The sequence below is a fragment of the Cervus elaphus genome, chromosome X (genome assembly GCF_910594005.1).
Source record: "Cervus elaphus chromosome X, mCerEla1.1, whole genome shotgun sequence".
NCBI lineage: Eukaryota > Metazoa > Chordata > Mammalia > Artiodactyla > Cervidae > Cervus > Cervus elaphus.
Window position 1 is genome coordinate 38,835,626 of NC_057848.1, and position 72,089 is coordinate 38,907,714.

The following is a 72,089-nucleotide window of genomic DNA, read 5'->3' on the forward strand; positions in this document are numbered from 1 at the left end:
AAGACAGAAATATAGATCAATGGAACAGAATAGAAAGCCCAGAGATAAATCCACGTACCTATGGACACCTTATCTTCGACAAAGGAGGCAAGGATATACAATGGAAAAAAGACAACCTCTTTAACAAGTGGTGCTGGGAAAACTGGTCAACCACTTGTAAAAGAATGAAACTAGAACACTTCCTAACACCGTACACAAAAATAAACTCAAAATGGATTAAAGATCTAAATGTAAGAACAGAAACTATAAAACTCCTAGAGGAGAACACAGGCAAAACACTCTCTGACATAAATCACAGCAGGATCCTCTATGACCCACCTCCCAGAATATTGGAAATAAAAGCAAAAATAAACAAATGGGACCTAATTAAACTTAAAAGCTTTTGCACAACAAAGGAAACTATAAGCAAGGTGAAAAGACACCCTTCAGATTGGGAGAAAATAATAGCAAATGGAGCAACAGACAAAGGATTAATCTCAAAAATATACAAACAACTCCTGCAGCTCAATTCCAGAGAAATAAAAGACCCAATCAAAAAATGGGCCAAAGAACTAAACAGACATTTCTACAAAGAAGACATACAGATGGCTAACAAACACATGAAAAGATGCTCAACATCACTCATCATCAGAGAAATGCAAATCAAAACCTCAATGAGGTACCATTACATGCCAGTCAGGATGGCTGCTATCCAAAAGTCTATAAGCAATAAATGCTGGAGAGGGTGTGGAGAAAAGGGAACCCTCTTACACTGTTGGTGGGAATGCAAACTAGTAGAGCCACTATGGAGAACAGTGTGGAGATTTCTTAAAAAACTGGAAATAGAACTGCCTTATGACCCAGCAATCCCACTCCTGGGCATACATACTGAGGAAACCAGATCTGAAAGAGACACGTGCACCCCAATGTTCATTGCAGCACTGTTTATAATAGCCAGGACATGGAAGCAACCTAGATGCCCATCAGCGGACAAATGGATAAGGAAGCTATGGTACATATACACAATGAAATATTACTCAGCCATTAAAAAAATTCATTTGAATCGGTTCTAATGAGATGGATGAAACTGGAGCCCATTATACAGACAGAAGTAAGCCAGAAAGATAAAGACCAATACAGTATACTAACGCATATATATGGAATTTAAAAAGATGGTAACGATAACCCTATATGCAAAATAGAAAAAGAGACACAGATGTACAGAACAGACTTTGGGACTCTGTGGGAGAAGGTGAGGGTGGGATGTTCTGAGAGAATAGCATTGAAACAAGTATACTATCAAGGGTGAAACAGATCACCAAGCCAGGTTGGATGCATGAGACAAGTGCTCAGGGCTGGTGCACTGGGAAGACCCAGAGGGATGGGATGGGGAGGGAGGCGGGAGGGGGGATCAGGATGGGGAACACATGTAAATCCATGGCTGATTCATGTCAATGTATGGCAAAAACCACTACAATATTGTAAAGTAATTAGCTTCCAACTAATAAAAATAAATGGGGAAAAAAAAGGAGAACTCAAGTTTGCTTACTACCTCCTCACATCATTCTTGGGGCAGACAGAGGACAATCCCCTTTCTCAGATGTCCAGAAGGCCTCCGCAGCCCCACTGTGCCCACACCCATCCCCTGCAGATTTGAATACATCAGCAGCAGTGATTGGTTGTGGAGCTTGGGAGGCAAGGAATCCTAGACCACTCTGGGCAGCCCACATGGAAAACGCGGGTTCAGGCTCTCACGGGGTACAGGGACAGAGACCCCAGATCAGACCAGGGCTCACACAGTCAGGAACTGAGGCTGATGAGCAAGAGCTTGCAGTGGGGGCCTGGGGCCTGAGCACTGAAGGACCGGTGGAACCCCGTCTCCAGGAGTGTTTGCTGCCCAGTCAACAGGCTGGAGACGCTTCCCCAATCAGTGGCTGCTTTAGTGAGGTCACTCTAGGAGTCAGCTTGCATCCGTGGGCGGGGCTCTGAGTTTCAGGTAATCATTCTTCTGAATTGCAGTGTCCTAAGCACTTCTAAGATGCCATCTCACTTCTTCCTCACTAGGCCCCTTGAGGGAAACCCTGTCACACCTGTGGAACCTTCAGTCTAGCTCTTTCTCTCAGAAACCCTCTCACTTTCCCACCAGCCCTGAGGGAAGTGCCCTGGACTCCTGGTCTGAGTCTGGATTTTCTCTGGATTCTGGAGAGATTTTTAATTCCCCCTTACCAGGACTTTATGATAGACCTCTGTGTGTGGGCAGGAGAGAGGTGTCCTGAATAATTCAGGGAGTAGACAGGGTCCTCAGGGGATCCTCTGAGGCAGTCGGGGTGCTGGGTGAGAGGCCTCAATAGGAGTGAGGGTGTAAATGAGGCCCTGGGAGTAGGGCTGGGGGAGGGGCTAAAGAGACCCCTGAGGTGGAGGGGAGGCCTCTTGGAAGATGAGGGGAGGGGTGGGAATTTGGGGAGAGAGAGGAGTTGTGGCAGCTGTCACCTGGAGAGGGACTTTGGAAAATGGCAGATGATTAGAGGGATGTAAGGTAGCTGTCATAGGAACAGTGAGGGGGAAACCTATCTTATCTCCAGAATTCAGTAGCCCACAGTGGGTGCTGAGATAGAGATGACCAGGTCCCCAGGGCTTCTTCTGTGGATCTGGGATTCACTCTGAACCACCCATGGGGCAGGATACAAAGTTACCATGACCAGAGGTGACCAGGGATGGGGGAGGGTTAGGGCCTAAGCCAGGACCCAGACATGGGAAATCAGTTTCAGAACCCCTAAGCTTAAGGCACACCACACTCCTGGAATGAACCTGCCTTCCTCAGAATGACATGCTGGTGAATGCAGACTGCAGGGATTGCAAGACTGGTGGCCTCTCTCCCTTGGGGTTGACGTAACAGAGCCTCACTACTTCTGTCCACACAGAAGCCCAGAGGGAAAGGGGGGCTCTGTGTCCCAGGGTGCAGCCTGTAGGCCCTGTGGGGAGGGGCATGAGGCCTCCGAGCTAAAGGGGAGCTGTTAGCTTGAGTAGTGTCTATTTAAAGAAAAACATACAGTAGAAGTGTTGTGAGTTTAAGTTGGATCCAGGGTCTTCTGGGGACTAGAGCCCAGGACACAGCTACTCTGTTAGCTCTGAGGAAACTGCTCTGAGGAGGTAGCAGAGAAGTCAACATGATTTTGGCTAGGAAATACATGCAATCGAGCACGCACGTTGGTAAAAATTACTGTGAAACACAGATATCAGATATAACAAGTTAATGCTTTTCATGCTTTTCTGTGTTTGGGAAGATGCAAGAATCTGGGGTCACTGAACCTTTTCCTGAGGTATCCGTGTAACTAAATAAAGGCCAGCTTGTCCAAATCATAGTGTGCCTCATCCTGTTTTTCACTCTGAATTCCTTCAGAATGCAGTGTCATTCAACAACCAGAGGTTACAACTTAACCCCATAAAACTGGCTGTGAGCAATGCTGTTTGTCTTAGGGATCCTAATTCATTAGAGGCCACAGTGGGAATTTCTAAAGTGCTTTGGGTCTGTGTCCTCAGGTGTGACAAATTTGAGCTGTTTGGGGTTGGTGTCCAAGATGAGCAGGCTCTGAACTATTTGTGGATCTCTGTCCAAGGATGGAGTCTCTGAACTATCTGTGGGTGGGGGTGGGGGGTCCTTGTCCAGTGTGTTGTGCCTCTGAGCTGTTCATGTATCTGCAAATGAGAGTGTTCTTGAGAGGAATGCTGGATGGATCCCACTCTCATGGGTCTTAGAAGTAGACCTGTGATTTCACAATTGCTATGATTTCTATCATGCCTCCCTACAGAGATAAAAACTTGGGGCCCCATCCTCAGGGAGAGTAAGTGATGTGCGGTTCCCAGGAGCTCATGGTAATAATCCTGATGAAAATGTTAGGTAGTTATAATAGGGAAAAGGAGTCCAGAATGGCGGTGGCTAAAAGACCTGGAAGGGAAAAGCCTGCGAAAATAGAACAAAGGAAGGTCTGAGGACTAGAGTGAGAACCTCAGGTAAAACAAACATCACTCTTGGCTGGCCCATTTTACATAGGACAGGCCCAGGGAGAGAAAAACATATAAAAAGAGGGGCCAAAGCTCTCCTCTCGCTCTCTCTCCCACGTGATGGGGCTCTCTTCTCTTCGCATCTTTGGATCGACATGCCCTCACGCCTCGAAGATGGATTTTCCTGCTATTATCTAAATAAAAAAGAGCTGTAACACTGAGCTGTAACACTGATTTAAGAGCTATAACACGGTCCATTCAAGACCTGAGAGTTATAACACGGTTTGTGCAAGACCCGAGAGCTGTAACATGCTGAGGGGGCTTTAATGTCCGTCACTTCAAATCTTTGTTGTGACGAGACAAAAACCGAGGAGCATACACTCGCCTGACAAAAACAAAACTTGCTGACATAACTACCACCCTTGATAGGGGCCCTGTGACTAAAATTGTGTTCACAGACTCACTCACTTAATCTGCCGGCCCACAACAAGGAGGGCACCGTTTGCAGATGGGAGCCCAACCTAGAGCCCAGTGCAGATGGAAGGTCTCAACACATGAGGAGGGGAGAAACTGGATGTAAGCTTGGGCTCCTTGGAGGAGGCAGGGAAGACTCAGCACAACCCTGGCCAGGTAGTGGCGGAGGGGGGCTTTTGCACAGGGCCAGAAGGACCCTGTGACTGATGCACTGTCAGGATAGATCTCTGTGTCTCCCCATCACACACTCAGCTCGTTACTGGATATATGGAATGTAACCTTCTCATTCCCTGGGAGGTGGTGCTGAAAGTCCAGGGGTGAGCTTCCAAGCTGGGGGGGGGGGGACCTCACATTCACCAATTTGAATGAGGCTCCCCCACAAATGCAGAGATCCCTGCCTCTCTTTCCCCCATTAAAGCATTCATTGGCATTGAGGTCAGCAGGAGGGCAGTTTGGAAAGGAAAGGTTGTGAGGGACGCTGTGTGCAGCATGAGTTTCCCCATGACTGGAACATGTTCTTGTCTTGAAGGGCAGAGGCTCCTGATGTGTGTCAAAGGAACATGACTCAGGCCATGGGCAACTGAGTCATTCCCTAGAGGTGGTCCCTGGGGAGGGACCTCTTTCCTCCTGTAGAGACAGGTACATCATCCAGTAGCAGGGCTGGGGGCCCATGCTGCTACTGCTACTGCTAAGTCACTTTAGTCGTGTCCGACTCTGTGCAACCCCATCCCTGGGATTCTCCAGGCAAGAACACTGGAGTGGGTTGCCATTTCCTTCTCTAACGCATAAAAGTGAAAAGTGAAAGTGAAGTCGCTCAGTCATGTCCGACTGTTCGCGACCCCATGGACTGCAGCCTACCAGGCTCCTCCGTCCATGGGATTTTCCAGGCAAGAGTACTGGAGTGGGGTGCCATTGCCTTCTCCGTCGGGGCCCATAGGTGGGTGCATAACTAAGTGGGGACACTTTGCCTCCGGAAATAGTCTCTCTGCTCCTGTCTAATGCTCTAGCTTTGTCTTTCTCCCTGACAACTCCGTGCCTGTTACCTAGTCCCTCTTTGCCTTTGCAAGACTGAATGTGACCTCACTCACACCATGAGGGTCCTTGTTCTGTCTCTCTTGAGGGTATCATCAACTGACATGGATGTTCACTGGGAGCAGTAGGGGGGATTCCCCTTGAGAGTGGGGGATTCGAGGAAAGGCACATTCAGCTTCAGAGGGCCTATGGTTTTCTTGGGGGTAAACCAGGAGTTCCTCAACAATCATTGTGTGATCTGGGCCTCTGAAGAAAGCATGGGGCTTCTCATTGTAAGAACCCTCCTGGGGCTCAAGTCCTCCCCATGGCCAGTAGACCCTATGGGACCTGCCCCTCTTTACCTCTCTCATCAGCTCTCCTGAATCTCCCTCCATCATGCTGTGACAGTCACATCAGCCTCCTCATTGTTTTCATACACACGACACTGAGATCCACTCCCCAGTTTTTCCACTGGCCATTATCTCCATCTGAGGTACTTTTCTCCCAGCTAGGCACCTCCTTCAGGCTTTTGCTCAAATGTCACAATCTTAGAAAGAACTTCCCTGACCAGTCTTTCTAGACATGTTCTCCTCTCTCTATTTCACTATCCTGATTTAATTTTAATCACAGCAGTTACAAACACCTGAAAAATTACTTAGACTTTGGGGCTGTATGATCCCAACAGAATGTAAGTTCCATGAGGGCAAGATTTTCTTCTTCCTAACACTCATAGTTGTGCTTGACACATACTGTGGAGACAATGAATGAATGACAGAATGAATAACTTTAAACTTGTTGAGAGAGGCACAGTTAGACAGGCTGAGGATTCTGCTAGGGAACATATTCAGGGATGACAAGATGATGACAAAGCTGTGGTCTTTATCTCACCTACATGGTGTCCTTGGGTCCCCTTGGAGATGACCCCTTTCCTAACAGAATGGAAAGTCCTGTTATCCTTTCACATATCACTTGCAGTCAGTGACAGAGGCTGTCCCCACACCAGGCCTTCGGATCCCGTTCTCTGAAGCTTTATCTCTCCTGCTGAAGGAGGAAACAGACAGAACAGGCTCCATCTTGAAAGCATTACTTGGGCTAGACTGTGGGCTTTGAACTATATGCCCAGTATCTATGGAAACACCATACCAACTGGAAAACTAGACCCCCTTGGATGGAAGAGCCCCAGGGCTCGTACCTAGACTATCTGTCACCCAAAAGAACACCATAATTATCTGTGTAACCAAATAGAATAATAAATTCTATCATGCTTATTGGGATATGACCACAGGCCTATTGATAATTGTCCACTGAACTACCTAGGCTTAAGGCACACGAATCACGGGTTTAAGGCATACGAATCACAGGTTAACTTTGATTGTATTTTTCCTTTCCTTTGTTCAGACTAGTTTCAGAGAATTTGGGGAGGTGGGTCTGAGCACATACACTTAGGGTATATAAGGTTTTCACAAACCTGGTAGGGGTCCTTGGCTAAGAGGAGACTGCCTTGGGCCCGCCAGTGTAATAAACTGCACTCCACTATCTGCATTGTCCTTCTGAGTGAGTTTGTTTCCTGGAAATCGTGGCTACAACACTGCCAGTTGGGGGACTGTGGCTAGCTTTCCCCATGAGACCTATTCTATATTAAATAGGAAAGCACAAACAAGCAACAATGCCAATGCCCAGCACAGAGAAAATTCCAAGAATGCTTCCTGTTGCAATAGTGGCCATCACAGAGGAGTAATCTTCAGTTTATGAAGACTTTTTTCTGAGTCCAAGAGTGTGGCAATCAGGTTTTCATCCTAACTTTGTCTTTCCTTCCTTTGCTTATCATCCTGGGATGCTAAGGGCATCTACGTTTGTTGTTCCTCAATCTCACCACCAAGGGGCGCCCGAGATGAAACAGTTCTGTCCTGGGATGTACCACTGAGGGGTAGCGGTGGGACCACCCACTCTGGAAGGTACCATTGGGGGAGTGCGTGTGACAACACAGAGGGTCCCCTGACACCGCGTCGGGCCTCGACCACAGTTCCCAGCGGAGGCGCTCATGGCGCCGCTGGATCCAACCGCATTCGCTCCACTCTGTCTTCCGGCCTCATTTGAATTCGAGTGGACACCGATATTAACCTACAACTTAGTCTCTTTTCCAACTCCACCTCTTCTTTTATACATGGTCACATCCAAGGTGGGGATAGCTACAGAGCGAGAGATTGGCTGCCGCTTTGGGGGTGCGGCGACCGGAGATTACCGGAATTAGTTCTTCCGGGGCGCGAGTACACGCGGAAGTCCTGCTACTCCCGCCCTCCTTCGTCTCCTGCTGAGTTCCCATTGGCTGTCTGTCTTAGACAGGCACTGAGCTCGCGGAGCTGGAACTCTGGGCTAGAGGCGTGTGTATACCAGTGCGCCTGCGTTGGCTTGCGCGGCTTTTCAGAGTGTGCAGTTTTTCTCCGAGTTTTACCGCTTTTCCCGAAGGGGTTGAATAGCTGCCTTGGTTAGTGGCGAGGCTCGGCACAGTCAGTGGCTGTGCAGGGTGACGGTGTTTCAGTCTTACTTAGCCCTCAGTCTGGATCATATGGCAACGCGCGGTAAGTCGCACAGATGCACGCAATTCATGACCAGGGAGAGGTCTCTGGGCTTGTTTCGCGTCTCTCCCTGGAGAGTAACCTGTGTCAGGGAGCTTGGGGTTGTGTATGGCTACGTATGACATCACAGATGCTGTTTGGGGTACATTTGATCTCTCTGAGCCATTGGCTAGGATTGTGGGTGATGGGATATTTGATCTGAGTGGATTTTGCGAGCCATAGTCCAAAGCCTCTAGGATATGTGTGCCTGTATGCCGGGATGTGCATTTTTGGAGCTTTCGCTCATTTGAGTCCCTGGGTGCGGATCTCTGTGTAGGCGTCTGTGGCCCAGAATGTGAGATCTCTGAGCTTTTGATTCTGTGTCCCAAGTTGTGATGGCTCTGAGCTGCTTTGAGGAGGGGTTTGTCTTAAGGTGTCAACTATCAGCTGCTTGGGGTCTGTGCACAGGGTGCAGGTTTTCCATTTGTCTGGGGAGTTTTATCTTAAGGTTGTATGATGTACTGAGTTACTTAAAGTTCTATCTTTCTGCATAGGGGTTTCTGTATTAGGTTAGTAAGTGTCCGGAGTGGTTCGGAAGTCAGTCTCCGTGATGTGAAGTATCTGTGCAATTCTCATTTGTTTCTGTCTTGAAGACCTTGGTCTGTTTTGAGGCTCTTTGTCGCAGTGCGTTTGGTTTCTGTCGTGTTTGCGGGTCTGAGACTCGAGTTGTGAGCTCTCTGTGCAGATATTCAGTGACCTGTTTTTTGTGTCTCTGGGTATCTACCTGAGCTATTTGGAGTCGTTGTGTTAGAAATAAAGCCTCTTGTGTTCTTGGCTGTAAGGTCTCTGTCCAGGAACTGAGGAGTTGGAAGCTGGCAGATGTGATTCCGAAGCCTGGAACCTGACATGCTGTGTGTTGTTGAGCGTGTCACTTATCTCCTGGAATCTCAGTATGTATGAGAATTAATACAATGGGGCCAGTGTCCGCCTTGGAGTGTACCTCTGCATGTTAGCAGTGTGTGTAAAGGGTCTGGCTCCCGACTGTCCTTCAGCAAATGTTTTCTGAGCACCTGTCACATACCAGAGCACTCTTTGAGGAGTTTGTGACTGGACAAAATGGACCAAGTCTCTCATTTCATAGACCTGGTAGTCAGTAAGTAAATCAAGGGTGGCAGGCACTATGAAGAAAGATAATACTAGATCAGGGGAAAGGGTATGTGTAGGTATGATGTTATTATTTTATTCAGGATAATGAGGGAAAGTCTCCCTGAAAGATGGCAATTAAGGAGAGATGTGGAGGAAGTGAGAGAGCAGGCCATGGGCTTACTTAAGCGAAGAGCATTCCAGGCAGAAGGAACATAAATGCAACAGTCCTGGCAGGGAAATCTACTTGACGTGCTTCTGAATGTCAAGGAGTTCTGTGATGCTCTGGGTTTGGCATGTTTCAATGGGTTTAGCACTCATTGAAAAGGGTCTGGTGCTGCTGTCTCTGTTTCTCCCACAATTTGTGGTCATCCGCATTTCACAGATGAAGGACTCAAGGCTGCAACGTGTGCCCTGCACCTTCTCTCCCAGCTATACCTGAAATTAGGAGTGAAACCTTCTGGTCCATGATGAGAGACAGAGAGCTTGAGTGTACCAGCTGCAGGGATGACAGCATCCATGCTGAATGTCAGCCAACTAGCGGATATCAGTTATAATGTGGGAATTGTGCCTCATAATGTTTCTACTCTTGATGGAGGGCAGGACTTAAGAAGGAGAAAGCAACCGGGGCAAAGGAGGGAGGCAGGAAGGGGAAGCTGGACGACAATGAGAAAATAAAAACCAATGGCTTCATCACATTGCTTGGATTTGGCCCATTTTACCTTGAGTAACTGATTATATTAGAATATAGTCACATTTTCTCTGTCCCTACCCATTTTTTCCCTCCTTTCTCTTTTGTGCCAGGTATACCACCTGGGCTTGGAGATTTCTGTAAATTTTTCAACTACAAGCTCAGTTTTTAAATAGATTATCTATTTCTTTTTGGCTGAACTTAGTTAGTTCCTTTATTTCACAAAAATTGCCAGATGTAGTTATGTAGAATTATTCACAGAATCCTTTTAATTTCTGTGGGATCTGAAATCTATTTTGCTCTCAATATTGGGAAGTGTTGTCTTTAGTTATCTTGCTTTTTTTTTGGTCTATATGAGTAGCAGTTTATGAATTTGTATTGATCTTTTGAAAGAATCAGCTTTGGGTTTTGTTGATCATTTCTATTTATTTTTCTCATATCTGTTCTGATCACTATTTCCCTTATTTTGCTGACAGTCTCACTACTAAAGGGGTTTAATAAAGTTCCTGAGAGTTTCCCAAGCATAGTGAAAAACAACAGATTCTAGGGCACTATTGTAGCTGCAGTGAGCTGCATTTTTTTTTTTTTTTTTTAGAATTCCTGAGTTTTGATTGACACGGACAACTTGTCTAGGCAAGACCAGAGCAGAGGAATGGTCTTATTTTGCCTCCTGCCAGGCTCTGTCTCCATTGGGAACATGTGTAGGTGACAGGGGTTTCCTGCCTTCTCTGATGCACAAACCCAGGACCCGCAGTCTAGGAGACTCACTGACATGCTGTCTGCTGTGCTGAAGAGGCTCTCAGACCATGATTTCTACAAAACATCCTAATTCCAGTCTTGCCAAGCCTCTATCTGAAAGATTTCTGAAGAAATCAGATTTCTATTTAGTGTGCATTTCTTTGATGTAAGATCAATTTGTGTTATGTGGTAGCTGTTATTCTACATATTTTGCCATAACTGTTGGATCTTACCCTTGACAAAATAAATGCAGAACACACTGAGTTTTCCACAATGCCTCCAGACCCGTGGCTCCCTTACTGCTGGGCGATACTGAGAAAGTTACATAGCATCTCTGTGCCTTCTTCCTCCATTAGCCACATAGAAACACTAGCTTGGAGTAAATTTAACTACTTCCTGGGGCAGTGTAGAACACTAACCATGTTAAGACATGGGAAATTGTCAGAACAGTATGTGCCATATGGTACATTCCCAGTCAATTTTAGCTGTTGTCATTACTGTAGTTAATATTATTTCTGTTCCACCTTTCCCTGGATAGTGTTCCAGGGACACAGTGTCAAGACCACCTTGACTCACCGCATGGACTTTGCAATATCACTTCAGCTCTTCAGGGCCTTAAGAACGGAGTGTATGAGGCCTGGGGGAAGGTTTTTTTTTTTTTTTTTTTTTTAAGCATAATGAGTATTTGCCTCTTTTTGTGAGGATATCGTGAAGCCTAAATGCAACACTGAGGTTCCATCATGTGCTCGTATGGAAAATCTTAGTGCATATTCTCTATGAAATTACAAGTCTAATGACGCCTTCATATGATCTGTATAGTGACAGGAAATAAGTGATCACTGGACAGTTATAGAATATGAGTATATAAAGTTTTAAAAACCTTATAGAGGGAAATTTAAAGGCCGAGAAACCTCATCACACAGCTATTTTTTTTGGGGGGGGCATTCTTTTTATCGAGTCTAATTCTCCTGTATCAAATTCTGAAAATCTGAATCTGATCAAGATATGAAAATATTAGTAGTTAAACTTTCATCAGTAATGCTTTATTTCTTGCATAGTTTTCACATTGCCAATGTTAGTCTGTTTCTTATTTCTTCTGCTAATATTCATGATTTTTAATCCAAGGGTGATGGTATGGATATTTTCTGAGGTAAATTATGAGGAGATTGTCAGCCATGTTTTTGGATGGAGAGTCTGAGAATGGGGCACAGGTGCTAGAGAGCAGAGTTGGGGTGGGAAGGGAAAAGGATGGGGGCAAGGACAGGGGTAGTGAGTACAAGCAGAAAAAGGAAGTGAAGAGAGGCAAGAAGATAAGCTCACCCTTCTGAACCGTGGTTAGCTCTCCATATGTACACATATAATAAAGTCTTTGAGTATTCATCACAACACTATGAGGTAAGCATTTTTAATACTATCATCCCTTTTGGCAGCTAAGGAAGCAGAAGCATGAGGCGGTAAACAGGTGAATGAATTTGCCCAAAGTCACCTCCCTAGCAAGAGCTGAGTCAGATTGGTGCCCAGGCCAGAGAGGAACAGAGACATGTTGTATCTGACCCCCAATCTGGAATACATTGCAGTGTCTAGTGTACTCTGGATCAAAAGGCAGATCAACGTGTCCATCTGCAGGAAACTTTACTGTGTATGGATCTGTGTATGGATTGGACACAGTGTCTCCTAAGTGCATGAAAGACCATGGGGTGTCATGTCAGCATGCACACATCACAGAGAACAGTTCCTGGTCCAAATAACAAATACAGTGTCATGAAGACATTAACTCCCCTATTTCATACATTTTAAAAATGAAGAGAACAGACCTGGAAGGCAATAGACTGCATATTAAGTTGTTTTTTTTTTTTTTCCTCTCAAGTGTGACATTCTAGATAACTTCCAAATAACCTTATTTTAGATTTGAAAAAAATATTTATTTTTCATTGATTGACTATTATTTACAGTATTGGTTTGATTTCTGTCATACATCAACCGGAACTAACCACAGGTGTAGGTGTAAATATGTCGCCTCCCTCCTGAATGCCTCCCACTTCCCGCTCGTTCCCACCCCTCTAGGTTATTACAGAGCCCCCATTTGAGTTCCCTGAGTCATACAGCAAATTCCCATTGGCTATCTATTTACATATGTTAGTGTATATGCATCCATGCTACACTCTCCATTTGTCTCACCCACTCCCTCTTCTCCCCTACCCTTGTGCATAAGTCTGTTCTCTATGTCTATGTCTCCATTGCTGCTCTGCAAACAGGTTTATCAGTACCATCCTTCTTGATTCCATATATATGCATTAATACACGGTGTTTGTTTTCCTCGTTCTAACTTACTTCACTCTGTATAATAGGCTCTGGGTTCATCTACCTCCTTAGAACTGACTCAAATGCATTCCTTTTTTTCTATGGCTGAGTAGCATTCCATTGTATATATGCACCATAGCTTCTCTGTCCATTCCTCTGTCGATGGACATCTAGCTTGCTTCCATGTCTTGGCTACTGTAAATAGTGTTGCAATGAACACTGGGGTATGTGTGTCTTTTTTTGCTTTGGTTTTTGAAGGGTATATGCCTAATAGTGGGATTGCTGGGTCTTATGGTGGTTTTAGTCCTAGTTTTTTTTTTTTTTTTTTTTTTTTTTTTAAGGAATCACCATACTATCTTCCCTAGTGGCTGTATCAATTTACATTCCCACCAGCAGTGTAGGAGGGTTCCCTTTTCTCCACAACCTCTCCAGCACTTGTTGCTTATGGATTGTTTGATGATGCCCATTCTGTCTGGTGTGAGGTGATATCACATTGTAGTTTTGATTTGCATTTCTCTAATAATGAGCTTCCCTGGTGCCTCAGAGAGTCTTCCTGCAGTGCAGGAGACCTGGGTTCAATCCCTGGGTCGTGAAGATCCCCTGGAGAAGGAAATGGCAACCCACTCCAGTATTCTTGCCTGGAAAATTCCATGGACAGAGGAACCTGACAGGCTGCAGTCCATGAGGTTGCAAAGAGTTGGGCACAACTGAGCGACGAACACTCTAAAAATGAGTGATAGCGAGCATCTCTTCATGTGCTTATTAGTCATCTGTACGTCTTCTGTGGAGAAATATCTGTTTAGGACTTTTTCCCACTTTTTGACTGGGTTGGTTGTTTCTCTGGTATTGACTTGTATGAGCTGTTTCTGTTTTGGAAATTAATACTTTGTCAGTTGTTTCAGTTGCTATTATTTTCTCCCATTCTGAGGGTGGTCTTTTCACTTTGTTTATAGTTTCATTTGCTATGTAAAAACTTTTAAATTTAAATAGTGCCCACTTATTTATTTTTGTTTTTATTTCCTTTATTCTGGGAGGTTTGTCGTAGAGGATCTTACTATGATTTATGTCATACAGTGTTCTGCCTATGTTTTCTTCCAAGAGTTTTATAGTTTCTGGTCTTACATTTTGGTAGTCCATTTTGAGTTTATCTTTGTGTATGATGTTAGGAAGTGTTCTAATTTCATTCTTTTGCACTTAGTTGTGCAGTTCTTCCAACACCCCTTATTGAAAGTGATGTCTTGTTCCCACTGTATTTTCTTGCCTCCTAAGTCAAAGATAAGGTGTCCATGTGTGTGGGTTTTCCTCTGGGCTTTCTGTCTTGTTCCATTGGCCTATACTTCCGTTTTTTTGCCTGTAACGTATTGTCTTGAATGTAACTTTGTAGTATAACCTGAAATCAGGTAAGTTGATTCCTCCAGCTACAGTCTTGTTTCTCAAGATTACTTTGCCTATTCAGGATCTTTTGTGTTTCCATATGAACTGTGACATTTTTTGTTCTAGTTCTATGAAAAACGCCATTAGTAATTTGATAGGGATCACACTGAAGCTGAAACTCCAATACTTTGGCCACCTCATGCGAAGAGTTGACTCATTGGAAAAGACCCTAATGCTGGGAAGGATTGGGGTCAGGAGGAGAAGGGGACGACAGAGGATGAGATGGCTGGATGGCATCACCGACTCGATAGACATGGGTTTGGGTAGACTCCAGGAGTTGGTGATGGACAGGGAGGCCTGGTGTGCTGTGATTCATGGGGTCACAAAGAGTCGGACACAACTGAGCAACTGAACTGAACTGCACTGAATCTGTAAATTGCATTTGGTACTATAGTCATTTTCACAATATTGATTTTTCCTACCTAGGAACCTGGAATATCTCTCCATCTGTTTATGTCATCTTTGATGTCTTTCATCAAATTATAATTTTCTGTATACAGTTCTTTTATCTCCTTAGGTAAGTTTGTTCCTAGATGTTTTATTCTTTTTGTTGCAGTGGTGAATGGAATTGATTCCTTAATTTCTCTTTCTGATTTTTCATTGTTAGTATATAGCAATGCAAATGATTTCTATGTATTGATTTTGTATCCTGTGACTTTGCTAAATTCACTGATTAGCTCTAGTAATTTTCTGATAGTATCATGGTTTTCTATGTACAACATCCCATCATCTGCAAACACTGAGTGATATACTTCTTTTCTGATCTGGATTCCTTTTCTTTCTTTTTCTTCTCTGACTGTTGTAGCTAGGACTTCAAAAACTAGTCTGAATAATAGTGGTGAAAGTGGACACCCTTGTCTTGTTTCTGATCTTAGGCGGAATGCTTTCAGTTTTTCACCTTTGAGAATAATATTTGCTGTGGGCTTAATATATGTGGCCTTTACTATGTTGAGGTAGGTTCCTTCTGTGCCCATTTCTTGAAGAGTTTTAATCAGGGCCAGTGCCCCCACAGACTGAGGGGTCCACAGGTAATGATTTTAGAACCCCATACCACTTGATTTATGCTGGGTGACTCTGCAAACCCTCCAACCCCTTTTACAGATACAAACACATGCAACAGCACAGCAGAAATTGTGAGCGTGTCTTTGTCTCCTGAGGTAATTGCAGATTTGTGGACTCACTACCCAGAGTTGTCACAGGCCATCCTTTGCTCATTCTTGTCCTGGAAGGGGCACCGCACAGATGCGTGGACCAGTCTCCCCTAGTCTGTGGACATCTCCTGCCTCCTCTACTCGTTTGTAGACATCTCATGTTCTTTTGCCTTCATCTCCATGTCAGCTGGGGACTGGGCTCATGCACACACACACAAACACAGGTGATACAAGCACACACCTGTACACATGCATGTGCAAGGCACAGGGACACAAACAGGGAACAAATGTGTCAGTACCTGAGGAACTAGTGGTTCATACGAAATACAGTGATTTCATATTTCTTACAGGAAAATCTCCATTCTGATCTTCAAATGTGAACAATACAGAAGTCCAACGTCCATGAAAGAGTGTTCAAGCCTAGATTTTGATATAAGAAATACAAAGAACTCCATATTTCATGAAAAAACAGTGGTGCACGTATTTTTGTTTGTGAAATAGAGATAATTCTGATGCCACATTGGTGCTCCATATCTGAAGAAAACCAAAGCCATGGTTTTCATCTGTGAAATATAGAGATTTCTATATTTGATGTAAGGATCACCACCCAGATTTTCATATATGAAGTACAGAAAATATGATATTTCATGTAAGAAATTCAGCATACAGATTTTCATAAAGTGAAATACAAAATTCAATATTTCATGATGTAAATTCAGCACTGACATTTTCATATGTAAAATATAGAGAATTCCATTTTTAACTGAGTAAAATTTCACCCTGATTTTCATATATGAAAATCCATGGCTGATTCATGTCAATGTTTGGCAAAATCCACTACAATATTGTAAAGTGATTAGCCTCCAACTAATAAAAAATAAAGAAAAAAAAGAAATATGCAAAATTATTTATTTTAGGTGGTAAAATCGGTGCACAGATTTTGATATCCAAAATATACATAATTCCGGATTGCACATGGGTAAATTAGCACCCAGGTTTTCATGTGTTACATACATAATGTTCAGTATTTCCTAGAGGAAACTTTGAGCAGAGATTTTCATATATTCCATATTTTGTGGTAAATGGGTGGCCAGGTTTCAAATGTGATATATAGAGAATTCCCATTTCATCTGGGAAAATTGGCAACCATATTTTCATATATGAAATATAGAGGTCAGTATTTTTTTGTATGAATATCTGGGATGGGATTTCCTTATATGAAACTTGAAAAATATCTTACATCATGTATGAAAATCTGTTCACTTATTAATATATGTGAAAAGTAGAGATTTCATATTTCATGTAGGTATAATTTTTCCCAGTGTTGTATAATGTGAAATATAGACAGTTACATATTTATGCAATAAAATCTTAGTTAAGATTTCCATATATGTAAAGTACAGAATCCCATGTATCTGTATAGCAGAAACACCTTTCCTCCAATTATCATCTGTAAAATATACAGAAGTTCATATTTCATTTAGGAAAACTTCCAATGTGATGTCCACATGCAAAACACAAAATTCCTCATTCACAATTCAGAATCTATGCCTACAAAACCCATGCTAATATTTTAATATGTCAAGTTTAAGGAATTTTGTATTTGGTGTAGAAAAATGAATGTCTATATTTTCAAGTGATAAACACAGAAAATTCCATATACCATGTAGGAAAGTGTGCAACCAATATTTATAAATGTAATATGAAAAATTCAACAATTCATTTGTAAAATATAAAGAAATACATATATTGTAGAACACACAATGCCCATATTTTCATATGTGAAATATAGATTAGTCTATATTTAAATCAAGGACATACAGATCTTTTATATGAAATATAAAGAGTACCACACATCATGTAAGACAACCTCTATCAAGATTTTTATTTGTGAAATGTACAAATTTTGTATTTCTGGAATGAATATTTCCTTCTGGAATGAGTGTTTGAACTATAGAGGATTGCATATCTCTTGTCAGAAAATTTAATTGAGAAATTCATTTATGAAAGTAGAATTTCGTAATTCAGCAGGAAAATGTATGCTCAAATATTCATATGTGAATAATACAGGATTCCCTATTCATGCAGGTAAATATGTGAACATATATCCATATGTGAAACATGGAATATTCCATATGTCATGACGAAACATATACAGCTAGATTTTCAAACATGAAATACAGATTTCATGCTTCATGTAGAAAAATCTGCACCCATATTTTCATGTATGAAATATAGAAAGTTACATATTTCCTGTAGGAAAGTCATCATTCAGGCTTTCCTATATGAAATATAGAGAATTCCATATTTTAAGCAGGAAAACTCAGTGAAGCAGGTCTAACTCAGTGAAACTAAGCCATGCCATGTGGGGCCACTCAAGACGGTCGGGTCATGGTGGAGAGGTCTGACAGAATGTGGCCCACTGGAGAAGGGAATGGCAAAGCACTTCAGAATTCTTGCCTTGAGAACCCTATGAACAGTAGGAAAAGGCAAATTGACAGGATACTGAAAGAGGAACTCCCCAGGTCGGTAGGTGCCCAATATGCTAATGGAAATCAGTGGAGAAATAACTCCAGAAAGAATGAAGGGATGCAAAGCAAAAACAATACCCAGTTGTGGATGTGACTGGTGATAGAAGCAAGGTCCGATGCTCTAAAGAGCAATATTGCATAGGAACCTAGAATGTTAGGTCCATGAATCAAGGCAAATTGGAAGTGGTCAAACAGGAGATGGCAAGAGTGAATGTCAACATTCTAGGAATTAGTGAACTAAAATGGACTGGAATGTGTGAATTTAACTCAGATGACCATTATATCTACTACTGTGGGCAGGAATCCCTTAGAAGAAATGGAGTAGCCATGATGATCAACAAAAGAGTCTGAAATGCAGTGCTTGGGTGCAATCTCAAAAACGACAGAATGATCTCTGTTCGTTTCCAAGGCAAACCATTCAATATCACAGTAATCCAAGCCTATACCCCAACCAGTAACACTGAAGAAGCTGAAGTTGATCAGTTCAATGAAGACCTACAAGATCTTTTAGAACTAACACCCAAAAAAGATGTCCTCATTATAGGGGACTGGAATGCAAAAGTAGGAAGTCAAGAAACATCTGGAGTAACAGACAAATTTGGCCTTGGAGCATGGGATGAAGCAGGGCAAAGGCTAATAGAGTTTTGCCAAGAGAATGCACTGGTCATAGCAAACACCCTCTTCCAACAACACAAGAGAAGACTCTACACATGGACATCACCAGATGGTCGTCACTGAAATCAGATTGATTATATTCTTTGCAGCCAAATATGGAGAAGCTCTATACAGTCTACAAAAACAAGACTGGGAGCTGACTGTGGCTCATATCATGAACTACTTATTGCCAAATTCAGACTTATATTGAAGAAAGAAGGGAAAACCACTAGACCATTCAGGCATGACCTAAATCAAATCCCATATGACTATACAGTGAAAGATTTAAGGGACTAGATCTGATAGAGAGCCTGATGAGCTATGGACGGAGGTTCGTGACATTGTGCAGGAGACAGGGATCAAGATCATCCCCATGGAAAAGAAATGCAAAAAGGCAAAATGGTTGTCTGAGGAAGCCTTACAAATAGCTGTGAAAGAAGAGAAGCGAAAAGCAAAGGAGAAAAGGAAAGATATACCCATTTGAATGCAGAGTTCCAAAGAATAGCCAGGAGAGATAAGAAAGCCTTCCTCAGCGATCAATGCAAAGAAATAGAGGAAAACAACAGAATGGGAAAGACTAGAGATTTCTTCAAGAAAATTAGAGATACCAAGGGAATATTTCATGTGACGATGGGCTTAATAAAGGACAGAAATGGTAGGGACGTAACAGAAGCAGAAGATATTAAGAAGAGGTAGCAAGTATACACAAAAGAACTGTACAAAAAAGATCTTCACGACCCAGATAATCATGATGCTGTGATCACTCACCTAGAGCCAAACATCCTGGAATGTGAAGTCAAGTGGGTTTTAGGAAGCATCACTATGAACAAAGCTAGTGGAGGTGATGGAATTCCAGTTGAGCTATTTCAAATCCTGAAAAATGATGCTGTGAAAGTGCTGCACTTAATATCCCAGCAAACTTGGAAAACTCAGCAGTGGCCAGATGACTGGAAATGGTCAGTTTTCATTCCAATCCCAAAGAAAGGCAATGTCAAAGAATGCTCAAACTACCGCATGATTGCAATCAGCTCACACGCTATAAAGTAATGCTCAAAATTCTCCAAGCCAGCCTTCAACAATACATGAACCGAGAACTTCCAGATGTTCAAGCTGGTTTTAGAAAAGGCAGAGGAACCAGGGATCAAATTGCCAATATCCACTGGATCATCGAAAAAGCAAGAGAGTTCCAGAAAAACATCTCTTTCTCTTTTATTGACTATGCAAAAGCCTTTGACTGTGTGGATCACAATAAACTGTGGAAAATTCTGAAGGAGATGGGAATACCAGACCACCTGAACTGCCTCTTGAGAAACCTATATGCAGGTCAGGAAGCAACAGTTAGAACTGGACATGGAACAACAGACTGGTTCCAAATAGGAAAAGGAGTACGTCAAGGCTGTATATTGTCACCCTGATTATTTAACTTATATGCAGAGTACATCATGAGAAACGCTGGGCTGGAAGAAGCACAAGCTGGAATCAAGATTGCCGAGGGAAATATCAATAACCTCAGATATGCAGATGACATCACCCTTATGGCAGAATTTGAAGGTGAACTAAAAAAGCCTCCTGATGAAAGTGAAAGAGGAGAGTGAAAAAGTTGGCTTAAAGCTCTACATTCAGGAAACTAAGATCATGGCATCTCGTCTCATCACTGCATGGGAAATAGATGGGGAGACAGTGGAAACAGTGTCAGACTTTATTTTATTTTATTTTTTTTGGCTCCAAAATCACTGTAGATGGTGATCGCAGCCATGAAATTAAAAGGCTGTTACTCCTTGGAAGGAAAGTGATGACCAACCTAGATAGCATATTAAAAAGCAAAGACATTACTTTGCCAACAAAGGTCTGTCTGGTCAAGGATATGGTTTTTCCAGTGGTCATGTATGGATGTGAGAGTTGCACTGTAAAGAAATCTGAGTGCTGAGAAATCGATGCTTTTCACCTGTGGTGTTGGAGAAGGCTCTTGAGAGTCCCTTGGACTGCAAGGAGATCCAACCAGTCCATCCTAACGGAGATCAGTCCTGGGTGTTCATTGGAAGGACTGATGCTGAAGCTGAAACTCCAATACTTTGGCCACCTCTTGCGAAGAATTGACTCATTGGAAAAGACCCTGATGCTGGGAGGGATTGGGGGCAGGAGGAGAAGGGGACGACAGAGGATGAGATGGCTGGATGGCATCACCGACTCGAGGGACATGAGTTTGAGTGAACTCCGTGAGTTTGTGATGGACAGGGAGGCCTGGTGTGCTGCGATTCATGGGGTCACAAAGAGTCGGACATGACTGTGCAACTGAACTGAACTGAACTGAATCTGCATATACGTTAAATAATCAAGATGACAATATTCAGGCTTGACGTACTCCTTTCCCAATTTGAACCAGTCCGTTGTTCCATGTTTGGTTCTAACTATTGCTTCTTAACTTTCACACAGATGTCTCAGGAGGCAGGTAAGCTGGTCTGGTATTTCCATCTCTAAGAATTTGCCACAGTTTGTTGTGACCCACACAGTCAAAGGCTTTAGCTTAGTCGACAGTTTGCTAGGATACCTATTTAAAATATCTCTTTTCTCTTTGCAGTCTTTTTGTAGTTTGCTTATCATGTGCATCACATTATGGTTTAATACTTATTCAATAATAGAAATGTTTTTCATCCACTATGTCTTTGTGGAGAGGATTTCTAGATTGATAAGAAATTTTGAATTTTGTTTTCATCTGTATCATTACCAAGTAACCCATCTTTTCTTAAGCAGCTGCTTTCTGGGTTTGAGCGACCTGTTTAGTGGGGTGATCTTTGGGAGACAGATGGATATATAGCAGTACCAAGTTGAGAGAAGAAAATCAATATTATGAATAAATGGTATTCTCTCAAAATTTGTATGCTGAAGACATAACTCTCTGTACATTATATTTAGTCAAAATGCGAGTATTGTCATTTCTTCTGACCCTGTTTGGAAATAGGGCCTCTAAATAGGTAGTTGTGTTAATACCACTGATTCTTTATAAGAAAAGGAGATCAGTCACAGAAAACACAGAGACATTACTGTGTGAAGACAAAGCCAGAAAATTCTGGACTGACGCAGTCCAGAACAGAACAAATCTCCTGACCCTTTGGTTATTGATTTTATCCCCAGAAGCTTGAGAAAACATCTTTTTAAACTACCTGGTATGATTCTCATTGTTCTGGCAACCCTAGAAAACTAATACACCCACTTCCTCTTGAAAAGAGGTTTTCAGTTTCAAATGAGGCCTCCTTTTCTTTCCTAGGTTCTCATGGAAAGGAAACTGGTAAGGAAATCTCTAACATGTAAACTGATGATCCTCACAGATACTTAACTCGCCCTGAGAGTTTTCACTGTGTCTTTAGAGATTCAACTAGGCTACAACTTGTTCCTATTTCGTGGGTAAAGTTGCCTAGGAAGTACTAGAGTGAGCATCATTTACAGTAAGTGATAGAAGACAATAAGCCTATCATGAAGGCAGCCCCGCCTCGTAAAATACAGTCCTCTCCTTTCATCTGTAAGAGAGAAGTGACCAAGGCATTTTGCCTATTGCTTTAGTAATGTCACAGAGTCGTGATGTTGTAGCAAGCATGCCTCCCTAAATCTCCCCTAAACAAGACACTAGGCTGTAATAGCCATGGGGAAGCCTAGAGGATCACAAGCCCTCCCCAAGTGGTGAAACCACCTGGGCTTTTCCCCCAGAGAGTTTTCGAGGTATGTTAGTGTTACCCTCTCCATGGTAGAATGTGTAGTCTGTGGCCGCCACTCTTATGACCAGTCCTCTGATTTCCTGAGAACCCCAAGAGACCACCATTCCTACTTGCAAAGTCCATATCTGAAAAAAAAAAAAAAAAAGGAATGCAATCCAGTCCAACTGAAGGTCCCCAACCCACGGAGATGTACGGGGTCCTCAATCCCAACAAGGGCTGTACAAGCAGCAAAACCACAGTTCCAGGCAACCTCAGCATTAACACCTGCAGCCATGCCAGCGATATGTCACAAGTTCTGCTCTTAAACAGTGCAGACTTTAAGTCCTCTATGAACTTGAGAAATTGTGCCAACAAGATCTCTCGACATCCATCTTAGCCAAGCCTAAAAGACAGACTTGGTACTGTAGCACATTAGGCCAAATGCATGATCAACTGAGAATATTTGTATGTTAGAGTACCAGGTACAGGATATTGAGGAGAAGATGTACACTGAGAGTGAAGTCACGTAAAAGTCTTTTATGCCAGTTTCAGAGGGAAGCTATTCATCTTCCAGATGATCCAGTCTATAGGATTCAAATTACTATTAATATTCAACTCATCCACAAGGCAGTGCAGGGTCCCTCTGTGGAACTTCATAAAGAAGTTCCAATGCAAGCCTGTCTGCAGCCTCTAATTTCCATTCCTCAAATGATTTCATTCAATCAGCAGACAGTTCAAAATATGGACAATGGGCAGATGATGAAGACTGCAAGAACAGGGCATCTTTCCAGGGCAGTGAACACAGGTTGATGAAAAGATGGAGGAAAGATGGACCAGAGAATGAAGGGGAGATTTAAGAGCTAGGATATGGCTTTTTGGGGGTGGTGGGAGCTGCTCCAGATCTGCCTGCAAGCTTTGGGGACATATTTCAAAATGTAATAAACAATGTGGTCTCTGACCTCAATGAGCTTTGACAATCTTAATGCTTCAGCATACTAGACTAGACCGACTGCAGTGTAACAGCTTAGACATTCAGGAGATATTATTTGTGGGAAGGGGGCAGTTACTTAAAGGAGACTTGCCCGGTCACACTTGTTCAAACAGTGTGAATACTTAATAGAGTTGGAGCCGGGATTCACCTATATATAGACTGTTCTCTTAAGCATATTTCAATTTCGAGATCATAACGAGATAACCATCTATCTGGGATTTCATTTTCTTTCTCATTGAATACTTCTCTACTTATACAACCGGAAGATAGCACTAACTTTGATGTTACATTTTTGTATTAGGACTTTTCTCTCACTTTTCCAGCTGTACCAGTTGTGCTAAATGACTTCCTACCACTAAAGATGGTAATTCCTCCTGCCATACAAAAGTCTCTCAAACGAAAAGGCAGATAGAATGCAAAAGCACAGACAAGCCAAGTTTCTGAAGACTGTTTAAAGCCATGGGAAATTAGGCCATGAGTTGGATGGTTGACATAGTAGTGTTATTATAGAATCCGTGGCATCAGAAAGAGACAAGTGGCACTCAAAGATGCAGAACAGCCAGGTATATTCAGCAGCGGTGTGGGCTCAGTGGAGTCGCTTCCAAAGACTGAGTGTCCCGCCTTTGTTCTGGGTATGTTTTATACACCGTAAATTTCCTGCTCGAATGGCTCAGATCACTCCCTTCCCCAGGTAGCCCTAGTTCCCAAGGAGGTAACCAACAAGCAAGAGATCAGATGCAGAAGGGGTGATTGATGAGCAGCAGCTGTTAACACAGATGAAGGAAGGGAAAGCAAAAGGTTGTTACTTTAACTGGGGGCTTTGACTGGTTTCTACCTCATTCCCCCTCTTGATGTTTTGGGTGCATCTGCAGCTATCAGAGGACATCATCATTCAGAACTGGCTGGTAGCCCTTTAAAAGCAACAACTAGGTGGCTGTTCTCCGTTCAGCAACTGTTTCTATGAATGAACCCTGTTACGTTTTTTTATTAGGACGGGTATGAAGCAGGAAATAAGCAGACGTTGGTGAGTATGACTATGACAATCCCAGTTATTGTTTTAAGCAGAAACATTGTCTGAACCAGAACATGGGCAATCTTCCTGATATTTTTAGTTATGTCTGTCAGAACTTTTCCATTGACACCTATTTGGATACAGCAGTCAGTTTGGTAGAATTTCCCACAAGCTTCTCCTTCCTCCACTATTCTATTTTGATAGATGGCAGTCCTCATCTGGGATTGTTGCTGTGCCAACAGTTCCAGCACAGTTGCGATTTCATTAGTTATAATCTCAAGTACCACCTGCAGTCGATTTATTTGGTTGAGGATGAAAATGGGAGTCCTGTATCCCCAACTCCCGTCTTGTGCCTATGTGGCCAGACCATAATACTGGATTATCTGTTGGGGGGACACTCATCTTTGCCCCAATTTTGTTTTCCTCCTAGCTCAAGGAATCATTTTTCTCTATGACTCAGGTTGTCACAAATTGGGAACACCTCGGGGCTGCCATAAGTCTGGGTTTGTGAAGGAAAGATGCTTCCAATATGGGCTAATGCCTGGGATTGCAAGAAAGGGATTAGTATCAGGTTGATTTCCTGTACACTTTTGCTCTAGAATCCCAGAAGTGGAGTTGAAGGGGGTGCAAGTGTGATTTCCATTCCCTCCTTTTTGGGGAGCCCAATACCAGGTTGGGGTCCCTGGCCTCCACGAAAGTATCTTGCAGGTGTCATTATAGACCAGGGCTCTTCTGTATTTTGTTTTCTCTGACCCAGGTATAATTTATCCCTTCTCGGCTTAGGCATTCTTTGCCTACTGTTTCCGTGGACAGGGTCCAACTCTGAATAGCACCCCTGCCCACCTGCTAGTTGTTCGATTCCATTGGAATAGCAGAAAGGCATCTAATGCAGTATACTTCCAGGGCCATGTTTTACACATCAGAGCCCCTCCACAAACCCAGCAGCTAGTGACATTTAATTCTGGGGTCATCTCCTTGGCTAGATGGATAAAAGGATTATTTCCAATAGTGGGCATTTCTAACTTACCTTTGAGGGAGGCTTGAAGCTGGTTGTACATTCCAGAGGACCTCGTCTTTGGACCTAATGCCAATTGGTCTGGCTTGGTTACTTGGTCCTTTAACCGGTTGACCACCTCTTGGTCTGGTTCTTTCTTAGCCTGGTCTTGCCCCCTCCCCCCCCCCCCTACATCTGACATCCCAAAATGAGTCTATCGAGTCCAGCAGGTCATCTGTCTTGGAGTGCCATAGCACGTTAGGCCATTCATACTGTGGGCTCTAATTTCTCCCTCCCAGTAATGCTTCCCTTCCCTAGTGCATGGGAAAGCTGAACTATAACATGCTATTGGTTTGTATGTATAGTCAGTGAATCCTTGGTCCCATTTACCCTCATGGTAGAAAGACTCCATACATTCAGAACAATCATCCTAACTCTCAGATGAGGAAGGGATTTTACAACTTAACAGAACTGTAAGGCAAAAATACGCTGTTTTCATATTTAAGTTGATCACAGTAGCAGGAGACTCCAAAAAACATGAACTATGAAGAAATAAGCAAAGCAGCGAGAGAGTTTTTGGATACAAGTCCACTCTTGGGGAAAGAGTAAAGCCCTATTCCAAAGAAGATGAATAGGGGGAGTCCCAGACCAATTAATAACGAATACATCTGCCTTTTGTTGGTCCTATTCATTCCTCAAACTTCAGCCGTGCATTTATTGAGCAACTTCCAGGGGGGCCAGAGCAGGGCTTTGGGGTGCTTGTTTCCTTCGCAAGGTCAGGCACAGGGCTTCCTCCAGACTAAGGGTCGTTTCCCACTTCTCTTGGCTATCAGTCAGACTTGCAGGTTTGACTCGAGTAATGGATCCAAGCATCTGTTCCTGCCACCTTGAGATCAGTGGGGGTAGTTAAGATTACAGAATAGGGCCCTTTCCACATGGGTTTTAAAGGCTCTTTTTGCAATCCTTTACCCATACTCGGTCTCCTGGTTGGTGAGGATGTAGTGTTATGCCTAAGGAAATGGGTATTCTATCAATTATCCATGTATATATTTGAGAGATTTTGTGTCCTAACCCTTATAGCTGCCTATATAAGTCCAAGTTCCCCAGTTCTCTGGTGTCTCCCCTTAAGTTGACTATCGGTGGTGGTCGTCCATACAGGATTTCAAATGGCAAAAACCCTCTCTCTGCCCGGGGTAAACACCTCACTTTTTAAGAGGGCCACAGGCAACATGCCTACCCAAGATAAGCTGGTCTCCTAACATAGTCTTCCTAGGGTCTGTCTGAGGGTTCAATTCACGCGTTCCACTTTCCCTGAGCTCTGGGGATGGTAGGCAGTATGCAATTTCCACTGGGTTTTCAAAGGCTTTGCCACCTGTTGTTCTGCATCAGCTACAAATTCCGGTCCTTTTTCTGACCCTATGGTCAGAGGCATGGCATATCTGGGGACAACGTCTTTCAGGAGTGCCTTGGTTACTTGTCTTGCTTTTTCAGTTCGGGTAGGAAACGCTTCCACTCAGCCTGAAAAGGTGGAGATAAAAACTACAAGGTATCTAAATCCTTGATTTGGGGTGATTTCAGTGAAACCTGCTTCCATATCCTCAATGGGGGATAGTCCACAATGTGTCCCTGCCGACCTACTAGGCCCCTGGTGAGCATTTTTTTGTAAACAGGTTACATATCACTGGGAGACAGAAGAACAGAGTGTGGGGAAGTGAGCAATGAGATAGTATGGGCCTAGCAAAGTCTCTAAGGCAGTCTTGCACATATGGGTCAGTTCATGTTGCTGGTGCACCAGCTTGTAGGCAAGTTGTTCCAGAACGCAGACTCGTGGTCTTGTGTGAGCCACTATCCCATCTTGGCTTTGGTTTCTGCTTCCTTTTTTATCCACTTTTCCTCCTCGGGAGAGTACCTGGGGGCAGCTGGTATCTCTAGGGCTCACAGAACTTTTGATCTGTCTGGCAGCTGCCGCTGGGCAGCCTCTTTGGTGGCTGCATCAGCGTGACGGTTCCCTTTGGCCACCCATCACCTCCCTTCTGTTGGCCTTTGCAGTGGACAGCTGCCACTTCCTTTGGTTCCCATAATACTTCCAGAAGTTTCAGGATTTCGACTTAGGTTTTGATCCCTTTCCCTTCTGCTGTAAGGAGTTCTCTTTCCTTCTACAAGGCTCAGTGGACATGTAGAGTAGCAAAAGCATACCGCAAGTCTGTATAGGTATTGACTTGCTGCTCTCAGCTGAGTTCTAGTGCCCTGATTAATGCCCGTAACTCCACTCTCTGCACTGACCATCCTTGAGGAAGTGCCTCTCCTTCCTCCACTTCAGAGTCAGACACTACAGCATACCCAGCCATCTTCTTTCTGTTTTCCATGAAGCTGCTACCATCAGCATATAGGACCAGGTCTGGGTTGTGGAGTGGCTTGTCAGTCAGGTCTGGTCTATTAGAAAATACTTCATCTAGTAATTCCAAGCAATCATGTTCCAAGGGCCCTGCTTCTTTTGGTAGGAAGCTAGCTGGTTTTAGAGTTCATACAACTTCCAGTTTTACCTGTGGATGTTCACATAGTAACTCTTGATACTGAGTCATCCATGCATGTGTGAGCAAATGGTGGCCTCTGCTATCCATCAGGGTTATAACTCGGTGTGTGAACTTAACATTTAGTTTTGCCCCAACATTAATTTGTAGCCTCCCTCACTAGCAAGGTAGTGTCTGCTACTGCTCAGAGGTAGGGAGGCCATCTATTTAGACAAGTAAGCCACCGGTCTTTGCCAAGGCCTGAATTTTTGGGTCAAGACTCCCAAGGCCATTTTGTACTTTTCTTGAACACAGAGATTGAACTCTTCGGTTACACTGGGAAGCTCTAGGCCTGAGGCATTGGAGACTTTGGCCTTAATTGTTTGAAATGCCACCTCTTGGCATTCAAGGGGAGCCTTTTCCTCTCCTTTCAGGGCCTCATATACGGGTCTGGCCAGGTCTGAATATCCAGGGAACCATATCCTGCAGAATCCTGCTACTCCCAGGAGTTCATGGACCTTCTGGTGAGTGGTAGGGAGAGGGTTGGTGCAAACTGCTTGTTTTCTTTCAGTTCCCAGCACTAGCTGTCCCAAATGATGTTAAAACCTACATATTTGACTTGTCTTTTACAGATTTGTACATTTTTCTTTGATACCCGGTACCCAGCTTCCATTAACAAGAAGACGAGGGCCTTTGTTCCTTCTAGTCATTGAACCTGTGTTGTGCTCAATGACCTCTTTCAGCAGGACACAGTCTAACTCCTGTCCAGGAAAATTCACGAACTCAGTGGCCAAAGCTCCACTGAAGAGAGTAGGGGAGTTCTTGAAACCCTGAGGAAGTCTCGTCCAAGAGAGCTGGTCCTTGTTTCCCATGTGTGGGTTTTCCCATTCAGGGGCAAATAGTGGTTGGCTGACAGGTGCAAGCTGGAGGTAGAAAAAGGCATCTTTCAAATGCGAACAAGTAAACCATTCAGCTGTGGAAGGGATCAGTCCTAGTAGGGTGTACAGTTTAGGCACTGCTGGGTGCAGAGTAATTTTTGCCTCATTTACAGCTCTTAAGTCCTGATCCAGATGGTAGTCAGGCCTCCCTGGCTTCTTCACAGGTAGTAGTGGGGTGTTCCAGGGTGACTGGCATTTCATCAGAAGTCTGTGTTGGAGTAGTCTGTCTAAATGAGCCTGGATTCCCAGCCAGGCCTACGGGGAATCTGATACTGTTGTAGTTTTACAGGCTGAGCTCCTGGTTTCAGATCAATCAGGATGGGAGCAAGGGGTTTTGCCAGACCCGGAGCACTTTCATCAGCCCAAACTGGTGGATACTGTCTCTGATTGAGGAGGAATGGTCCCTTCTCCTGGAAGGAAGAAATGCAGGCACCATTCTTCTTCTCACCTTATGGCAAGAGTCATAATCAAGGAGGAGGGTGGGCCTGCTAGCTTTAGGTGAGGTTACCCATCAGGAGAAAAGGAAATCTGGGCCCCCATCATAGCAAGCAGGTCTCTTCCCATCAAGCAAATAGGGCAAATAGGGCAGATAGAGGAATTCATGCTCTACCTTGTGGCCCTTCAGTTGGCATTGTCAAGGACTGCAAAATGGCCTGCAGGTCTGGGTGCTTGTGCCCACGATGATGGCAGTTTCTTTTCCCGATAAGGGGACTATCTCCTGGGTGACTACAGAATGCTCAGCGCCAGTGTCCACCATAAAGTCCACTGGATGGCCCCCTCCTTGAATTCTGACCATGGCCTCTTGGGGACCCAGTTGGAGAGATTCCAGTCCCCTCTAGTTGGTTTCTGCTTGAGCTAGCCCGATCAGACTAGTGCTGGGTGGCTCGGGTTGATACCGGCTCTGTGGGCCTGCTGCTTTGGTTTTCTTCTCAGGGCGCCTGGGGCACTCATTTTTCCAGTGTCCCTTTTCCTTGTAATAGGCACACTGATCGTGGCTGAGGGGAATTGTCCTTTTCAGATCTGGGCCCCTTGCCTTATGGTGTAGTCCCACCATGAGTGCACGCTTTGGCAGACCAGCTGCCAAGGGTGGGACTTTTTGCTTCATCCATTTTTTGCTATTTGGTTGTGATTGACAAACACTTTGTTGGCAAAGCAATTCTGTGGCATTTTACCTGCAAACCCTTCTAACTACTGTAATTTTTTTTTTCAGATGTCCAATGGGGCCTGTTATCATCTGTTGACTTTCAGGTGTTTCAGGATCAAAAGGGGTGAAAACCCAGAAGGCCTCACACAGCCTATTGCAGAAATCAGCCAGGCTTTCATCTGGTTCATGTAGCATCTCAGTGGTCTTAGCCATGTTAGCAGGCTTCTTAGACCCGTCTTTTACACCCTGTAGGGGGAAGGGCCTCTGAATATCTCTCCAACTGGTTGCTTCCCCCCTGAGTATTGGGGTACCAGCGAGGCTCTTCCTCTGGGAAGTTCTCCCAAGCCCGGTTCTCCACATCTAATTGGGCCCCTGGGGTATTATCCTGGAGCCATTTTCTACCTTTGTCATGACTCATTGGCGTTCCTTTGTATTGAACAGAGTGAGCAGATGCTACAGGCAATCTCCACAGGTCAGGCGGTGGGTCTGAAAGATGGATTATAAGACACCAATCACTTCTTGGGGCTTTTCAGAACGTGAGGGGGTGTGCTGTTTCCAGTTAAGGAGATCAGTCATGGAAAAAGGCTGGTAGTAAAAAACGGGTCAACACAGCAGAAACTGTGAGCTTGTGTATGTCTCTTGATGCAATTGTAGATTTGTGGAACTACTGTCCAGAGATGTCACTGGCCATCCTTTCCTCGTTCCTGTTTTGGACAGGGGTGCCCCAGAGATACATTGACCAGTCTCCCCAAGCCTGTGGATGTCTCGTGCCTCCTCTTTTTGTTCCTCCAAGTCTCATGTTCTGTCACCTTCATCTCTACATCTGATGTGGGCCAAACACATACACACACACAGAAACAGATGCAAACACAGGTGACACAAACATACCTGTGTAAACACACACAAGGAAGGCACAGTGACACAAACACAAACAGGGAACACAGGTGTTTCAGTAGCTGAAGATGCCTGAGTCCAGTGATATGGGAGATGACATCAGTAGGCACCTTGTCCTGCCCTTTTGGGATCCCTGTCCATTTCTTCCCCCAGATGTTCAGTATTATCACCAGCCAGCCTTAAGTCATTTCAGGTTTTACCTGTATGGTGGTGGTGACAGAGAGGTCAGTCGGTGGATGTGGAAGTTCACAGAAGACCCCAAAGTCAGCACAAAAGTGCCAAGGGACAGTGAAGAGAAACCCATTCCAACTGGTGGTGCTTGCCAAGAGGAAGGTCGGGACTTAAGGACCCAGGGGAATCTTAAACTCAGTGAGCAGCAGGAGGCCTGGGAGTGGCCAACCTGCGAAAAGATGATTCTGACAAAGGTGCTTGATTCACCCTGCCTCTATCAGAATCACCTAGGACTCTCTCATCTTGTAATCACAGCTTCTTCGAGTAATGCTTGGACACACGAAGTCCCCAAGCCTCCATTCTCAGCTTGCCACTTGCTACCAGTATGACCCGAATCCAGGCTCCACATCCAGCCTGCATGAGCCTGAGCATCTCCTTTTGGGAAAGGAGAGTGTCCCAGCCTCTGCATGGCTGTCCCTTCAGGGCCCACCTTTGATCCCTTCACAGCCTGTGTTTCTGTCAGTAACCTCCCATGGCAAGATCTACCTCTCTGGGAAATACTGCAGGAGGTCGACCCACAGGTCTTCGCTGATTATCTGCTGGCAACACGACCGAGGTCAGCATGGGGCTCACAAGGACCCGAACACTTCATGAATAGCGAAGAACTCCAACACAACTCGCCAATTCTGCAGAGGCCCAGAGCAACCCCATCTCGGCTTTCCTGTTTGATCCCGGGCTGTTGTGATCCAACAACCAGTTGAGGAAGTTAAGGCTGCTGGTTTCCAGCCTGCGGCTTAGAGCTCCCCTTTTATAAACCCAGAACCAGTGGACTGGAGTGCAGTGACATGGCGTATATCCTGGAGGAAGACAGGGGAGGCAGGGAAGGATCACGCAGGAGGAGCATCCACTCCCTTCCCCACCCACCCACACCACCCTGGGAGGCAGGTTGTATCAGTGATGTCAAGGTAGTACTCCTTAATGATCACTGTGTTCCTGAAGTAGGGTTTGCTCCGAAAAGAAACTTGGCAGCGGTTAGCGGGACCAGAGATGCCTCAGTTCCTACACCTGTCAGGACCAGGAGGAGGGGAAATGTGCGTTTCTAGGGTCTGCAGCTTGCCTGCGGTGCAGGCATCAACAGCTTCTGCCTCTCCATGCAAGTGCTCTCACCGCATCAGATGATCCCCCACTTCCCTGCCCAGCTCCCCTACCTGTCCTCATTCTCCCTCACTGACCTTCAAATCCATCATGTAGCTAAGCAAGTCTTCATTTTGTTCACTGATCATGACGGATAGTTGGCCGTTGTTCACAGTCCAGCACAGGTCAAGAAGCCAGTCATAGCACATTCCGTGCCAGGTAGAGCTACAAGCAACAGAGCTAGTCTGGGATGGAACAAGTGAGAGGGTAAGAGGCAGAATGCCTAGGGGCCTGCAAATGGAAGAAATAGGCTGCAAGTGTCAGAGATTTTTTTATCTTTCTCTTAAGCGGCAGGAGAAAACAAACTACAAGTGTCAGAATTTATTTCCCTTCTCTATACAAAATTAAAAGGAGGTTTCTTTTACAATTCTGTGTCGTCATGACAACACCTGGTTCCACCTGAACTTTCAAACCTTGAGCTAACCAATGCATTTTTCTTATGAAAATGTTTTTCTTAAGCTATGCTAATGAATTATGTATTTACCCTAAACTGCCTGTCTTCAAATTGGTTCCACCCAAGGCTCAGAACCAAATATGCCTCAATAAACCAGTATGTTTTACTCATACAATTTTTCTCCTAATCTGTGTTAATAAGACTATGTATTTGCTTGGAAACCTGCCTTTTTTCAAGATTCATATCAGTTGTTTTATGGCCCAGGATGACTCAACTTGTGCCAATGTTTTCTCAAGATGCATGTTGTGGTAGGGAGGCCTGGTGCCACTCTCTTAGGGTTGAGATATTTCCTTTCTCTAATTAGCAGACAGTATCTGCTAAAGACTAGCAGGGGGGCACTCTTTCTGCCCCCTTCTGATGTCTATGTCAGAAGCTTTCTCTACCTCTTTTATACTTTAATAAAACTTGATTACACAAAATCTCTGAGTGATCAAGACTTCCCCTCCTCTCCAGGCCAAGAATCCCAGCGTCTTTCATGGTTCAGCAACAATATATCACAGGGATACTGGAACAGGCATCTGAAAGCACTCTGGGCACTCATGCTTGCCTGCCCGCCCCACCAATGTCCCCAGCCAGTGCCATAACATCAGATATGCTCATGGCTCTTGGTCCCCTGTGGTCTTCAGCGTCTGAAGGTGTCTGCATTCGCCAAGGGAGGGTCAGTTTCTGACCACTTCTGATCTCTGACTGGCCTGTGTGTGCTGAGTAGTGGCATGTCACTGCTTAGAACGTCAGGAACTGCAGTCCCTTTGGCTCACCTTGTCTGCAGGCAAGTGTGTGTTGTGTGTGGGTATGTGTGTGTGTCTCTGTGTGTCTGTGTGTGTTTAGCAAGAAAGCCCTGGGTCTCTCACCTGCTCCCTTTCTTTACAAGGGTGTGTCTGGAGTCGTCTGGCACTCATAGCTTACCACACAGCAGTCCCTTCCAGCTCCATCTTGGGTGTGGAAAACCTTGTGCTTCTGCACTGCACTAGTGGGACCATCTCTGTTATGTCCTGGGATTATCCACAAATACAATAATAAACCTCTGGGAATGCTACTCTGGCTTAATGTTTCTGGTCACTTCTGATATAGAATCCCCACCCCCGGGTACTGCTCCTCTTCAGATGCAGGCCAAAAGGAGTCACCCAAAGTAATGGCTTAGACACCTACAGGTGTTCTGGCCATGCCTGATTTCTGCTTCTGCCGTATCTTTGGACCTCCACACCCCCAGCACCCAGTTCCCTCGGCCACCCCACTCCCTGCATGTGCCCTTGGCAAATCTCTGAGCCATGTGACCCTTCCTCTGACGGTTGTTTCACCTGATCCAAATGTAGGCCCTGTGGTCTTTCACATTCCCAGAGTTAAACTCACTGCCTGAAGGGCCGCCAGTGACTCCAGCCCCTCCAGTGTGGTCCGGTAGGTCACTCGGGGTTCCTGGCCTTGCACGTTCCTGGCTCTGCTCCTCTGGCTTCTCCTCTGGCTCCTGCGAGGACAACTGCTCCTGCTCCACGTCTGCCACCACCTCCACCTCCTCCGGGCTGTCTTTCCACCAGCAGCCTGACCTCTTGCCCAATACCCTCCATCTCTCTCTCTTCCAGGGCCTCATCTTCCTTTCTTTGCCTCCACACTGAAGAGAGCCGCCTCCTTACTTTTTGCACCACCTGGTGCCTGCAAGGTCCCCGACGCCCCCACCTTGAGGGCAGGCCCCAGGGCCTCTGTCCCCTGAAGACTTGGCCTCACAGCTAAGAAGATCCAGCGTCCCTGGGTGCTCCTGCCAACCGCTGGCAGCGTCTCGCTCTGGACGCGGCCCTGGCTGTGGCCCGGGCTTGTGCACCTGTGAAGGAGTTGGACGTGACGACACAGTAGGTGGCCTGCACAGCCGATGCAAATGCTGCCGTCACCCAGTGGCCATCGCTGCCTCCTTCTGGGGGTGCCCTGAGACTGAAGAATGCGGTGGGGAACCACCTGGAGCAAGGTGCACAGGCCAGCCAGATTGCCCAGGCTAACGGGCCCCCTAGGCTGCTGGAGCTGTGAACCACTCCCAGACTTCTAGGCACAATCTCAGTCATTGGCAGAGAGGGTACTGGGAGTCATGCTCCAGGGACAGGCCCCTAGCCCGAAGGGAGTCACCTCGGTCCCACCCCCTCCCCCCAGGGCCCTCCCTCCCCCGGCTTCCAGGGCTCCAGCAAGCCACCTGATGCCTCTGCTTCACTGAGTGCCTGCCTCCAGGCACATTGCCTGTCTTCCATCCGGCAAATCCCAGATGCAAGTTGCCATTTCCTTGGCCTCCAGAAATTCAAACCATGAATTCCCACTTCCATATCTGAAAAGGACACTCCTGTGTCCCACAGGACCTTTAACCTCTGGGTGCTCTCCCAAAGTGTCCAATGAAAGCAGGGTGGGGGGGGGGCGGGCAATGTGGCTGGATAATTTCCTCCATTGAGCAGAGAGCCCGATGTGGTCCGGATTCCACACTCACACCCTGTCTCTCCTAGGATGCCTGGGGATTCACTCTGAGAGCCTACCTTAGCATGTCATTTGTCTCACATGGTGCCAATATATAACACACTTGGAGAGGGAGTGTGCTGGCTGACAGGCTGATCCTGGGCAGTACTAGCCAGGACTTTCCCAGATCTCCTTCTCACGTGTGTGGAACAATCTGCAGTGAAGCAGGCTCTCATTCCAATCCTCCTCCTTCCAGTCTCTTCCTTTTTCTGAAAGACCCCGGCCTCTTCAAAATCGGGGGTCCTGCCCTAGCCTCGTCCAGGATTTCCACATGGTAGCCAATACACCACAGACTGAGGGGTCCACAGACAGTGGTTTTAAATCCCCGCATCACTTGACTTATTTCCTCTGGGTGACTCCTGAAACCCCCCACCACTCTTTACTGATACAAACACACAACACAGCAGAAATTGTGAGCTTGTTTATGCCTCTTGATGTAACTGCAGATTTGCAGAGTCACTGTCCAGAGTTGTCACCTGTCATCCTTTCCTCATTCCTGTCCTGGACAGGGGCATCACAGAGATGCATGGACCACTCTCCCCTAGTCTGTGAACGCCCCGTGTCTCCTCTTCTGGTTGCTCCACATCTCATGTTCTGTCACCTTCATTTCTGTGTCTGCAGTGGGCAGGACCCATGCACGCACACACACACACATGCAACACAAGCACACACGTGTAAGGGACAGGGACACAAATGCAAACAGGGAACACGTGGCAGTACATGAGTAACCACTGGTTCCTACAAAATCTAGAGATTTCCATATTTCTTATAGGAAAATCATTCTGATATTCAAATGTGAACTATACCAATGTCCAACTTCCATGAAGGAGCATTAGCACCTAGATATTGATATAGGGAATATAGGGAATTCCATATTTCATGGCAGAAATCGTTGTCTTGATATATGTATAAGACATGCAAAGCATTCCATATTTCATGAGGAAATAGTGGTGCTGATATATTCACTTGTGAAATAGGGGCATTACCAATATCATATTGGATCTCCATATCTTAAGAAAACCAATGCCTAGATTTTCATGTGTGAAATGTAGAGTATCCCATATTTAATGTAAGAAAATCACCACCCAGGTTTTCATGTAGGAAGTATAAAGAATTCCATGTTTCATGCAAAAAACTCTGCATACAGATTTTAATAAAGTGAAATACAAAAAAATCAATATTTTGTGTAGTAAAATCAGCATTGTGATTTTCATATGTAACATATAGAGAATTCTATTTTTAATAGAGTAAAAATGTCACAGTGATTTTCATAACTGAAATATACAGAATTCCATATTTTATGAGGTAAAATTGGTACACAGAATTGTATAGATATCTTATCCCCCCCCCCCGATAGATATCTTAAATTTTCAGAATTCCAGATTGCTTGTGGGAAAATTGGCACCCAGGTTTTTCTATGTGTTACCCATAATCTTTAATACTTCCTCTAGGAAAGTTTGATCAGAGATATTCATCTGTGATACATAGATATTTCATATTTATGTAGAAAATGGATGGCCCTATTTCAAATATGATAGATAGAGTACTCCATATTTCATATGGGAATATTGGCACGCATATTTTCTTATATGAAACATAAAGATTTCCACATTTTTGTACAAATATCTGGGCCAGGATTTTCTTATACTAAATGTGAAAACTCTGATATGACATGTATGAAAATCTGTTCACAGATTTCTATATGTGAAATGTAGGGAAGTCGATCAGTCATGTCTGACTCTTTGTGACCCCGTGGACTGTAGCCTACCAGGCTCCTCCATCCATGGGATTCTCCAGGCAAGAATACTGGAGTGGGTTGCCATTCCCTTCTCCAGGGGATCTTCCCGACCCAGGGTTCAAACCGAAGTCTCCTGCATTGCAGGCAGATGTTTTACCCTCTGAGCTACTAGGGAAGCCCATGTGAAATGTAGAGATGTCCTAATTCACGTAGGAAAATCTGTTCCCTGATTATTATAATGTGAAATATAGAAAATTATATACTCATGTCAGAAAATCTTAATTAAGATTTTCATATATGAAATATATAGAATCGTATATGTCAATATAGCAGAAAAGTCATTGTTCCAATTATCATCTGTAAAATGTATGTGATTCAGTATTTCATTTAAGAAAATCTGCACACTGATTGACACACGTGAAACATACAGAATTCTGTATTATTTGAAAATCTATGCCCACAAAAGCCATGCTAATATTTTCATATGTGTTGTAGAGATAATTTAATATTTAATGTAGGAAAATGAATGTCCGTATATTCAAACGTTTTACTGGAGAATTCCATATACTGTGTAGGAAAATGTGCTCACAGATATTCACAAATGTAACATACAGAAGTCAGTATTTCCATCGGGAAATCTTTTCCCAGATTTTCATAGAGTGAATTCCATATATCATGCAGGATCATCTGTGCCTAGATTTTCAAATGTGAACTATAGAGAATCACATCTATTTAGTGCAGATAAAACAGCACTCATATATTCATATGTGAAATGATAGAGTATTGCATATGTAAATCAAGGAAATCTGCACCCAAATATCTTTGTGTGAAGTATAAAATATACCAAATTTCAGGTAAGATAATCTACCTAGATTTTCATTTTTGAAATGTACAAAGTTTCATGAGTGAAAATTTGCATCACACTTTCATATTTGAACTATTGAGAACATACTTCATGTCAGAAGATCTTAATGGAGATTTTCATATAGAAAATATATAAAATTCCATACTATAAGCAGGAAAATGTATGCTCAAACTTTCCTATGTGCTGCTGCTGCTGCTGCTAAGTCACTTCAGTCGTGTCCAACCCTGTGCGATCCCATAGACGGCAGCTCACCAGGCTCCCCCGTCCCTGGGATTCTCAAGGCAAGAACACTGGAGTGGGTTGCCATTTCCTTCTCCAATGTGTGAAAGTGAAAAGTGAAAGTGAAGTCGCTCAGTCGTGTCCGACTCGTAGCGACCCGATGGACTGCAGCCTACCAGGCTCCTCCGTCCATGGGATTTTCCAGGCAAGAGTACTGGAGTGGGGTGCCTTTGCCTTCTCCATGTCCTATATGAGATACACACAATTCCATATTCATGTAGGAAGAAGTATGCACAGACATCCAGATGTGTGATGTCCCGTAAACCATGTATCATGACCAAAAATATACAACTAGATTTACAAAAGGGAAATGCAGATTTCATATTTCATGTAGAAAACTGCACCAATATTTTCATATGTGAAACATAGACAAGTACAATTTCATGCAGAAAAGTCATCCTTCAGGTGTATATATGCATGAAGCTGGGCATTCAAAGCTAGTGACCTGGAAGAAGCCAGAGGAATAGGGTGGGGAGGGATGCGGGGTGGGCTTAAGGATGTGTTGGACACATGTGTACCTATGGCTCACTAAGGTTGATGTACAGCAAAAACCATCACAATGTTGTATAGTAATCACCCTCCAGTTAAAATAAAGAAATCAATTTAAATTACTAACAAAATAAGAAAGAAAAGCACAAGGAACTCTACTCAGTGCTCTGTGGTGACACAAAAGGGAAGACAATCCAACATGAGGGATCTATATAAGCATATAATTGATTCACACTGATGTACAGCAGAAACTAATACAACAATGCAAAGTAACTATACTCAAATCAAATTTGATCTAAAAATATTACAATGCAACTATACCTACAGCAGTGAATAAATAAGTGGTTCCCCCATTTGTAATATATATGCCTTTAGGGCCATCACGCTAAGTAAAATATTTCAGTTAGAGGAAGACAAAAGCTTTATCATCACATGATATTGTTAGTTGAAATACCTGAGTTATAGAAACAGAGAGTTGAATGTGGTTATCAAGGGCTAGTGGAAATGGGCCATGATGGTCCAAGGTACCAACTTTAGTCATATGTTGAATAATCTCACCAAAGAAGATACTGTAAGAGGGCAGGAGGAATATGGAGCTGCACATTTTGCTCATGTCCATTAGTGAAGTTCGAAATCCAGCTCCACCAGAGTCAACCTCTCAGAAGAGTTTAGTTAAAGATATATTGCAGGCTTTGCCCAGGGCCCTCCAGGTCTTCTGGCCTTGGGCTGGGGAGCAAGCCAGGGTACCTGGGGACAGGCTAAAGGCTGTGTCTTATAGTGGCCCAGAGCTGCTTGCTAGAGCCACTCACTGGCCTGGCCCCAGATTCAGAGCAAAAGCCAAGCTCTCCCATCCCCACCTCCATGACCAAACGGTTGTGGCTTCTGCATGAGTCAGTCTACAGCACTCAGCCCCTAACTGCTGGGTAGATTGAGGAGACTGAGGCCAGCTGCATGCTGGAAGATGGTTGGGCAAGGTATGGGGATCTTGGTAAGAGGAGGGCACAGAGAACTGAGAGCTGCCTCTTCAGCTGGGACTGGCCAATGGTGGGAGGATCAAGACTGGATGCTGGATGAATGCTCCCAGTCAGGATAACCAGCCTGCCCAGGGATCCCCTCCTCCTAAACAGGACCTTGGAGTGTGAAAGTCAAGCTTGGAAGCTTTTCTTTCAACATAGGGAATAATAATTGTTTCGCTAGGGGCTTACATGAACACTGTTACCTCACCATGATCTTAGTTCAATAGCAGAGGATGTGACTGGCAGACATTTGCAACAGTTAATCACACCCCTCCCTCACCTCTCCCAGAAGTGCGTTTTGCTGAAAACTCATGGGGAGTTCAGGATGTTTAAAGCCATATGCCACCCATCTCCTATCATAGCCATGCAATAAAACTGTCTCTGCTTTAAGCTCCAAAGTTCTGATATCACTTGGCCTAACTATGTTGGGTACACGGGTGTTCATTAACACTAGCACCTAAAGTCTCATTTCTGTAGAGGGTAACTATCTGAGAGAATGACTCATTCCAAAACCACATTCAGTCATTAAATTATGTGCAATTTATTATTCTTCCATAGAAAGCAAATTACCAAACACTGATGGCCACAACAAATTACCAGGTGAATTTAGGACAAAATAACTGTGACAAATGACATCAGGTCTTATTTGAGGACGACGTATTATTTTGAAAACTTTATGATGACTGTGTTTAATAGGATCATTGCAATCCCTCAGTCATGTCTCCTTTTTTGCGACCCATGTACTTTTTGGACCACACATGCCAGGCTTTCCTGGCCTTCTCCGTCTCCTGGAGCTTACTGAAATATGGGTCCATTGAGTTGGTGATGCCAATCCAACTTGAAATCAGTGTTGGAAGTAAACAGAATGTACATTTTACTAATGACAACATTAAATAGAAAAATATTCATCAGGCACAGTACCAGACACTCGGAAACAAGTGTCTGAAGATTTCTCTTCTCTTGAAAATCCAAAGCATATGAAGAGGTTGATTAAAATAGTCTTTCCCCCAAAGAGAACTAGCACACTCTCCTTGCTAACACGAAAACAAGACTGTGGATAACTGAATTATAACAAGACTCTAAGTGGAACTAGTTAAAACCGAACATTATTTTCTTCAATAAGTATACAAACATATTTTACGATTCTTCTGTTTCAAACATTATATAAATGGATTCATTTGCATCTCAATGGAGAAGAGGCACAGACTGTTAAAAACTGAAATAATGAGCATATAGTTTTTCAAAACAATAAGAGGAAGACACATAATAAAGTCAAGATTCCATTGAAATACACATATGCTTGTAATAAAACTTCACGATAAATGTAAAACTGCAACTGAAAAAACTGGTACAAATACAGATTTGGTTAACATCTAGTAAGTACAGAAGAGAATCAACACAAACCAAAGTAAAAGGGGAGAAGTTCATGTTGAACTTAAAGTTTTGTGTGGAAGCACTAAACATTAGTGGACAAAGCCATACTCAGGAAAAGAAAATATGCTCAGTGTTGTTCAACTAAAAATAATCTTTTTATTCTAATATACATGATTTCAGCTTATGAGTCCTTCATGAAAAAAAAAATATTAGAAAACTAATTAAGGACAGTAATCACTGATGGCATGAACAGAGGCAGAAGTTTTGCTGAGCCGAAGATCTTTTTAAACCTCAGATTAAAGATAAAACTCCTGAAGAATTGAGGGTAATAAAACACAATGGAAATATGGAAATAAGATAACTTTTTAGAGTAGACTGGTGAAATTAGAACAATGAGATACATCTACAGACTTATTGGAATGGTCAAATACAAAAATCTGACAAACCATTTACCGGCAAAGATGAGGGACAACAGGAACTCTCATTCATTGTTAGTGGGAATGCAATTTGGAAGCAATTTCTTACAGAGCTAAACATTGTCATACCACATGATTTAGCAATGATGTTCCTAGATAGTTCAGCAAATGATTTGATAGCTACTGCCCACACAAAAACATGCACACGAATTGTATAACAGCTTAATTCATACTATCTCTCTCTCTCTCACATACACACACACAAATTGGAAGCAACCAAAGTGTGCTTTAAAAGACAACTGGATAAACAAACTATGGTACATCAAAGAATATTATTCAAGAATAAAAAGAAATGAGCTATCAAATCACAAACAGAAATGGGTGAAACCTGAATGAATGCTAATAAGTAAAATAATCTAGCCTGGAAAATATAATACACCGCATGCTGCCAATTATATGACATTCTGGAAAAGGTAAAACTATAGAGTGAATAAACATTATCAGAGGCTTTTTTATTTGCTTCAGAATAGTTTTATTAGTTTGGATAAGGTATATCAACTCTCAACAATTCCTTTCCTGCTTTGACTCACAAATCCACTCAGTCGGATTCTTCGTTGCCCCAGAGCTCATAGGTCTGCAGGAATCTCGACATTGAGGGGCTTGAGGTTACCACCGGTTGATGTGGTGATTTTCAGATTTCGCACACTGGACACAAATTTCACAAGATCCATCTCGAGCCGGGTTAATGTATGGAACATATAGTCTTCTTCAGAGGATGTCTTTTCCTTTTGCCTTCCGAGAGAGCCAAATGAGCGGGCCTGAAGGGCAGCAGGAGTCTGCACTTTACTGTGGCCACTCTCTCCTGCCAACTTCACTGTCACGTACCTCAGGACAATGAAGAAAAGCCAGAGCAACGTGATCTCAAGCCAGTCTTGAGCATGTTCTTGTCGATTCTGCCAAATTAAAAAGTGCCCTCTGCAGAGCATCTTCCCCTGGATTTCTTTGGCTTTCTTTCCCAGAGAAGTAAACATTAGGCGTAGACACAGGTAACACCCATGGAAAAGCACAGGAACGATTTCAGGGACCACATGTGAGCCGAGAGGAAATGGCTCCTGGTGTGCTGGTCTGCCCTGGCACCTGGAGACTGAGGACCAGCCAGGGCTGGGCCCTTGCTGACGTCGTAGAGGGCCCCACCCCAGCCAGAACCCAAGTGGCCATTGTGATGACTTCAGGGCTGAGGATAAGGAGGCTTGCAGGGGTCATCTGGTAGTAGGGCCTAAAGGAAAATGGGGACATTTCCAGCAGGTAGTTGAAAAAGTGTCGGGGGCTGACAGATTGTCATCTCCTTCCCAGTGTATTCTTCCTGATACTGGTGCTCTACTGGGAGGGTGGGTCCATCTTTCATTTTTATTTTCCCGTTCCTTAAATCCAGACAATGGGTGAGCAGAGCAGACCCATGGGCATGTGCCCCTGTGGAGCAGAGGGCCAAGTGGGAATGAAAGATAGTAAAAGAGGGGCCACAAACTAGGAGCCGCTGATGTGTTTTTTTGTGGCCTTCACTGTTTCTACAAATGACTATGGTCAGTTGCTAAGTTGTGTGTGACTCCTTGAGACCCCATGGACTGTAGCCCACCAGGCTCCTCTGTCCTGGGATTTCCCAGGCAAGAATACTGGAGTGGGTTGTCATTTTCTGCTCCAGGCGTAGAGGATGTTTTAGGGCAGTGAAACTATTCTGTATGATGTTATGCTAAATAGATGACACTGCATATTTGTCAAAACCCTTAGAATGTTAGAGCTATAAAGTGAATCAATGTATGCATATTAAAAAAAATCATATTGAGAGGTCAACAAATCACAGAAGAAATAAAAAAATAAATCAAAATATGCATATTTTAGTTTTAAGTCTATTTTATCTGATATGAGTATTGCTACTCCTGCTTTCTTTTGGTCTCTATTTGCATGGAATATCTTTTTCCAGCCCTTCATTTTCTGTCTGTATGTGTCCCTTGTTTTGAGATGGGTCTCTTGTAGACAACATATATAAGGGTTTTGTTTTTGTATCCATTCAGCCAGTCTTTGTGTTTTGGTTGGGGCATTCAACCCATTTACATTTAAGGTAATTATTGATAAGTATGATCCCGTTGCCATTTACTTTGTTGTTTTGGGTTTGAGTTTATACACCTTTTCTGGGTTTCCTGTCTGGAGAAGATCCTTTAGCAACTGTTGGAGAGTTGGTTTGCTGGTGCTGCATTCTCTCAGCTTTTGCTTGTCTGTAAAGCTTTTGATTTCTCCTTCATATTTGAATGAGATCCTAGCTGGATACAGTAATCTGGGTTGTGCATTTTTCTCTTTCATCACTTTGATTATGTCCTGCCATTCCCTTCTGTCCTGAAGAGTTTCTATCGAAAGATCAGCTGTTATCCTTATGGGAATCCCCTTGTGTGTTATTATTTGTTTTTCCCTTGCTTGCTGCTTTTAATATTTGTTCTTTGTGTTTGATCATTGTTAATTTGATTAATATGTGTCTTGGTGTGTTTTGCCTTGGGTTTATCCTGTGTGGGACTCTCTCAGTTTCCTGGATTGGGTGACTATTTCTTTCCCCATTTTAGGCAAGTTTTCAACTATTATTGCCTCAAGTATTTTCTCATGGACTTTCTTTTTGTCTTCTTCTTCTGGGACTCCTATGATTCGAATGCTGGGGCGTTTCACATTGTTCCAGAGGTCTCTGAGGTTGTCCTCATTTCTTTTAATTCTTTTTTTTTTCTTTTTTCCTCTCTGCTTCATTTATTTCTATCATTCTATCTTCTACCGCACTTATCCTATCTTCTGCCTCCGTTATTCTACTGTTGGTTCCCTCCAGAGTGGTTTTGATCTCATTTATTGCATTATTCATTATATATTGACTCTTTTATTTTTTCTAGGTCCTTGTTAAACATTTCTTGCATCTTTTTGATCCTTGTCTCCAGGCTATTTATCTTTTACTCTGTTTTGTTTTCAAGATTTTGGATTATTTTCACTATTATTTTTCAGAATTCTTTATCGGGTAAGTTCCCTATCTCTTCCTCTTTTATTTGGCTTGCTGGGCGTTTATCCTGTTCCTTTACCTGCTGAATATTTCTCTGCCTTTTCATCTGTTTAGATTGCTGTGTTTGGGGTGGCCTTTCCCTATTCTGGCAGTTTGTGGTTCCTCTTTATTGTGGAGGTTCCTCACTGCGGGTGGGGTTGGATGGGTGGCTTGTCAAGGTTTCCTGGTTAGGGAAGCTTGTGTTGGTGTTCTGGTAGGTGGAGCTGGATTTCTTCTCTCTGGAGTGCAGTGAAATGTCCAGTCATGAGTTTTGAGGTGTCAGTGGGTTTGGTGTGACTTTGGGCAGTCTGTGTATTGAAGCTCAGGGCTATGTTCCTGTGTTGCTGGAGAATTTGCGTGGTATGTCTTGCTCTGGAACTTGTTGGCTCTTGGGTGGTGCTTGGTTTCAGTATAGCTATGGAGGCTTTTGATGAGCTCTTATTGATTAATGTTCCCTGGAGTCAGGAGTTCTCTGGTGTTCTCAGGTTTTGGACATAAGCCTCCTGCCTCTGGTTTTCAGTCTTATTCTTCCAGTAGCCTCAAGACTTCTCCATCTATACAGCACCAATGATAAAACATCTAGGTTAATGATGCAAAGTTTCTCCACAGTGAGGGACACCTGGAGAGGTTCACAGAGTTATGTGGAGAAGAGAAGAGGGAGGAGGGAGATAGAGGTGACCCGAAGGATAAGAGGAGGGATCAAGAGAGGCGAGAGCAAGCTAGCCAGTAACCACTTCCCTATGTGCTCTCCACAGTCTGGACTCCTCAGAGATGTTCACGGAGTTACACAGAGAAGAGAAGAGGCAGGAAGGAGACAGAGGTGACCAGGAGGATAAAAGGAGGAATCAAAAGGAGAGAGACAGATCCAGCCAGTAATCAGTTGCCTAAGTGTTCTCCACAGCCTGGAACACACAAAGGGATTCATAGAGTTGGGTAGAGAAGAGAAGGGGGAGGGAGGAGATAGAGGTGACCTGGTGGAGAAAAAGGAGAGTCAAAAGTGGGAGAGAGCGATCAAGCCAGTAATCTCACTCCCAAGTAAAAATGGGTACTGAAGATTGCGTTCTTAAAGGTACAAAATTGATAACAAATACCAAAAAGCAAAGATTAAAAATCTAGAGTAGAAGTTAGATTCTCAAAAATACAATATTAAAAAAAAACCACAAAGTCACAAATATTATATATATATATTTATATTTATATATATATATATGAAGTTTGCTTTAAAAATATGGTCATTTCTTTGCAAGGTAATAGTAGGTTATAAAAATGAAAACTAAAGCAGTAATAGAGGACATAAAAATTAAAAAAATGTTTTTTAATGTAAAAAATGATAATAGTAAAATATATATCTAGGACTTTCTCTGGAGCTGTTGCAGACAGTGTGGGGTCAGTTCATTTTCATATAGTTCCTTGATCCGGCTTATACTTCTCAAGATCTATAGGCCCCTTCCTATGTGGAGGTGCTAACTACAGGGTTTTAATCTATTGCACCTGTCACTTTCAAAGCGGTTCCCTCTGTTATTTTAGCTTCTTCTGTTTGCTGCTCTCTTCAGTGTCTAATTTCTGCCCTGACACAAGGGGGCGGTGGTGGTCACTTGTTTAGGCTCACTTGTTCAGTCCTGCTGTGGGGAGGGAGGAACATTGCAAACAAATAAAACTGACGTGCGTGGGGAGTGCCTGCAGTGTTTCAGTTGCACTGGGTTTGCCCCCGCTCACGGCGTGTGTGCTTTCATGGTCTACACTTCTCAGTCTCTAGGTTGCTCTGCTGGGAACTGTCTGAGGCGGGCCCTGGGTTGTGTGCACTTCCCAGGTCTAAGCCGCTCAGGTTCAGGTTCTCGGGTACCCCACAAAGGCGCAGACTCGGTTGGGTCTGCGTTTTGTACCCTTCCTAGGTCCGAGCAGCTCAGGTGACCAGGTGCTTGGTGAGCACAGTCACCCCCAGGTGGGGGGGTGCGTCTTATCACATCCCCTGCCCCAGCCGCTCAGTCTTCTGGGTGTGGAACGGACGCGCCTTCTCAGGTGTGCCGTGTGTCTCTTCTGGGGAGCTGATCTCTGGGTGCTACCCTCCCGGAGGATGTCAACCGTCCAGAATCCCAAGATGTCTTGGTTAGCTAGGAAGCCTGCTTGCAGTTTGCGAGAGGATGCCTCTCTGTGGCTGTGATTGCCCCCTTCCAGTTCTGGCTGCCCTCGCCTGCCTGTCTCGGGCGGGGGTCGGGGGGGGGGGGGGGGGCCGGTACCGCAGCCGGCTAGCTCTGCTCAGTCCTTTGTTCTGTGAGCGGGCCTGGCAGTGTTTTAGGTTAGGGCTTTGTGCAGGATAGCTATCCCACAGTTTGGGTTGCTATCTCAAGTTAGTTCCCTCAGATTGCCCTCCGGGCAATCAGGCCCAGTCCTTACCCTAAGCAATTCAGCCAGTGCCTCCCTGTCCAGCCCCTGCTTGCTAGTGGCGGATGCGAGAGTCTGTGCTGCTTTTCCGTTGGGAGTTGCCATTAGGCACATAATCTGTTGGTTTTAAATATTTATTTATTTATTTTTCCTCCCTGTTATGTTGCCCTCTGAGAGTTCAAGACTCACCACAGACCCTCCGGTGAGAGTGTTTCCTGGTGTTTGGAAACTTCTCTCTTTCTTCAGATTCCCTTCCCAGGACGGATCTCCATCCCCAATCCTTTTGTCTCTCTTTTTATCTTTTATATTTTGTCCTACCTCCTTTTGAAGACAATAGGCTGTCTTTCTGGGAGCCTGATGTCCTCTGCCAGCATTCAGAAGTTGTTTTGTGGAATTTTCTCAGCGTTCAAATGTTCTTTTGATGAATCCGTGGGGGAGAAAGTGGTCTTCCCGTCCTATTCCTCTGCCATCTTAGGACCACCCCCCTGGTTATCCATTTTAAAGAGAGCAGTGTGTACATGTCAATCCCAAACATATTTAACTGAAATATGTCTTTTATCATAAGTCAGTGTAAATCAGTGTTATAATTGAACAGAATATACATTTTACTAATGATAACATATTAATTAGAAAACATTCATTAGGCACAGTACCAGACATTCACAAACAAGTGTCTTAAGATTTCTTGTCTCTTGAAAATCAGAAGCATAGGAAAATATTGAGTAAAAGTCTTCTGCCCAAGTGAACTAGCACATTCTCTTTACTGATGTGAAAAAAAGAATGTTGATAATTGAACTATAAGACTCGAAGTTAATTTAGTTAAAACCAAACATTAGATTTTCTATAAGTTGATGTTCAATTGAGGTGCTTGCTGATTTATCTTCTCTGCTTATAGATTATATGGAAGAGCATTTGGACTTTCATAATTACAAAATACACTGAGGGAAAATTTATTGTGTTATCAATAGCAAACAGTTAAGTTACTGTTCTTTTTAAAATATTTTTTCAATAACTGTACCAACATATGTTATAAGTATTCTCCATTTATATCATTATATATGGATTCATTTGAATCTCAAAAGAGAAGAGGCAAAGACTATTCAAAACTTGAATAATGAGCATGTCGTTTTATGAAACTATATGAAAACACATAATAAAGTCCAGTTTCTGATAAAGTACATATAAGCTTGTAATGAATCTTCAGCATAAAGTTACAACTGCAACTGGTAATGACACAGATTTGGTTAACATCTAGCAAGCATATAAGTGAATCTAAACAAACCAAAAAAAAAAAAAACTCTTCTGTGGAGGCACTCAACATTAATGGACAAAATGATACTCAGGGTGGGGGGGATATGGTCATTGTTGTCCAACTAAAAATAAATATTTTCCAATATACATGATTTCAAGTTATGAGTTCTTCATGAAAAAAATTCTTAGAGGACTAATTAAGCAAAGTAGTCACTGATGGTATAAACAGCAGCAGAAGTTTTGCTGAGCAGCAGATCTATTTAAACCTCAGAATAAAGATAAAACTCCTGAAGAATTGATGGTAATAAAACACAATGGAAATGCTACAATGGAAATATGGAAATAAGATAACTTTTTAGAGCAGACTGGTGAAATTAAAACAATGAGATACCACCACACACTTATTGGAATGGTCAAATACAAAATTCTGATAAACCAATTACTGGGAAAGATTAGGAACAACAGGAATTCTCATTCATTGTTAGTGGGATTGCAAAAAAGTAGACTCACTTAAGAGGCAATTTCTTACGGAGCTAACCGTTGTCATACCACGTAACCTAACAATTACACTCCTAGATAGTTCATCAAATGATTTAATAGCTAATTTCCACACAAAAACAGACACATGAATTTTATAACAGCTTAATTCAGACTATCTCTCTCTCACACTCACACACACAGAGAGACACACACACAAATTGGAAGCAACCAAAGTGTGCTTTAAAAGACAGCTGGATAAACAAACTAAGCTACATCAACATAACAGAATATTATTCAAGAATAAAAAGAAATGAGCTATCACATCATAGAAAGAAATGGATGAAACCTGAAAGAATGTTATTGAGTAAAATAAGCTAGTCTGGAAAAGGTTATACAGTGCATGCTGCCAATTTTACAATATTCTGGGAAAGGTAAAATTGTAGGGTGAATAAAAAATATCAGAGGATTTTTCTTTTGCTTCAGAATAGTTTTACTAGTTTGGATAAGGTATGTCAACGCTCAACAATTCCTCTCCTACTTTGACACACAAATCCACTCAGTCGGAGTCTTCATAGCCCCGGAGCTCATGTACTGTCATGTGACTGGGGGCATCTGCAGCAACCTCGACATTGGCAGGGGTGAGGTTACCACCGGCTGCCATGGCGCGTTTCACACTCCACCCTCTGGAAACAAATTGCATAAGGTCCATCTCAAGCAGGGTTAAGGTGTCGAACATACAGTCTTCGTTGGGGGAAGTCTTTTTCTTTTTCTTTCCCTGAAAGCCAAATGAACCGCCCTGATGGGCAAGAGGTATCTGCATATTACTGTCGCCATTCTCTCCTGCCAACTTCACTGTCACGTACATCAGCACGAAGAAGAAAAGCCAGAAAATGTGATCTCAAGCCAGTCTTGGGTATGCCTTGGTAGATTCTGCCAGATTAGAAAATGTCCTCCACAGGGCATCTTCCCCTGGAGTTCTTCAGAGAAGTAAACATTAAGGCATAGACACAGGTAACATAACTGTGAAGAAGCACAGGAACCATTTGAAGGACCACATGGTGAGATGAGAGGAAATGGCCCCTGGCTCCTGGAGACTGAGGACCAGCCAGGGCTGGGCCCTTGGTGAAGTCACAGTGGGTCCCACCCCAGCCAGAACCCATGTGGCCATTGTGATGACTTCAGCGTAAGGAGGCTTTCGGGGGCAACTGGGAGTAGGGCGTAAAGGGAAATGGGGACATTTCCAGCGGGCAATCGAAAAAGAGGTGGGGAGTGACAAAATGCCATCTCTTTGCTAGTGTATTCTTTCTGAACCTGATGCTCTACTGGGAGGGTGGTTCTGTCTTCTATTTTCATTACTCCATTTGTTGAATGCAGACATTGGGGTGAGCAGAGCAGACCCTTGGGCATGTGCCCCTGTGTAGCAGAGAGCCAAGTGGGAAAGAAGGATATTAAATAAGAGGCCTCAAACTAGCAGCCACTGATGTGTTTTCTGTGGCCTACACTGTTCCTAATAACAACTGTGCTCAGTCACTAACTCGTGCCTGGCTCTATGAGACCCCAGATACTGTATCCCACCAGACTCCTCTGTCCCTGGGATTTCCCAGGCAAGAATCCTGGAGTGGGTTGTCATTTCCTTCTCTCCAGGCATAGGGGATTTTTAAGGGCAGTGGAACTATTCTGTATGATGTTATGGTAAATACATGGCACTATATATTTGTCAAAACCCGCAGAACCTTGCAACACAAAAAGTGAACCATTGTATGCATATTAAAAAAAAAAACATTTTCACATCAAGAATGGAATGCAGAATTTGACTAAACCATCTAATTATATTATAAATATTTGAAGCCACCTCACTAACATCCCCTTACTTAAGTAACTTTGAAAATGAATGTGGTTTGCAAGATTGAAACAAAAGATAAAAGCAGTGTAATGTAGTTGATAGTGGTTTTTTTTTCATAGGGTTACAGGTTAACAATCCTGATAGTCTTACACACGCATACTTGCGTTGAATAGTTAAATAGATGGCACATGAGTATACATACATATATTTCTCTGTCTTGCTAGCCGAAAGCATCTAAGAGAAATGATACTCTCAAAATCCAAAAGAAACAATGATGTACAAATAAGCACAGATCTTGGTTCCCAAAACTCTTTTCCAATAAAACTATCCAGGCTTCTTAGAGAAATTAATGATTGTAGGGCTCAGAGAGGAAATATAGAAGAGGAGTCTGGCAGATTTCATTGTATCAGAAAGGAAGTAGTAACAAAATAATTTTTTAAAAGCCCTAGACTAATGTAAGTAAGTGTTAGTTGCTCAGTTGTGCCCAACTCTCTGCGACCCCATGCACTGCAGCCACCAGGCTCCTCTGTCCATGAGGTTTTCCAGGCAAGGATCCTGGAGTGGGTTGCCTTTTGCTTCTCCAGGGGATCTTCCCAACTCAGGGATCAAACCCTGGTCTCCTGCACTGCAGGCAGATTCTTTAGTGACTAAACTACAAGGGAAGCACAAGAGAGTAGAGTAATGGGGATATGTCACAGAAGATAGGAATGAGCTTCCAATGGCCAAAGCTATAACAAGTTGAGTAACATAATAAATTAAGTCTTCTTTTGGTATTATACTCCAAAGTATAAAATGAATATCTAAGAGTCCATACCAATATAAATAAATGATTGAATACATGTGAGACAATAGACCAATTTCCCATGCAGAAGTACTTCAGATATTTGATGTAGGTAATTCTGCTCTCAGGGAGGTGGAGTGTAACTCCCTATTCCTTTAGAGGGAGTTAACATAGTGAGTTCCTTCCAAAAAATACACGGATATGGAGAGGGAGAAAAACAGTAACTTGAGAGTGGAATAACCTGACAAATACTACTTCAGCCAGGTGGTCAAGATCAGCATTACCAGGGAAAAGGCATGTTGATCATATCATGTGATGAAAAGGACAAACCACCTCTGCAGCCTTCTTCCCCGAAAATCCATGAAATAAGAGTGAAAGTCGCTCAGTTGTGTCAGACACTTTGAGACCCCAAGGTCTATACTGTCCATCGAATTCTCTAGGATAGAATACTGGAGTGGGTAGCCTTTCCCTTCTCTAGGGGATCTTCCAACCCAGGGATCGATCCCAAGTCTCCCGCATTGCAGGTGGATTCTTTACCAGCTGAGCTACAAGGGAACACCGCCCCCCGCTAAGAATCCATAGTCCCAGGCTAATAGGAAAGTCATCAGACAAATCCAAGGTGAGGAACACTTTATAAAATACCTGAATACTATTCCTCAAAACTATCAAGGTCATAAAAAAAGAGAAGTCTGAGAAATTGTCACATCTAAGATAAACCTGAAAGACACAGCTAATACGTGAAGTGTTGGATCTGGGATGCGTTTCTGGAACAGAAAGTAAAAACTAAGAAAACCTTAGTAGGAAAAATCTTAGAAATAACTTAGGCACTATAGTTTATAACAATATGCATGGTCCTTGGGAACTTTTGATATATGGAAAATAACTTAGCTTTGTTGTAAATCTAAAATCATCCTAAGGTTTTTAATGTTTATTTTTAAAACATAGAGCAACCGAGGCAACATTAACATTATTTGCTGATGAAATAATTGTACATCTGGGGACTCCAAGAAAAAAGTACTCTATGCAGTCAGCCTTTCCTATCCATGGGATTTGCATCCAAGGATTCAACCAACTGTGGATGTAAATACATAAAACTCCAGAAAGTTCCAAAAATCAAAATTCAAACTTACCACATGCTGCCAGCTATTTACATATCTTTAAATTGTATTAGGTATTATACGTAATCTAGAGATGATCTGGTTGGATGTGTGCAGTTTATATGCAAATCTTAAAATGCTGTGCTACATTTTTAAGGGACTTGAACATCTGTGGGTTGTGGTATCTGATGGTTGGCAGTGGTGTCCTAGAACCAATCTCCTGCAGATATCAAGGGACAGCTGTATTTTAAGGGAAGTGAGCTAGATGGCTGGATAAAACTAGTTATATATGTAACAGTGTTTTATACACTAACAAGGAATTACATTTATAAAGGAAGACACCATTTATAATAGCTAGAAACAGATAAATAAGAAGAATATATGTAAGAACAAATATGCAATAGCTATTTGAAGAAAATACTGAAATCCTACTGAAAAACACAATGCAATGCCTGACAAAATAGAAAGATATCCTTTTTGGGAGTATGAAAATATTTTATACAGATATCAATTGTACCCGAATTATTCTATAATTACAGTAAGATCTCAACAAAAATACTAATGTGATCGGTGTCACAAATAAGCTAAATCTAAAATACATGTGGAAAAATAAACATGCAATAAGAGGCGGGACATTTCTGAAAAAGAAGACTAATGAGCATGAAGGATGTCCTTACCAGATTTTAAAGCATGTGAATAGCCTACCTACTTATAAAGAGAAGTACTGGCATGCAGCTAGTACTGCTACATGGCTCGCCTTACAGCTCATGAGGTAACAAGTGAGGGAAGAAATCAACTCAACTACACACACACATACACACACACATACAGCGTTTGTCTGAATGTGGCATTCCCAAAATTCATGTTGTAAACCTAATGTCCAGTGTGATGATATTAGAAGGTGGGGCCTTTGGGAGATATTTAGGTCGTGAGGGTGGAGCCCTCAAGAATGGAGATTATTGCTCTTACAAAGAGAACTCACAGAGGTCCCTAGCTCCTTTCGTCTTGTGAGAATACAGTGAGTTCCTTACATAGGAATCTTCAAACTGCCAACTTTCAAAGATTCAAACTTGCATTCCCGTTTCCAATCACATAAGTTAGTCCGTGTGTCTGGTGGACATTGTCACATGTGTGCATACTCTACAAGTGGTTGTGCATTTTAGAGCACAGTACTCTATAGAGTACATTGGGACACTACATTTATTTCTAGCCCAGGATGTCTGGAAGCACGTGTAAAAACAGCAGTATATAGGTCATTCTGTTAGTTGGGGACTGTTAGTTGGGTTCTTCTTACAAACAAATTAGGCTTACAAGCACACTCTCAGAATGGAACTCATTCATATAGAGACTTTGGTAGGACAGAAGTCTACAACTCAGAAAAGGGCCCTCATCTGGCCATGCTGCCATCCTGATCATTCACCTCTAGCCTCCAGAATTGTGAGAAATAAATTTCTGTTTTTCACAAGCAGCTTCTTGCCTGGTATTTTGTTAGAGCAGTCCACATGGGCTAAGATACATTACATGCAAAGATGGGCACAATAAAGGACAGAAATGGTACAGGCCTAACAGAAGGAGATGGTATTAAGAAGAAGGGACAAGAATGCACAGAAGAACTGTACAAAAAGATCTCCCTGACCCAGATAATTATGATGGTGTGATCACTCACCTAGAGCCAGACATCCTGGAATGTGAAATCAAGCGGGCCTTAAGAAGCATCACGAGAAACAAAGGTAGTGGAGGTGATGGAATTCCAGTTGAGCTATTTCAAATCTGAAAAGATGATGCTGTGAAAGCAGTACACTCAATATGCCAGCAAATTTGGAAAACTCAGCAGTGGCCACAGGACTGGAAAACGTCTGTTTTCATTCCAATCACAAAGAAAGGCAATGCCAAAATATGTTCAAGCTACTCCACAATTGCACTCATCTCACACACTAGCAAAGAAATTCTCAAAATTTTCCAAGCTAGGCTTCAAAGGTACGTGAACTGTGAACTTCCATTTGTTCAAGCTGGATTGAGAAAAGGCAGAGGAGCCAGAGATCAAATAGACAACATCCGTTGTATCATCAAAAAAGTGTATCATCTACTTCTGCTGTATTAATTATGACAAAGCCTTTGATTGTGTGGATCACAGAAAACTGGAAAATTCTTAAGGAGATGGGAATACTAGATCACCTGACCTGCCTCTTGAGAAATCTGTATGCAGTTCAAGAAGCAACAGTTAGAACTGGACATGGAACAACAGACTGGTTCCAAATCGGGAAAGGAGTATGTCAAGGCTCTTTGTTGCCACTCTGCTTATTTAACTTATATGCAGAGTACATCATGAGAAACTCTAGGACAAGCTGGATGAAGGACAAGCTGGAATCACGATATCCGGGAGAAATAGAAACAACCTCAGATGTGCGGATGACACCACCCTTATGGCAGAAAGCGAAGAGGAACTAAAGAGCCTCTTCATGAAAGAGAAAGAGGAGAGTGAAAAAGTTGGCTCAAAATTCAACATTCAGAAAACTAAGATTGTGGTATCTGGTCCTATCACTTCCTGGCAAATAAAGGGGGAAACAATGGAAATGGTTTATGTTTCCGGGCTCCAGAATCACTGGAGATGGTGATTGCAGTCATGAAATGAAAAGACACTTGCTCCTTGGAGGAAAAGTTATGACCAAACTAGGCAGCATATTAAAGGGCAGAGACATTACACTGCCAACAAAGGTCTGACTAGTCAAAGCTGTGGTTTTTCAAGTAGTCATGTATGGATCTGAGAGTGAGTATAAAGAAAACTGAGCACCAAAGAGTTGGTGCTTTTTAAATGTGGTGCTGGAGAAGACTCTTGAGAGTCACTTAGACTGCAAGGAGATCCAACCAGTCCATCCAAAAGGAATTCATTGGAAGGACTGATGCTGAAGCTGAAACTCCAATACTTTGGCCAAGTATTTGGCCACCTGATGCGAAAAACGGACTCATTTATAAAGACTCTTATGCTGGCAAAGATTGAAGGCGGGAGAAGAAGGGATGACAGAGGGTGAGGTGATTGGAAGGCATTATGGACTCAGTTGACATGAGTTTGAGTAGGCTCTGGGAGTGGGTGATGGATAGGGAAGCCTGGAGTGCTGCAGCCTATGGGGTCTCAGAGTTGGACACGACTGAGCACCTGAACTGGACTGACATGACACACATAAACATTAACAATATGATAATGTTAGAAGGTGTCATCTTACACTGGGAGAAGAGAGTGTTTGTAACAAATTTTGATTCATTATTTAATAACCTTCTGAGAAAAATAAAAACTTTAAGAATTCTTTTCCTACACCCAATATAAGTTCCCTAACTGCAATGTGCTTTATGTATCTTTGATTGGCAATGCTCAATTATCATTCAAAATTCAATTCAAAAACTGCCCTCTCCCTTCCCTTTCTCTCTTTGCTAAGCAACTCATCATAAAGTAATTAGGTGAGATCAATCCAGACAGGCGTCCATGACAGTGGGGCATGGAGCCATCCTTGGACCAGAGTGAGATGTTAGAGGTGAAGGAGGGGTGAAGAGGATATCCATGCAGTCAGAGTCACCTAGTATGGGGAGTCAGAACTGAAATAGGGAGAAGTGATAAGATCAACAATAGCAGGGAAGGGAGGTGTGTAGTATGAGATGCCAGTACTTGAGCAGGGAAAACAGGATATCCATTCTAGGAGGTACCATGGGCACTCAGTGCCAACGTGAGATTAAGTGTCATTCACAGAGTAGAGTAGCCAGCAACAAGAGTCAGTTTAGTCCAGAGGATATTAAATAGAAAGCTAGTCAGGCACGCAGAGTAAAAGTGTGAGATCGGAGAAGAGGAAATCCACAAGGAGGAGGCAGATTCGTGTAGAAAGTCAGAGGTCAAGCAAGGTGAGGATGGTATCCATGCATGGAGGTGGGCCAAATCTGTTTGAGGCTGAGTGGAACAAGCAGAATATATACATATGGGTGTGTCCCAGAATAGAGTATCAAAGCCCAAGCAGGATAAGGGGGCATATTTATAAAAGGGTTTTCTGGTGTGGGTGTCAGAGTCTGAATATGTTGAGAAAGGCATTCACAGGTGTTGGGGACAATCCAGCATTTTGTGAAGTCAGAGCCAGAGCTATATAGGGAGGATACACACACACACACACACACACACACACACAGGCATGCACATGCACATGTACATGTCCCAGACTGTGTCCAGTGACAGGAACTGGGAAATCACGAGTAAATACAGCGCTCATATATTGGATTCTAAATTCCATTTCCCACTAAAAATAGTTGGGATTTCTTGGAAAAAATTGTTAATTCCATGGATAAAGCAGGGAAAGTACAAGATGAGCCTGGAATATCTTGTACTAAAAGCATCACATCGTTCAAAGAATGATGAGGAGATGTTGAAAGGACAGACGGGCCGGCTTAAGGAGGTTCCCAGTGTCCAAGGCAGGAAGAATATGAACATCAAAATATATAATGATAGAGACAGATCATTATTCATTTAGTAAAATAAGAGACTATTACTTAAATATAATATAAATAAATTAATAAGTTGAAAGTTTAACAAATTTATTAAATTATAAATTTATTTAATAATAAATAAAAAGTTTAATTAATAAATTGAGAAGCACTGTAATCTAGTTGATAGTGTTCTTTCTCGTAGGAGCACAGGTTAACAATCTTGAAATGGTTACACATACATACATGAATTAAACTGTTAAACAGATGGCACATGAGTATACATACATATATTTCTTTGTTCTGTGAGCTGAAAGAGTCTAAGAGAAATGATACTTCCAAAATCTGAAAGAAACAATGATGTAGAAATAAGCACAGATTTTGGTTCCTGATACTTTTTCCAGGGAAAGGAACCAGGCTTCTAGTAGAAATTGATGATTATAGGGCTCATAGAAGAAATACAGAACAGGAGTCTGGGGAATCTTATTGTATCTAAAAGGAACAGGGAAAAAAAAGCCCCCAGTAATGGGGTTATGTCAAAGAAGACTGGAATGAGCTTCCAATGGCCAAAATTGGAACAGGATGAGCAACATAATAAATTAAGTAAGTCATCCTTTGGGATTATATCCCGGAGTATAAAGCAACTATTCATAAAGCAATTCGGTGAGGTCTATCAAGACAAGCATCCATGATAGCGGGGCATGAGGTGGTAGTGGGCCAGATGAGATGGTAGGGGTGAAGAGGATATCCATGCAGACAGAGTATCCTAGTATGGAGAGTCAGAACTCAAATAGGGTGAAATGATAAGATCCACAAGAACAGGGGAGGGAGGTGTGTAGTGAGATGTGAGAACTTGAGCAGGGAAAAAAGGATATCCACCCCAGGACGTATCATGGGCAGTCAGTGCCAAAGTGGGATTAAGAGACCTTCACAGAGCAGAGAAGCCTGCCACAAGAGTCAGTTTAGTCCAGAGGATATTAAATAGGAGTCTGGCCAGGCGTGCAGACTAAATGCCTAAGTCCAGAGAAGCATAAATCCCCTTGGAGGAGGCAGATTTGTGTAAATGGTCAGAGCCCAAAGAAGGGGAGGAAGGCATCCATGCACGGAAGTGGGTAGCCCTGTGTGGGCAGTTAGAGACTAAGTGGAACAAGGGGAGTATCTGAACATGGGGGTATCCCATTGCAGAGTATCAAAGCCCAAACAGGATAAGGGGGGTATGTTTATAAAATGGTTTCCTGGAGTGGGTGTCAGAGATTGAATATGTTGAGGAAGGCATCTACATGGGTTGGGGACATTTCAGAGTTTTGTGATATCAGAGCAAGAGCTATGCAGGGAGGATACACACACAAAGCCAAGGAAACACATATGTACACATCTCAGACTCTGTTCAATGACAGAAACTTGGAAATAATGAGTACATACCAGTCTCATATATTGGATTCGAAATTCCATTTTCCACTAAAACTTTTTGGGATTTCTGGGAGAAATTCTTAATTCCATGGTGAGGTCAGGGAAAGTAGAAGATGAGCCTGGAATATCTTGTAGCAAAAGCACCAAATTGTTCAGAGAATGATGGGAAGGTGTCAAAAGGACAGAGAGCTTGGCTTAAGGAGGTTCCCACTGTCCAAGTCTGGAACAATATGAACATAAGTATAAATAATGATAGTGACAAGTCATGATTCCCTTAGTAAAATAAGAGGCTACTAATCAAACAGATTTAATTAAATTAATAAACCTAAATTTTGGTGAGGAATTAAATATGTATATACTTTAAAATAAAAAGAATATTTAATTACAAGATAGGGGAGAGTAACTTGAAAGTGGAGAAGCTTGACAGCAAACACTCAAATCAAGTGATCCAAGTGAACATCATCAATATTGGGACACATTGAAATCATGAACCACTTGATAAAATGAGATGATATGAACTCAGTATCATTTCCATCATTTTCCTGTCAAAGAGGCAAAACATGATATTCCTCATGAGCAAATACTGGATGGAGCAAAGCTGAGAATTCTACAAAATAACTCGCCTCTAGTATTGACATTTGAGTAATACTTCCTCATAGCATGAGCTGGGAAATGTTCCTTTCCACTTCTATGGATACATTTAGAATGCTTGTGTGGAGAATTGGCATGACTTTTGGTTTTAACTATTTGGTAGAATTCAGCAGTGAGGCTATCTGGGTCTAGGTACAGTAGGGGGAATTTTGTGAGGTGGGCTGGGCAAGAAGTTTAAGAATGAATAATTCTAACTCTTTGCTTCAGATTTTCAGTTTCTTCATGAGTCAATTTCAGTCAATTGTGTATTTCTAGAAATCTGTCCATTTCATCTAAGTTGTCTCATCAGAGTGTATTCCAAGTTGGGAAAGAAGTCGACAAGGCTGTATATTGTCACCCTGCTTATTTAACTAACTAATATTGCAGAGTACATCATAAGAAATGCTGGACTGGATGAAGCACAAGCTGGAATCAAGATTGCTGGGAGAAATATCAATAACCTCAGATATGCAGATGACACCACACATATGGCAGAAAGTGAAGAAGCGCTAAAGAGCCTCTTGATGAAAGTAAAAGAGGAGAGTGAAAAAGTTGGCTTAAAACTCAACATTCCAAAAACTAAGATCATGGCATCTGGTCCCATTGCTTCATAGCAAATAGATGGGGAAACAATGGAAACAGTGAGAGACTTTATTTTTTGGGGCTCCAAAATCACTGCAGATGGTGACTGCAGGCATGAAATTAAAAGATGCCTGCTCCTTGGAGGAAAAGCTATGACCAACCTAGATAGCATATTAAAAGCCAGAGACATTCCTTTGCCAAAAAAGGTCCACCTTGTAAAATGTGGTTTTCCCAAAAGTCATGTATGGATATGAGAGTTGGACTACAAAAAAAGCTGAACACCAAAGAATTGATGCTTTCAAACTGTTGTGTTGGAGAAGAGTCTTCAGAGTCCCTTGCACATCAAGGAATTCCAACTCATCCATCATAATGGAAATCAGTCCTGAATGTTCATTGGAAGGACTGATGTTGAAGCTGCAACGTCAATACTTTGGCCACATGATGCGAAGAACTGACTCACTGGAAAAGACCCTGACCCTGGGCAAGATTGAAGATGAGAGTAGAGGGGGACAACAGAGGATGAGATGGTTGGATGCAATCACCAACTCAATGGACATGAGTTTGAGTCCACTCTGAACGTTGGTGATAGACAGGGAGGCCTGGTATGCTGCAGTCCACAGGGTCACATGGAGTCAGACACGACTGAGTGACTGAACTGTCTGATTCCTTTACAATTTTATTTATTTCTCTAAAGTGGTAGTATTTTTTCCTATTTTATTCCTAATTTTAGTAATTTGAGTCTTCTTCCTGCCTTGATCAATATCGCTAAAGTTGTGCTATTTTTTGACCTTTCTAAATAACCGAATTTTCATTTGTTGAGTATATCTGCATTTGTTCTATTCTCTATTTCCTTTATTTTGCTCAATATTTATTGTTGACTATGGCTGCCTATTTGAGTTTAGTTTGGTATATTCCATAACTTAGGGGTGGTGTGTTTTTGCTTTCATTCCCTCAAAGTAATTCAAGTCAATGTGCCTACCACAGATGCTAAAGTAGCTCAAGCTGATCAGTCATATGAAGACCTAGAAGACCTCCTAGAGCTAATACCAAAAACAGATGGTCTATCCATCAGTTGGATGCGTATGCCAAAGTAGGAAGTCAAGAGCTACCTGGAGTAACAGGCAAGTTTTGCCTTGGAGAACAAAATGAATCAGGACAAAAGCTAACTAAATTCTGCCAAGAGGATGCACTCATTATGGCATATACCCTTTCTGAACAGCACAAGAGATGAGTTTACACATGGACATCACCAAATGGTCAATACCGAAATCAAATTGATTACATTCTTTGTAGCCAAAGATGGAGAAGCTGTATGCATTCAAAAAAACAAAACCTGGAGCAGACTGTGGCTCTTCTCATCAGCTTCTAATAGCAAAATACAGGCTTAAACTAAAGAAAGTGGGGAAAACCACTAGGAAAGCCAGGTGTGACTCAAATCCAATCCCCTATGAATATGCAGTGGAGGTGACCAATAGATTCAAAGGATTAGATCCAGTTAACAGTGCACCTGAAGAGCTATGGATGGAGGTCTATAACACTGTACAGGAGGCAGCAAACAAAACCATCCCAAAGAAAATGAAAAGGAAGAAAGCAAATTAATTATCTCAGGATGCTTTCAAATAACTGAAGAAAGAAGAGAAGCAAATACCAAGGGAGAAAAGGAAAGGTTCATGGCACTAAAGGCAGCATTCCAAAGAAGAGCACCCAGAGAGAAGAAGGCCTTCATCAATGAACAGTGCATAAAACTAGAATAAAACAACAGAAGAACAAAGATAGAGATCTCTTCATGAAAATTGGAAATATCAAGGGAGGATTTTGGCCGTAGATGAGCACAATAAAGGACAGCAATTGTAGAGACCTCGTAGACACTGATGAGATCAAGAAGAGATGGAAAGGATACACGGAAGGACTGTATGAAAAAGATCTTAATGAATTGGATTATTATGATGGTGTGGTCAGTCACCCAGAGCCAGGCTTTCTGAAGTGGGAAGTCAAGAGGGCCTTAGTAAGCTCTACTGTTAATAAAACTAGAGGATGTGATGGAATTCCAGTGGAACTATGCAGTTCCCAAAAGGCTGATCACTTCATGGTGCTGCATTCACTATGTCAGCAAATAAGCAACATGCAGCAGTGGTCATAGGACTGACAAAAGTCAATTCTCATCTCAGTTCCCAACAGAAGTAGTACTGAAGAATGTGCTAACCATCTGACAATTAAAAAACTTGAGTAATGAGCACATAGTTTCTCAAAACCATACGAAGAAGACACATAATAAAGTCAAGATTCTGATAAAATGCATATATGCTTGTAAGTAAAACTTCAGGGTAAATGTACAACTGCAACTGGTAGTAGCACAGATTTGATTAATCTAGTAAGTATCAAGAAAATCAAATGATATTAGGCAAAATCAATACAAACAATATTAGGCAAGTTGCCTGACACCTTCTTACTTCCACTTATGAGCTGTGTGATCTGAGGCACATTGACAACCTCTCTGTGCTTCCACTTCTAAACTGTGTAATCTTAGGCAAGTTGCCTGACCCAGGTGTGCTTCCCCTTAAGAGCTGTGTGATTTAAGCCAGTTGCCTGACCTCTCTGTGATTCCACTTCTGAGCTATGTGATCTTAGGCAACTTTGCTAACCTCATGGTGCTCTGCCTTCTGTGCTCTATGACCTTAGGCATCTACTTGCTTCCCCTTCTCAGCTCTGTGATCTTAGGCAACTTACCTCACCTCTCTGTGCTTCCATATCTTTGCTGTGTTCAGGTCACTTCAGTCTCTCAATCCTTTTTGACTCTGTGCGACCCCAGGGACTGCACAAGGCCAGACTTCCTGTCCATCACCAACTCCTAGAGCTTGCTCAAACTCCTGTAAATTGAGTCAGTGATGCCTTCCACCTACACATCCTCTGTCGTCCCCTTGTCCTCCTGCCTTCAATCTTTCCCAGCATCTGGGTCTTTTCCAATGGGTCAGTTCTTTCCAGCAGGTGGCCAAAATAAGGGAGCTTCAGCTTTAGTATCAGTGCTTCCAATGGATATTCAGGATCAGTTTCCTTTAGGGTGGACTGGTTGGATCTCCTTGCAGTCCAAGGGACTTCAAGATCTTCTACAACACCACAGTTCAAAACCATCAATTCTTTGGCACTCAGTGTTCTTTTTGGTCCAACTTTCACATCCATACATGACTCCTGGAAAAACCACAGCTTTGACGAGACGGAACTTTGTCGGCACTGTAATGTCTCTGCTTTTTCATATGCTGTCCTGGTTTGTCATAGGTTTTCTTCCAAGAAGCAAGCATCTTTAATTTCATGGCTGCAGTCACCATCTGCAGTGATTTTGGAGCCCTAGAAAATAAAGTCTGCCACTGTTTCTCAGTCAATTTGCCAAGAAGTGATGGGACTGGATGCCATAACCTTAGTTTACTGAACATTAAATTTAAGCCAGCTTTTTCACTTTCATCTTTATGAAGAGGTTCTTTAGTTCCTCTTTTCTTGCTGCTTAACAGTGGTGTCATCTGCATGTGAGGTCGTTGTTATTTGTTCCAGCCATCTCGATTCCACCTTGCGCTTCATCCATCCTGGTGTTTCACAAGATGTTCTCTGCATATAAATTAAATGGGCAGGGTGACAAGATACAGCCTTCTATTCCTTTCCCAATTTGGAATCAGTCTGTTGTTCCATGTCTGGTTCTAACTGTTGATTCTTCACAAGCATAGATTTCTCAGGAGGCAGGTAAGGTGGTCTGGTATTCCCATTTATTTAAGAATATTCCACAGGTTGTTGTGATGCACACAGTCAAAGGCTTTGGTGTAGTGGTGTAGTCAAAAAACAGACGTTTTTCTGGAACTCTCTTGATTTTTCTATGATCCAGTAAGCGTTGGCAATTTGATCTTTGGTTCCTCTGCTTTTGCTAAATCCAGCTTGAACATCTGGAAGTTCTCATTTGACATACTGATGAAGCATACTTGGAGAATTTTGAGCATTCCTTTGCTAGCGTGGGAGGTGAGTGCCGTTGTGCATTGAACATTCTTTTTCATTGCCTTTCTTTGGGATTGCCATGAAAACTGACCTTTTCCAGTCATGTGGCCATTGCTGTGTCTCCAAATTTGCTGGCATATTGAGTGCAGAAATTTAACAGCAATATTTTTAGATTTTGAAAAAGCTGAACTGGAATCCCTTTGCCTCCACTAGCTTTGTTCATAGTGATGTTTTCTCAGGCCCACATGAACTTGCATTCCCAGATGTCTGGCTGTAGGTGAGTGATCACACCATCCTGCTTATCTGGGTCATTAAGATCTTTTCTGTATAGTTCTGTGTATTCTTGCCACCTCTTCTTAATATCTGCTGCTTCTGTTCGGTCCATGCCATTTATGTACTTTATTGTACCTATCTTTGTATGGAATATTCCCTTGGGATCTCTCATTTTCTTGAAGAGATCTCTAGTCTCCCATTCTACTCTTTTCCTCTATTTCTTTTCTTTGATCACTGAGGAGGCTTTCTTTTCTCTCCTTGCTCTTCTTTGGAAGCCTGCATTCAGATGGTTATATCTTTCCTTTTTTCCGTTGCCTTTCATTTCTATTATTTGCCCAGTTATTTGTAAGGCCTCCTCAGACAACCATTTTTCCCTTTTTGTGTTTCTTTCTCTTGGGGATGGTCTTGATCCCTGCTTCCTGTGCAATATGATGAAACCCTGTCCATAGTTCTTCAGACACTCTATCAGATTTAATCCCTTGAATCAATCTGTCACTTCCACTGTAAATTCCTAAGGGATTTGATGTAAGTTGTACCTGAACTGTCTCATGGTTTTCCCTACTTTCTTCAGCTTAAGTCTGAATTTGGCAATCAGAAGTTCATTATCTGAGCCAGAGTCAGCTCCAGGTCTTCTTTTTGCTGACTGTATACAGCTTCTCCATCTTCATCTGCAAGGAACATAATCAATCTGATTTTAGTATTGGCCATCTGGTGAGGTCCCCGTGGTTTTGTCTCTGGTGTTGTTGGATGAGGTTGTTTACTATGACCCGTGCATTCTCTAGGCAAAACCCTGTTAGCCTTTGCCCTGCATTTAATTTTGTACTCCAAGTCCAAACTTACTTCTAATGGCAGGTATCTCTTGACTTCCTGATTTTGCGTTCCAGTCCCCTATGATGAAAAGGACAACTTTTTTGTTTCAGATCTAGAAGGTCTTGTAATTCATCATTGAATCATACAACTTCAGCTTCTTTAGCATTATTGGTTGCAGCATAGACTAGGATTACTGTGATATTGATTTTTTTCCCTGGAAACAAACAGAGACCTTTTTGTCATTTTTGAGATTGCACCCATCGCATCAGAGGCAAGTAGCCTGACCTACCTGTGCTTCCATATCTCAACTGTGTAATCTTAGGCAGGTTGTCTGACCTCTCTCTGTTTTCACTTCTGAGCTCTATGATCTTAGGCAAGATGCCTGTATGTGCTGTTCTTTCATATTTCAGCCGTGTGAGCTTAGGCAAGTTGCCTAAACTCTCTATGTTTCTGCATGTGAGCTGTGTGATCTTAGGCAAGATTGCTAACCTCTCTCCTTCCGCTTTTGAACTGTGTGAACTTATTTAAGTTGTCTTATCTCTCTGTGCTTCCACTTCTGAGCTGTGTTCTTTATCAAGTTCCCTGACTTCTCTGTGCTTCCCCTTATGAGCTATGTGACCTTAGGTAAACTGCCTGACCTCTCTGTCATTCCACATTTAAGCTGTGTGATCTTAGACAAGTTGCCTGACCTCCCTGTGCTTCCACTCTGAGTTTTTTGATCTTAGGGAAGTTGCCTGAACTCTATTGGTTCCCTTTTTATCAACAGTTCCTGGAGTTTGCTCAAACTCTTGTACATCGAGTCGTTGATGCCATCCAACCTACTCATCCTCTGTCAGCACCTTGGCCTCCTGCAATCAGACTTTCCCAGAAGTCTCGTCTTTTCCAATGAGTCAGTTTTCACATCAGGTGGCCAAGTATTGGAACTTCAGCACCAGCATCAGTCCTTCCAGTGAATATTCAAGACTGATTTCCTCTAGGATGGACTGGTTGAATCTCCTTGCAGTCCAAAGGACTCTCAAGAGTCTTCTCCAGCACCACAGTTCAAAAGCATCAATTCTTCAGTGCTCAGCCTGCTTTATGGTCCAACTCTCACATCCATACATGACTACTCGAAAAACCACAGCTTTGACTAGAGGGACCTTTGTGGGTAAAGTAATGTCTCTGCTTTTTCATATGCTGTGTAGATTGATCAGAGCTTTTCTTCCAGTGAGAAGCATCTTTTAATTTCCTGACTATAGTCACCATCTGCAATCATTTTGGAGCCCAAGAAAATAAAGCCTGATACTCGTTCCATTATTTCTCCCTCTACATGCCAAAAAGTAATGGGATTGGATGCCACAATCTTCGTTTTTTGAATGTTGAGCTTTAAGCCAGCTTTTTCACTCTCCTCTTCCACTTTCATCAAGAGGTTCTTTAGTTCTTCTTCACTTTCTGCCATAAGGGTGGTGTCATCTGCATATCTGAGGTTACTGGTAGGGCTCCCAGAAATCTCGATTCCATCTTGTGCTTCATCCAGCCTGGTGTTTCTTGTTTCTCTCGATGTACTCTGCATATATGTTAAATGAGAAGGGTGACCATATACAGCCTTGTTGTACTCCTTTCCCAGTTTAGAACCGGCATGCTCTTCCATGTCTCATTCTAACTATTGCTTCTTAGCCTGCATACAGATTTCTTAGGGGGCAAGTAAGGTGGTCTGGTATTCCCACCCCTTTAAGTAAGTTCAACGGTTTGTTGTGATCCACACATTGAAAGACTTTGGTGTAGTCAATAAAGTAGAAGTAGAGGTTTTTCTGGAACTCTTGCTTTTTTGATGATCCAAGGGATGTTCAAAATTTGATCTCTGGTTCCTCTGCCTTCTCTAAATCCAGATTGAGCATCTAGGAGTTCTTGGTTCATATACTGTTGAAGTCTAGCTTGGAGAATTTGGAACATTCCTTTGCTAGCAATTGAGATGAGTGCCATTGTGCTGTAGTTTGAGCATTCTTTGGCATTGCCTTTCTTTGGGATTGGAATGAAAACAGACCTTTTCCAGTCCAGTGGCCACTGATGAGTTTCCAAATTTGCTGTCATTTTGACTGAGAACTTCCACAGCATCATCTTTTCGGATTTGAAAAAGCTCAACTGGAATCCCATCACCTACACTAACTTTTTTCGTAGTGATGCTTCCTCAGGCCCATGTGACTTCCAGGGTGTCAGGCTGTAGGTGAGTGATCACACCATCGTGGTTATCTGGGCCATTAAGATCTTTCCTATGTAGTTCTTCTATGTATTCCTGTCACCTCTTTTAATATATAATGCTTCTTTTAGGTCCATACTGTTTCTGTCCTTTATTGTGACCTTATCTTTCTTTTCTTTTCCTTAGGTTTTAGAAATTAAAGATTTCATGGGAAGAGATTCACACTATATGAAAAAAGAAAAAAAAATCAAGTATTAATGGCTTGCCATTGAGCTGCCTTTTGCACTGGTGGTGGGAAGATTTTCAGTGCTCTAATGAGTAAGTCCACCGGTCTACTGCAGGTTCACTTTGTACTAGACCAACCCATGGTAATGTCTTAAAGGAAGCTGTGCTTTGACTGGTACTGTTATAATGAATTGCTTTTAGCACTACAGTTAAGAGATCTTCTTCCTTGAATATATACATATCCATAACTTTTCTATTTTTATTCACCAACACTAAATGAGGATGAAGCCTGTGTCAAAGTTCCAATGAAAAAAAGGGGACTATTCACAGTTCTGCTGCCTCACTTTCAAGAAAGCATTTTCCACTGGCCATGGAACATATATTCAAAACTTAAGCTCACTTCAGAGTCTAAGCACAAAAATATCAAAGGCGGAGTCTTCCATACATTTCCTTAAAAATAGTAATGACTAGATCACAGACCTGTATGAGAGTGAAGCTTAAACAGCTAAACATGCATACCATACTTTCTCATCAGCTACCAGACCAAAGCTTAAGTCAGGGTTTGATTTCCGTCTTTCATATCTTGCACTCCAATGCCAACCAAATAGAATTTGGCAGGATGCTTCCCTAATTCAACGGCATAGTTCCACTTTTCTAGCTGCAAACACACAAAAGCAAATGGTTAAAGATATTTACTTATTTAATCTGTGTATGTGGGTATACACACAGTCAGGCAACTTGCCTAGGATCACAGATCTAAGATGTGAAAGCATCCCCTGGAGAAGGGAAAGGCTACCCACTCCAGTATGCTGGCCTGGTGAAGGCCATCATTCACAGTCCATGGGGTTGTAAAGAGTCAGACATGACTGAGCAACTTTCACTTCACCTTCACTTCACTGAGCAGACTAATTATAATGAGTGCTGGATATCAGGAGTGGCTACATAATTGACAGAATATAATAAAGAATAAAATACAGGGCCCCTGCTTCAAAAATGATTCAAACTTTCAAGATGGTCACAGCAGATCCTGAAACCATGATTGAGGCCCTTCCAAGCACCCAAGAATAGGGCCTGGTGTAATTGTGCAGATCACATGCCCATGAAGCCCATCTGCACTCACTTGGCCCAAGGGTAGGATCTTAGGGAACTCCTCCTGTTATTCCTTAGTTGCTCTGAGAGCCTAAGGGAGGGAGTTCAAAGTAAGGGGCTAGGACAGCCCTAGATGACAGAAGACAGATGGCCAAGAGAGGGACCATGGCTTAAGGCACTGTATATATACCAATCATTTGGGAAATATGCAATACTTTAAAGCCCTATCATAATGAAAAACAATTTTTAAAAGTGATATTAGAAACTACAATTTTAGAAAATTTGGGATCACATTACTTAAAAGTAAATAAATCTCTGCAGCTACAGGGTCAGGAGTTCCAGGGGTCCTTTTGACGGTCGAACTCTGTGTAGATTTGGTGTCACAAGTTTGGCTTGCCCAGTTTATTGGGCCAATTGTGGTAGGGACTTCTACGTTTATGGTAGGGAATCTATAAACCTTTGATTGGAAGAGCTCGTTGTGCATGTTCTGAACTGGCCAATGAAAATGCTGAGTCCTGAAAACCCATTCAGCCTCCAAGGATGGGATTGCCAACCATTTCCCTGTCTATGGCGAAGTCCACCCCATTCTTATTTTCTTTTATGATTTTGTTTCACATTTGTCCTTGTGAATTTTTCATAATAACAAAGTAGGAAAATATTAACAAAGTGATTAGATAAATGTGCCCTGTGTATCTCTTAACTCTCAATAAGTCAGATGTTTATATCATGCAAGGCTGTAGTGAGTGAAATTTGGTCTTCAATAAAAGTCCCAGTGCAAATAATGGGGCTAGCCTTTAAAGGTCAAGCTTTGTTAAATTTGTCTCACATTGTGGTGACTGAAGAAATGAACTTCTTCTCTTTCTTCCTTTTTTTTTTTTGAAATTAGAATGATCCTTCTGCATAGCAAGGGCTTCCCTGGTGGCTCAGGGAGTAGAGAGTCTGCCTGACATGTAGGACAGCCGTGTTCTATCCCTGGTTTGGGAAGATCCCCTGGGGAAGAAAACGGCAAGACACTCCAGTATTCTTGCCTGGAGAATTCCATGGACAGAGGAGCCTGGTGGCCTACAGTCCATGGGATCACAAAGGGTAGGACACAACTGAGTTACTAACACTTTCACTTTCACTGAATAGCAAGAAATGAGCCAACACGAGACAATCTTAAAAAGTTCACAAGGCTTGTCATTCCAAAACTAGTATCTCCCACATGTTTTGAAATACTATGGATCATCTTGAGTCCTAGGCCTACACCTATACTCAAGACAATCTCCAACCTCGCCTTTTTCTTGGTGTCTTATTCACTTAAGACCTTATTTTCTACTGGAAAATTACCAAATTGATAGACTCAGTTCAGTTAAGAATTGAAGGATGCAATCCAGAGAAATTACTAATGATATGAGTTTTTTGGCATGCAAAATTAGCATTGGGAAAATAAGCTTCTTTTGTGAAGTTCCAGAGTTAATCCCAAATAAGATATATTGCCATTTTCAAAAGATTGCTGTGCTATATTTCTAAAACTTTAAACATCCAATAAGAACTATGCCAAGGAAGACCACATGCATCCCTAGAAAGTCTTTGTTTTTATTCTCAAACTTATTATGATTCTACCAAGAGATAGCCATCAGGGCAAGAGAAATCTGTGTTCAATAACATGGTTAAAATTCCGTATAAAAAGTAAAAAACAAAACAAAACAACAAAATTATAAACCAACTACATGCTGCACTTAGTCGCTCTGTCCTGTCTGCCTCTTTGCAACCCCATGGACTATACTTCAAGTTAAAAAAGAAGATTGTATTTAAAATACATAAAAGCATGCATATTTTGAGGATGTTACTAAAAACTCACCATGTCTACTTTAAACACTGCATTGACTAATAACAAGATATAATTCAGGGCATGACTTTCTCAACATCAGTTCCACACTGTCTCAGATTTCCTATATTAGTGACAAAAATTAAAAACATAGAACAAGTAAGGGTTCTATCTGTTTCCATGTATCTTTAGTTAATTGAGTTCTTTCTCTCTTCCTTGTTTTTTCTCTGTAGCCTGTAGTGATTATACGATATATTTGACTTCTTTGTTTATTGTATATCTCTACCTAACTTGGGAATAAAATATAAAATCCACGAGGAAACAGATTTTTCCTTTTACCATTGTATGTCCAGTACCTGAAAAACTATGTCCCACAGTAGGTGCTTAAAAACCATCAGATGTATGAAAGTGAGTGACACCACTATATTAAGAGAGATAGCACATACAAATTCTATTATAATGGAACAACATATAAGGAGCTGAAAGATTGACAGGATTGCCTTTATACGTTTGTATCTATATCTGTATATGTATTTATATGCCTTCATGTGAAAGAGCAATGCTGAGTTAATTTCCTTTGATTTAAAAAAATGACTAATATGTGTGTGTGTGTATATATATGTTATATATATATATATATATAAATATATATATATAGATAGATAGATAGATATAGATAAAGCTAGTGTACTGCAAAGTGCAATAATCTTTTGACCCATTCTCAATGTTGTTTCTGTTAGGTCCATACCATTTCTGGACCTAACAAAAGCAGAAGATATTAAGAACAGGTGGCAAGAATACAAAGAAGAACTATAGAAAAAGGATCTTCATGACCCAGATAATCATGATGGCCAGACATCCTGGAATGTGAAGTCAAGCGGGCCTGAGGAAGCAGCACTATGAACAAAGCTAGTGAAGATGATAGGATTCCAGTTGAGCTATTTCAAATCCTAAAAGACGATGCTGTGAAAGTGCTTCACTCAATATGCCAGCAAATTTGGAAAACTCAACAGTGGCCACAGGAATGGAAAAGGTCAGTTTTCATTCTAATCCCAAAGAGAGGCGATGCCAAAGAATGCTGAAACTACCGCACAGTTGCACTCATCTCACACGCTAGAAAAGGAATGCTCCAAATTCTCCAAGCTACGCTTCAACAATACATGAATCATGAAATTCCAGATGTTCAAGCTGCATCTAGAAAGGGCAGAGGAACCAGAGATCCAATTGCCAACATCCGTTAGATCATTGAAAAAGCAAGAGAGTTCCAGAGAAACATCTACTTCTGCTTTATTGATTATGACAAAGCTTTTGAGTGTGTGGATCACAACGAATTGTGGAAAATTATTAAAGAGATGGGGATACCAAACGACCTGATCTGCCTTCTGAGAAATCTGTATGTAGGTCAAGAAGCAACAGGTAGAACTGTCATGGAACAACAGAGGGATTCCAAACTGGGAAAGAAGTATGTCAAGGGTGTATATTGTCACCCTGCTTATTTAAGTTATATTCAGAGTACTTCATGAGAAATGCTGGACTGGATGAAGCACAAGCTGGAATCAAGATTGCTGGGAGAAATATCAATAACCTCAGATATGCACATGACACCACACTTGCAGCAGAAAGCAAAGAACTAAAGAGCCTCTTGATGAAAATGAAAGAGGAGAGTGGAAAAGTTGGCTTAAAACTCAACTTTCCGAAAACTAAAATCATGACATTCAGTCCCATTACTTCAGAGCAAATAGATGGGGAAACAGTGGAAACAGTGACAGACTTTATGTTTTGGGGTGCCAAAATCACTGAAGATGGTGACTGCAGCTATGAAATTAAAACATGCTTGTTCCTTAGAAGAAAAGTTATGACCAACCTAGACAGCATCTTAAAAAGCAGAGACATTCCTTTGCCAACAAAGGTCTGTCTAGTCAAAGCTGTGGTTTTTCCAGTAGTCATGAATGGATGTGAGAGTTGGACTATAAAGAAAGCTGAACACCAGAGAATTGATGCTTTTGAACTGTGCTGTTGGACAAGACTCTTCAGAGTCCCTTCAACAGCATGGAGAACCAACCCGTCTATCCTAAAGGAAATCAGTCCTGAATATTCATTGGAAGGACTGTTGCTGGAGCTGCAACATCTATACTTTGGCCACATGATGCAAAGAAGTATCTCATTTGAAAAGTCCCTGATCCTGGCAAAGATTGAAGGCAGGATGAGAATGGGTGACAGAGGATGAGATGGCTGGATTGCATCACTGACTAGATAGACATAGGTTTGAATAAACTCTGGGAGTGGTCATGGACAGGGAGGCCTGATGTGCTACATTCCATGGGGTCACAAAGTGGCAGACACGACTGAGCGACTTAGCTGAACTGAACTAACCTGAACAATGCTGTTTAATTTATATTGCTATTTTTGTCTTCTGTGAAAGTGTATTTTCTTTTTT

At 42.5% G+C, this 72,089-nt stretch overlaps 1 protein-coding gene and 1 long non-coding RNA gene across 2 annotated transcripts; one reads left to right on the forward strand and one right to left on the reverse strand.

The window, feature by feature from the left end:
• Positions 1–7,852: 7,852 nt before the first annotated feature.
• Positions 7,853–32,770, forward strand: LOC122690003. The gene is made up of 2 exons (XR_006339961.1): positions 7,853–8,045; positions 30,009–32,770. It is a non-coding gene; the product is annotated as an uncharacterized LOC122690003 (long non-coding RNA).
• Positions 32,771–41,831: 9,061 nt separating this feature from the next.
• Positions 41,832–42,738, reverse strand: LOC122690002 (protein FAM209B-like). The gene has a single exon (XM_043896905.1). The coding sequence runs from the start codon at positions 42,345–42,347 to the stop codon at positions 41,943–41,945; it is 405 nt and encodes a 134-aa protein (XP_043752840.1). The 5' UTR covers positions 42,348–42,738; the 3' UTR covers positions 41,832–41,942.
• Between the last annotated feature and the right edge of the window lie 29,351 nt (positions 42,739–72,089).

Bases quoted from the DNA above. Each gene is read 5' to 3' on its own strand.
- LOC122690002 (XM_043896905.1), bottom strand. From the start codon at position 42,347: ATGTTTACTTCTCTGGGAAAGAAAGCCAAAGAAATCCAGGGGAAGATG.